At 36.4% G+C, this 72,089-nt stretch overlaps 2 protein-coding genes across 4 annotated transcripts; one reads left to right on the top strand and one right to left on the bottom strand.

Annotated features, from left to right (window-relative positions):
* The first annotated feature begins 43,568 nt into the window (after positions 1–43,568).
* On the top strand, positions 43,569–55,704 carry LOC104233142 (DNA glycosylase/AP lyase ROS1). 3 transcript variants are annotated; one of them, XM_009786475.2, is made up of 22 exons: positions 43,581–43,745; positions 43,852–43,949; positions 44,788–45,481; positions 45,863–47,740; positions 47,883–48,236; positions 48,920–49,010; positions 49,097–50,133; positions 50,248–50,519; positions 50,617–50,696; positions 50,778–50,862; positions 50,931–51,022; positions 51,096–51,164; positions 51,260–51,296; positions 51,407–51,489; positions 52,215–52,733; positions 53,143–53,179; positions 53,264–53,321; positions 53,657–53,796; positions 53,898–53,963; positions 54,132–54,246; positions 54,342–54,380; positions 55,224–55,704. In XM_009786475.2, the coding sequence occupies exons 3-22, from the start codon at positions 44,890–44,892 to the stop codon at positions 55,400–55,402; spliced, it is 5,823 nt and encodes a 1,940-aa protein (XP_009784777.1). In that variant the 5' UTR covers positions 43,581–43,745; positions 43,852–43,949; positions 44,788–44,889; the 3' UTR covers positions 55,403–55,704. The 3 variants fall into 3 exon arrangements, with proteins under 3 accessions (XP_009784770.1, XP_009784777.1, XP_009784785.1); XM_009786468.2 differs by lacking the exon at positions 43,852–43,949 and having other exon boundaries at positions 43,569–43,745; XM_009786483.2 differs by lacking the exon at positions 43,852–43,949 and having other exon boundaries at positions 43,581–43,721.
* Positions 55,705–63,989: 8,285 nt separating this feature from the next.
* Positions 63,990–67,503, bottom strand: LOC104233135 (probable bifunctional TENA-E protein). The gene is made up of 3 exons (XM_009786462.2): positions 67,221–67,503; positions 65,658–65,875; positions 63,990–64,086 (listed from the first exon to the last, which is right to left on the bottom strand). Exons 1-3 carry the CDS (start codon positions 67,362–67,364, stop codon positions 64,008–64,010), a joined length of 441 nt encoding a protein of 146 aa, XP_009784764.2. The 5' UTR covers positions 67,365–67,503; the 3' UTR covers positions 63,990–64,007.
* Between the last annotated feature and the right edge of the window lie 4,586 nt (positions 67,504–72,089).

Here is a 72,089-nt window from a genome sequence, read left to right as displayed (position 1 = left end):
GAACACGACTTAGGGTAAACCTATTTTTAGGAAAAACGAAAAATCAATTGAAAAGCCAGGAATCTTTCAAGGAAACATGTGAAATACAATCAATCGGTCTCAGATCTATACAGATCTGAGAAGATCAAAGGTAAAAATTAGGGTTTTTAGAAGTATAACAGAGTTGAGGCCATAGACATAGGAAACCATGGATTTAAGACGAAAATGAGAAAAATCTTACTCAAGGTCGAGCCAAACGGCCTGAAATAGGCAAGAAAACCCAAAGGTGTAAAGCAGACTTGCCCTGGTCCCTTGAGAATCTCCTCAAAGATCTAGGATATGGAGATACCATAGCATATAGGAGGCCGTTAGAGGCCTGAGATGGTGAAGAACCACCATAGAACGACAGTAGGCTAGTGACCGGGGGGAGGGGGAATTAGGGTTTCTGTTAGAGAGCGTTTGAGAGACGAAGAGAGGAGTGACGATAGGGAAAGGGGGAAATGGTTAGGGTTGGGGGGTCTTTTGGTTTAATTAAGGTAGGGGAATCCTGGACCGTTGACCAAAAATGATCAACGGCCAGGATTGGCCAAGGGGTTTGGGTCGGGCAAGTAGGAAATTGGGTCTAAGGGTTTGGGCTAATTTTATAAGGGGTATTGGGCTGGTTAATTTTAGGCTAAAATTCAAATAAAAGAGGTTGTTTATTAAATACCTAGAGTAATTGAATAAAATTAATTTGTAAAATAATTAACTAATTACAAAAATTATTTTATGCATGGAAATATTTTATAAATAATTATTTAGTATTTTAAAATACAATGGACTAATTTCTGGTAAAAAATGATGCAAAATGTATGCATGGACTATAATTGCAAAGTTATTGCAATCATAGCCAAAAGATGCCAATTTGGCTATTTATGAAATAATTTGGACTTAATAGGACCATAAATAGTGATGCAATTTTGTAACTATTTATTAAAAGTAAAATACTAGGCAAAATTAATTAAAAATGTAGAAATTGTGAAAAAAAAATATCAATTGATGTTAATGCATGATTTTAAAGGCATATATGCATTTTAAAACTATTTTAGAAAAAAATTGGGTACCAACACCCACATGGCTTGAGCAGTAGGATATTGCTCACGTTCGTGGATGATATCATTAGCAACTGAACTTACAATAATTCCACGTGTAGTGAAATCTTTCTTTTTCCAAATATTTGTAAGTTTTCAGATCCCTCATGTGTTGGGCAGTGTTACCCTCCTCTTGGTGACTCATAGCATGGTTAATACTTTTAAGAGCATCTTGCTCTTCGAGTACATACCACAACTTACGATTCCAGATGTCGTAATTTTTACCATTCAGTTTGTCACCCTTGTTCAAGTTAGCAATGATGCTTTTCGATGTCATGTCTATTATTAGAGGCAATATTACAAGTTTAACTCATCAATATATACTTCAATTAATTTATGCATGTAGTTACACACTCAAGTAAATTAATTCTACATTTAGTATAGAATCGAAAGGTCACTACGCTTCCATTCATCATCTATATCTAAATATTTTAATTAATACTAAAATCACTTCTTAGTGTATACTTTATTTCAAGTCTCAATGCATTACAAAATAAAATAATAAATAATATATGTAACTGGTGAGACAAACAACATAATTTAAATTTCATTAAGATAAAACACATAATAACAGTATACATGTTTGATAGGACATACATGTACCAATCGAACACTAACTCTTACACATATACGCTAAAAGGTGCACTAGGCCAAATATCATGATAAATCGCAGTTAAAATTTCACCTGCAAGGCTCTCGAAGAGAGTCCGCTAAAATAGCTAATGCTTCCCAATCATTAATTTCAATGTAATTAGCCAATTCAACTCTTTTTAACCTAAAAAGGTGTACATGTTCTGGAATAAAAGTATTAGAGCTCATTTTAAGTTCCTTGAACTCCCTAAATTCCTTTTTTCCCTCCCTTCGTTCAGCTCTCTGATCCCTTAACTCATTTTGCCTCGCCATTGGGACATTCATGAAGACTTCATACTCCGAGTCTGAATCATTATAGAAATAAGTCCTGCGACGATGTATCCTTTTGCGTTGTCCCTTTCCTTGACTTCGAAAACTCCCACTTGGAGTAATTCGACTTGTCCACATTCAGCCATATCTGAAATAGGATCAAGGAAACAATAAGAATAGCTACAACCATTCAATGTGATAACATATGTCACAATATCTCGTAGAAGTATATCAATATAAGGGATTAAGGCTAAACTACTTTTCTATATTAAGGAGACAACGAGTTCTATTAAGGACAAATCTCTTGTACACATGATCAAGGTCACAGAGAAATAGATAGCTTCAGTTTAGATCTCTACAAATAGTGTTGTTTAAATTGAAAGCTAAAGCACAATATATATTACCAACAATCTCTCGTTCAGTCTTAATTGGCCAAAGAATTTCAAGAAAACTTTATGTACAATATTCATGTCTGCCTTTAGATTTGTTTCTCAACATATTTTTCTTTTTTTTTGCATAACACAAAGCCATAAGTCATAAACACCAACTAATATGATGGCACAGTGCAAGCAATATCAACTGCATTTTTCTTATCAACAATTGAACCAAAAGATATTAGATAAGTCATAATCGTACAGAAAGTTCCTCTTCTTATTGCATCATAAACTCCTTCTTTTTAAACATGTCTACATAAAAAAATGATGCATCCTCTTCTAGGTTTATCTTTGTGCAATTAACTAAGAGAGGAACTCTCAAGCAAATTACGGAACACAACTGCGGGCAAAAGTATTATTGACTACTACAGTAAACATGTACAACAAGAAGATAATATAGCATGCCATATTTTTAATCTATTTTGGAATGGGTCAATAGTTCCTCTTAATAGTCAATATTCCAATGTATAAAGGACTACTACAAAACTCCTACTTTTCTTTATCCAAAAATTTGAAGCATTAGAGAATTTGAATCTTTTAGTACATTAAGGACTTGTTATCGTACAAATCGCAAACATATTGGAACTCTCTATTAATCAGCATTGACAGTGATTAAAATTAATAGTGTATTCATCTCAATAGAACACACTTTAAAGGCTCTGATACCATTGTTAATCGAACTAAGGAGCAAGAACAATAAATTGTGCGTCTTGTTATGCAGCAAAATTGTTGCAATTGCTAACAAGATATTGCCCCAAATCTACTTTGAATCACTAGGAAACAAAGTTTATTTCACAAACTAAAGTCTTCCCTCTTTTTTACGTGTGTTTTGAGAGAAGAAGAGAAAAAATTTTACGCACTTGAGAATTCTTATGCAATAGAGATATATAGAAGAGGAATAGAGGAAAAAACTACCGATGAAAAACCATCACTACGTGTTCCCACTTCTCTCTATAATGTGCAGTAGTTTTTAGGAGGTATAAAACATCTGTTAGTAACCTCCTTAAGTTTAATCTCTTCTAAAATGGGTCGGGTCAGTCCAATGGGTGACCCGCGACCCAAACCTAATATCCAACACATTGAAACCAATTTTTCATGTTATACATGTTAAAATATATGTTTTATATAACAATACTTTACTATGGAAGACAAAAAATATTGAAACAGGTGGGACTGTTATAGAAAAATTTAACTGTATCAGTTATTAGAATTCAAATGTGCTTTAATTTAAAGTCGAAAATGAGATTATAATATTAGAACAAAACCCTAGATGTCACATATTGGTGAGACTATTAATGAAAAGCCAAACATGTAAGAAAGAACGCATAAGCACATGGTGAAAGAAAAAGAAGGGATCATTAAGGGAAGTTAAATCCGTCTATTTTTATTTATGTGACACAATTTGATTAGAGAAGCTAACTTATATAAAGTTGTTACGTTTAAAATTTGTTAGATGATTAATTACGATGAAAAAGATAACCATTCTTACTAATATTCTTAATCATAAAAGTAATTGTATTGACATATATCTTCAATTAAACATATCAGTTAAATAAAACCTCACTATTAGAAACAAAAAAAATCAATAGATTCAGAGGAAAATAATAAATGACTTTTTCTTAAGATGTCAATTATTTTAAATTAAATTAAATTCGACAAAATGACTAGTACTTGAGACCTATATATGCGATGTAATTGGTTAGATGTAATTTTTCTTTCTCACCAATTGAATAATATAGGTAATTATAAGTTAACTAAAACTTTATTCTCTCTTGTTGTAGAACCATAGTTAACTTAATTAACATAATGAACCAAAACTTTGAGTAAATAATTAATGGGCCCTAAATAATTATCTTTGTAACTGAAGACCACTAATTTAAAATTTGCATAGTACAATATTTCGTTGAAACTTGAAAATCACAAACGGTCTTGTAAACATGTGATCTTCATTGTAATCATAAAGCATCTTCTTAATTTTTGTGCTATTTTAGTGTTTAATCTATAAATAATGTCTAATATCGTTTAAGCTAAAGACTCATTTTTTAAGAAAAAAATTTGTAATGTATGAACAAATTCTGACATTTTATATTCTATAATATAATTATACTTTTTTAGATCTGGAGGTGAAAATTTTTTAACGAAAAATTAGTCTAATCTTAACTGATTCAATTCATAACTAGTTTAGTATAAAAGAACAATTAAATTATTGACCGATTACATAATTAATTTATCTTGTAATTCATTTGCATATAAGAAACTAGGCACTCTTCAAAACTGTTAAGAGTAAAAAATTTACACTCTTTGTAGATAAATGACTGGGAAGAAGGTAAATGACAAGCATGTCAATCGAGCACTATCCAATCCCATGCCAATATTCTCTTAGTTTTAATTTTAATTTTAATTTAAGTAGTAATGTTTGAATATGCATGAAGTTTTACAAAATAAAAATATTTGTGATTATAAATATATAATAATATTTGCGTGATTATAAGACTTTGAAAATTTGTGATCTTAACCTTCCATAATATTTTTATTGCAATAAGAGTTTCTTATTAAAACATAATATTTAAGTATAATTATTTTTAAAACTAAAATATTGCTATTATTTTTGGATGGGTTAGATGATCATGGATGGCTCAAACGGAAGGCTAGTAAAAACTTTGTTTTAGGGCCCCAAAAATGTTAATAGACTTTCTAATGTTATTTTGCTTAGACAATATCAAATTTCGTCGAAACAAAATACAAAATCTTTATTAAGAAAAATATAAAGACTGTCTACTTTTTAACAATAGAAATATTTTTGAATCTGAATTAAGCTACTCAAATCATCTTAGAAATATGTTTTACAACAAAATCCAACGAAACGTGTTGCAAACACATGGCTAACATCTTATTAACTTATTTATTCTTTCACAATAGAAATTTGATATTACTATAGATGTTTGTTGTGGACTTATAGGCTTATATCTTATAAAATATTACGTTATAAATAAAAAATACATAAAAAAGAAAAAATCTCTTATTTAAATTTGTTTTTAGGCCAGTAATTTTGTTAAGCCGCCGTTATAAAGGATATTATTGTTATGTAAATTATAGCGGATTAACGGCGCGGATATATCTTATCAAATAAACAAAAATAAATTATGGTTATGGGTCCCATTTTCTTTTTGGTGTAGAATTGATACATAATTCTTTTCAAATTTTTATTTATTATTAATGTAACTTTTAACTTTATCTTGTGAACGACCCGCCATTCTGGCATTCTCAACAACTTACATCTTTTAACATAATTTTTTTTTAAAAAAAAACATTAAGCTTAGCAACAATAGCTCTACCACGTCAACCATATATTTGTGTGCCAAACTCTTTCAATACAACTTGGGCTTTCCAGGAGTCACGTGTTTTTTTTCTTTTTACATTTATGTCCTTCTATTTATTGCACCGTATTTTCTTAGATAATGACGTAAAATTGAATCACATTTAAGGACTATAAGAGGGGATCTAAAACTTTGACATCTCTATGTTCTTGGACAATGACGTAAAAATGATAATCACATGTTAGTTAAATAAATTCTTTATTTATTTACCGCATTCCCAAGTTTATAATGAGTTAAGGGTTACATATCCATAAATATATCTTTGCTAGATGAAAGTGATTTGGGCCTTCCGTTTGATTACTTGGGCACTTTTTGGACTAATATATATTGGAGGAGTACTACCAATATTTGCTCCGTATATATATATATCAGACTCATTCTTTGTTGATTGCGAGTCGGCTGTCTTCATAGCTTTTCCTTTTTGATCAGCTTTTCAAATTTCAAGAGTTGATTTTTGCTTGATCGTCTTTGTGACTCTATTAACTTTTTATTGGTCAATCAAAAATCTTTATCATATATCGAATACGTAATTTTAACTAACTTGACATTTCATTAGTTGACCAAGGATCTTTATCATATCGAGTACGTATTTTTTACTAACCGGGGTAACTATCAGAATCTTATGTGAGGCTATTATTGTTTTTACATTCTTGTTGCAAAATTAGCGGCATCTCTGATCTTTTTTATTGTTCAACTTTTAATTCTTTTTTGTTCATCGCGACTTCCGGTTCCTGATCCCATACTCTCTTGGAAAAAAATGATTGAAAAAATTTTGCCAAAATTATTCGTGTTCGTATCTATAGTTGGAAGGATTTCATTTTCTTTTTTCTCCTCTAATGATTTATGATCTCAACAACAACAACAACAACAAACCTAGTATAATCCCACAAGTAGGATCTTTGGAGGGTAATATGTAATCAGACTTTAACCCTGCTTTATAAAGAGAGAGTGGCTGCTTTATTCATATTTATTAGTTCAATAAAAGAACAATGAAATTATGCTTATAAGTGCTTAATGGTTCAACGTGACAAAATGGTAAGGTGGTAGAGTCCCAATGAAAAGGTTAAACGTTAGCTCGGGATAAATTTTCTCATATAATTGAAAATACCGTTGGAGATGGACTTCGGTGCAACAAAACTTGTTCGGCACTGAAATTTGTACTATTTTTAAAAGACAATGAAGCAACAAGGAAATAAAAAGAAAGTAAATACATGCATTAGAAAGGAAAAAAATGAGAAGTTTAGATAAAGTTTCAATAAGTTCTTCAGTATTGTATGTATCCTAGATATCTCTCAAATATTTCTTATATAACTATAGATACAAATATTATTTCGTCCCAATTTATGTGAAAGTGTTTGATCGGATATGAAGTTTAAGAAATTAAAAAAGACTTTTAACATCTAAGTCAAACATATTTATATTACCAAAATTATCTAAATGAGTGGTGATGAAATTTCACGTCTTTTTAGTTTCTCTTGTATAGAAGAACGAACATTTTTTATTAAATAAATCCAATAAATCATATATCTATTAAGAGTAAAATTGAATGCCAAAAATAAATAACTTCCAAAAAGAGAATTTATATATTTTTGAAATAAATTAAAAAAAAAATAGTGTCACATCAAATGGAACATGCGACTTGATGTATTATTTTCTGAGAATAATGTGTCTTTTCCTCAATGATTTAAATTGTAGGTTCTTTTCTCTAAGTATACTTGCACGCATAACGATGTTTCTATTTTTGTCTTTACTTTGCCACATGTACATCTTTTTTGTATGCTAATGATTGATTGTATTTGATTTCGAGTATTCTAAATTCTCTTCAGTCAAACCTAATCATTAAGTGATGATTTTTATTAATTTCATTGGGTAACTGCATTGTATTGTATTAAGTGCTACGAAATTAAAGAATTTCTCTTTTTAATTTTTTGACAAGAATGCATCCAACGTAACCTATCTTATTTTTCTTCCATATCTCTTATTCATTCCTTTTCACCATATCTTTAATTTCTTCTTAATTACTGTTTGTAGTAAATTCGTACCATTCACTAGGTCTAGAAGGCGTGATTTAATTTCCTTATTTGCATTGATTTGCTTTTGTTACTACTGTTACAATATTCCTCCATCTTGACTTATTCATCATCATTTAGAAACTTACCGTGATAATATTTAGGGGGAATGATTTTTGTGTATAATAAGGGAAAATGTGACAGTATATGAGTTAATTAATGTTTTAAATTAGTCAATTCGTGCACAAACACATGTGACAATTCTTGATGCACGAGCTTAATTAATTATACCTCGATTAGAGTATGATGATAATAAATAGAGTCTTGGTGCCAAAAGGAGCAAGCTTAATCAGATCCAACATGACCTTATATGTTTACCTTAATTGCATTTAAATGTGCTTTATTTAATTTCAAGTTGGGTAAAATTACTGTTACTAATTTGAATTCAAATGTACTCCAACTTCAAGTTGACTAAAAACTAATCACATATTTGATTTCTGTTATAAAATAATAAAAGAAGAAGAGTATTATAGAGCAAAGTAGAGAGAGAGGAAATTCTTATTAATACGGGATGAATTACAATGGAATAGAACCCTCTATTTATAGGGAGAGGCTGACTTAGCCACCAAGTATGAACCCTAGAATCTCTCTAAATATAGATATTCACCTTAAATAGAATTCTATTTATAACACTCCCCTTGAATGTCTATTCAACAGATAATGTGCCTCGTTAAAACCTTAACTAAATAAAACCCAATGGGAAAAAAATTGTAGAAAAGAAAAAAGAGTACACATATCTAACAATACGTTTTTTTGGTTGCCTCGTTAAAAACTTTGCAAGGAAAACCCAGTGGGACAAAACCTTGTAAGGAAAAAAGAGTACAATGCGCATTAACTCCCCCTGATGAGAGCATCAATTCACATCTTTAAGCATTTGCATTCCAATCTTGTGCACCATCTTCAAAACGATCTTTGGTAGAGACTTGATAAACAAATCAACCATATTAACTTGAATGAATATATTGCATCTTGAAATCATCATTCTTGATAGAGATGTAATGTCTTCATAAACTTCCGTAGAATGGCCTTTTCAATATCTCCATAGAGGTATTCTCGCTATCACATTATCATGCTTATAGTTATAGCAAGATACATATGTGCACAAATTGCACTTAGGATGTGGTACTTCAAGACCAAGAATTGTATATGTTTTAAGTGACTTAAATCCTTCATGGATTCTCATATAAGTTAAGTCATATAAGCCATATAATAGACTTTAGATGCATATCAAGTTTTTATATCATGCTAGACATATAAGATATCGGAAACTGATTGCACATACCATTGACTTTATACTTTCAAGTATTTGAACTACATGTCTGAAAGCACGTGATTTTTGCCCTATGAAAGAATTACTCCCAAAAAATTCAAAATAAAACGATTTTCCTTTGTGTGTAATTTTGAGAATTTTCGCGGCATTTTAGGATAATTATTTGTATTTGTCCATGCATGTTTATTTGTTAAATTAATAAAAAAATACAAAAATATGTCACATTTGCATTCAGGATTTAATTCTACAATAAGGAGTAATTAAGTTTGTTTTACAAGAATGAAAATTACAAAAATATGCATCGTTTGCATTTTCAACATTCAATGTCAAATTTTGCAATTTTGTTTAAATTGGTGTTTAATTCTGTATGATAAATGTTGCTAGGAATTAGTTAGTATTTTTGATAAGTTAATTTAGTTTATAACTTAATTTAGAATTTTAGTTTTTAGAAAAGTAAAAGAAAAAAGAGCAAAAAATAAAGGAAATCGGAATTGGGCCACCCTAGTTGGACCCAAAATCAGGCCCAAAACAACCCCCCCCCCAGATCCGGTCCAATTTGGTCAAACTTTGAGATGCCTCAAACGGCATCGTATTGGCCCCATTTAATCGGAGCCGTTGGATTAAATCGATCCAACGACCAGGATTTCATCTCCCTACCCATTCCAAACCCGACCCATTACCCGGTTCGAACCGACCCCCAACCAAGGCCAAACGGCACCGTTCCACATTAAGTGAAAGATCCTGGCCATCGATCTCACTTCATCCAACGGCCAGGATCAAACCACCCCTTACGTATATAAGCCTAACCCCTTTACCCTGCCCCCTATCCGAACACCCCCCCTCCGTCGTCTCTCTCAGAGACAAGCCCAGCATCCCCATTTCAAACCCTAGCCGCCACCCCTCACTCTCGCCGTAAACCCGGCAACCACGACGCCGGTGACCACCAAAATAACACCCCTGATACACCCAACCACCCTGAACACGAATCCGTTAGCATCTTGCCTCGAATCATTCCCCATCGTCTCGAATCTTCGTTTGAAGGTTCGAGCAAAACCCCGATCTACACCAACCAACCCCATATTCACATCGGTCACTACCATGGCCTCACTCGTGACCAAACCGAGCTGGGTTTGGTTCGAATCTAACCGGAAACCCTCAAGCCCCAAATCAGACCGTATAACCCCTAGAACACCAAAGCCTTGGGAATCCGTCCAGTTTAAACGGAGGGTTGGGGTCTAATAGACCTTAATCGAGGTGTTCGCAGTTGAGGACACTTCGATTAAAGTCTGTTCGACCTCAAATGGTCAAATCCAGTTCAAGCCTGGGTCGTTTGTGTTGAGCTTCCAAGGTAAGTTTTCTCTTTCCTTTCTGTTTTTGTTTGAATGTTGTTTGTGTTTGTTAACATGTTTAGTTAATTTGTTGATTTTACTAATATTTTCTTTTTTTCTCCATCTTCATAAGACCTTTTTATTTAGTCGACTATTCTTTTGTCCATTGTTAAATGCGTGTGGTAAGATACATATTCGATTTGATTAATATCGTCGAATGGTTAATTCATATAGATTCCCTATTTTGTGCAAAGCTGCTGAAGTCATTTGATGCCCTGTTTAGTCTTATTGTTTATCGATTGTTTGTTCTATGTTATAGCTAGTATAGTCGATTGGATAAATGTCATCGATTAGTTTTACAGGGTTGAATGTTCGAATAATCTGATTCATATAGCCTCACATGTTTGATCGAACCATTGTTTGAATTTAGCAGTGAATGGTTTGTGGCTGCAGTGCAATTAGGAAATAGTTAGAAATCAGTCTTGGGCAGTTGGTGAGTTTGAACTTCCATAAGTTCAAACTTCAGGTTTCTGAAGCTTAGGGTAAAACAGTAATAACCAGGGGATTCAGGGTAGTTTGGGGATTGAAAAGTTCACAAATTGGTTAGTTTAAGAGGGCTGACAGTAGGGTAGTTAAATGTGATTAAATTACTACAATTATTCATTAATAGTGGGGAACAAAACTTGATAGCATGGGGTAATTGAATATTATAGGCTGCCCATACCTTTTGGGCAGAAAACACATGATAGGGGCTGTCAGGAGGATGGGCATTTTTGATTAGTTTTAAGGGGTATGGGCAGAATAGAAAAAGGGCAGTCGGTGGCTTGCTGATTTCTGCCTATAAATAGGCTCTTTTAGATCAAGTTAAGGGGGTTGAACACTGAGATTTGAGAATTTTTAAAAGCCCTTAGCTGCTGGTTTTTTCTGAACCTTCATAAGTCAGAAGATATTGAGTTGAAATAGGCTGAAAGTTGAGCTAATTTTCCAGGGCTAAAAGAGTAGTTTGAGAGATAAAAGAGGTATTTTCTGTTGCACTATTGAACATCAGGACTGTAGCTGGTGCTGTTTTATTGGGTCTTCTGAGGTTTCTTTTTTTTACTGATTCTGCTGGAGTTCTGTTAGTACTCAATATCTGCACTGGTTATTGGTTGCTGTTAACACTGGTTGTTGCTGTTTGGTTTTCTGAAGTTACTACTGGGTTTTTCTTAAGTTGCTACTGAGTTTTGGTCTGTTATTAGGTTGTCTCTGTTACTGTTACTAGTTTGGGGTTGTTCTATTGGCTGTGTTGCTTTGATTGTTGCATACTGCTCCGCTGATCATCACCCTCTTCTTCTTTTATTTCAATACCAGGTACACTTTCGAATAGACTATGATGTAGCTGGGAGGTGTACAAGTGAAATGAAATGCTTATGGGAATTAATGTATCATGTGGTGTACCTATGGTTTAACCAATTATGTGATAAATATTTGTATAGTTTCATTTTTTGCAACTCAATAAGAATGCATGATGTACTCTTTCACTTAATTGGGACTGTTTTTTTTTTTGCTATAGTGGTAGCCATCAGTTGCAGCTCCAATTATAGTTAGTTATGTAGTTGGTAGAATGAACAAATAGTTAATGGATTAGCTGTTTGGATTTCACCCCTAATTGGTTTTGGTATTTAAGGCAGACTTTAATAGGATCGTGTTTAATTCCATTAGTCTCAATCACATACAAATGATAGTTCAAATCGACTTGGAGAATGGTTGGTCTGTTTTCTTTAATGTTTGGCCAGCCTCGTATGCATATTATAATTTCAGCTTTAATAGTTCCTTTATAGAATAAGGCACGAAACAATCTTCCATTTTTCGAGTTCGAGTGCATATTTTCTGTTAACCTCTAGTCTAAACCTAATAACCAATAGGAAGCCCGAACTCGCTAAGCATATAAGTCAATTAAGACTTTTTTCTCTTTCGTATTTAGGGACGAACTTAATAGAAAAAAATGTAGTCACTTTAGGATTATCCTTTAAAAAATAAACGAGACGAGCCTCGCCAAATAAAAAGGTACAAATTGCGGGGCCCTCAATAAATGTACATTTTAACTACTTAGACTTCGGGAGGAGCCGTTTAGCAAACCTCACGGCCGTCCCAAAAACAAGAACGCGATAGGCTCTTTAGGCGCGTATTTAATAATCTCACCTTCTTAAATTCGGGTGTGCATTTCATGCAACCCAAATCCAAATCCCAAAACGTCGAATCAAATGTGTCCAGGATTGCGGGTTCATTTCATGCGGCGCAATCCAAAGACACGTCTCAGACGACGTTCAATTTTCTTCAATAAATTGAATAAAAGTGGTTAAAAGTTAAAATTGGCACATAAGCTACAACATGTAAAAACAGATAAATAAGCTAAACATGACAGTTGAGCGACCGTGCTAGAACACGAAACTCGGGAATGCCTAACACCTTCTCCCGGGTTAACAGAATTCCTTATCCGGATTTCTGGTTCGCGAACTGTAATACAGAGTCATTCTTTTCCTCGATTCGGGATTAAATTGGTGACTTGGGACACCCTAAACCTCCCAGGTGGCGACTCTAAAATAAATAAACAAATCCCGTTTCGATTGTCCTTTAATTGGAAAAAACTCCTTCACCCCTTGCGGGGGACGGAAAAAGGAGGTGTGACAGCTCTGACGACTCTACTGGGGTACGAACCCAGAATCTCTGGTTCAGGGTTCAGAATTCGAGCTTGGAATAATTGTTGTATTTGGCTTCGTTTGATTTTGTTACATGATATGTGCCTAATGTGCTAATTGATTGCCTTTTACCGCTTTGATATTATGTGAACTGTATATAAACTGTGCCGAAACCCATCTCCTCTCTGAGTCTTCTGAATGATGAAGAATGGTGAACTTCGTGCGACTTCTTTTCTGTATAGCATCAAATCCCAATTTAGAATGAGGTTTGGATAAGTTGCAAAGCCGGCGAAGCTTCTGTATTCCCGGATTGCTGCCTCCCCCTCGGCTCGAACTGTCCGCTCGGGTAAGCCAGGTCTAGAACAAACACCCAGGTTCTGAACCTAGAATAACTCAACTTCATGTCGGATCCCTAGTAGGAACGCTTATCTGCATCATGTGCATTTTTGACTTAGGAGACTCAACACAAGGGTTGGGTCCGCCTAGGAATAGTAACCTGAAGTAGAAAAGACCATCCTGATGCATCCTACTTACTGCTTGTGCATTTTATTTGCTTTGGACTTGCATGCTGATCGATTTTGAATATTGGGAAAATTTGAAAAAAAAAAAGAAAGAAAGAAAAATAGCAGTGTATAAGGTTAATCTTCTGCTTTGAAAAAAATAACAATGTCCAAATAGTGTCGAAACTCTGCCGAATTTTTTTTTTTAAAAAAAATATATATATTTTTTATTTTTAATAGTTTGTTTTACTAAAAGCAAAGGAAAAATAGAAAAAGAGTCTTTATTTTGGAAATTGATCGCAGAAAAAGAAAAAAAGAAAAGAGTCTTTATGTTAGTTTGGGAAAAATAGGTTGTTTTATTGTTTGTTGAAAAATAGAAAAGCAAAATAGTTTGTCTTGCCATGAAAAATAAAAATAAAAAAGAGTCTTGATTTTTGTTTCAAAATAGGTTATTTGCCAAGGGAAGCTAAAATATGTTGTTTTTTTAAAAAATATATATATATATAGTTTGTTTAATTTGGCGAACTACGCCGGTTTGATTCTCACCGGATGTGAGATACGTAGGCAACCCTAATCGGGTCCAACCTCCCCTTCTGCTAAAATAACCAAAATATGTCAAATGTTAATTTCATCAGAAAAATAAGTCGAGTAAGGCTGTTTTGCCATAAATAGCCGAGTATTCCCGAAAGGGACGCCGGAAGGCTGAATTTGCACAAACGGCCATTTTTTGACCGGTAGACCTACACAACCTTAAAATCTTCGTCTCCGAAGTGCTGAAAGGCCGTATCTGAAAACTGAGTCCTTCATCTTCAAAATTAAAAAATGGAATATAGATAGTTTTGTTTTGAGTCGAATAAAAGTTTTTCCTTCTTTAATCACCTTAATAAATGTGCAGGATGAGTACAAATCAAAATGAACCGTTCTCAGTCTTTAGCAAGGTCCCTCTGCAACTCCACATGTGGTGGAATTATCTGAAAGACGATAGTAAAGAGATAGTGGGAAGAATTTTGGGAGGTTTTGTCAATCTGTTGAATATCAAGCCGAGGACAGATATCCTCGAGGCTCTAATACCGTTCTGGGACCCAACCCGCAATGTATTCCGTTTTGTTGACTTTGAACTTTCACCTACACTAGATGAAATTGCAGGATATGCGGGATTGAATGGGAAATTAAGGGGACAATATTTGTTTTCACCAAGACCGGTATCTCCGCACGGGTTTTTGGATTTGCTAAACATTAGTCGGAAGGTGCAAAATGATGATTTGTCGAGAGGATGATGCGCTCTCCAATTCTTATATCAACGGTATGGTACTCCTCAGGGTTTTGAAGAGCCGAACCTCTGACTAACTCATGCTGGGAACAGGAACAAGTGGGAGGCGAGACGTACTTTGGCATTCATAACAGTATTCCTGGGAATCGTGGTTTGTCCCAGCAAAGATAAGAAAATAGAGATAGGCCTTGTAGGGATGGCTGATGTTGCAATTAAAACAACTAATAGTACTGTGGTCCCTTTGGTTTTGTCCGAAATCTACCGAGCTTTAACTATATGCCGAGAAGGAGGCAATTTCTTCGAGGGATGCAATCTGTTACTCCATCTGTGGATGCAAGAACACCTCTGTCACCGAGTAGGATACATGAATCACGGGTTGACCAAAAAAACTGTATCAGTGGTTTTGAGAAACGGATGACAGGCATTGTATTCCCTGAAGGTGTCAAAGCGGGCTTGCACGATTAAGGTCAACAACAGCCGACCAAATTGAATGGGCATTCGGGTGGTTGCCTCATACTGAGGTAATATACATGGCAGCCGAGGAATGTCATATTCTTTTGATGGGAGTATGCAGTATCCAACCATATGTTCCTCATCGGGTATTGCGCCAGCTAGGAAGATTTCATGTATTTCCCACTGATGAGGATCTAAGCGAGCACGCCATTGAGTTGAGCCCAGGAGTCGTATTCCCCGAAGGAAAAATTAGAAAGTTGTGGCACGAATATAGATTCCTTGAGCCCAAGACTATGGTTCGAGAACTGGCTAAGGGTGGGGTAGACCCAAAGTACGATGTTTGGTTCGGGAGAAGGTTCCAGATTCGTCAGAGACCTGCTAAAAAAGCTCATGTCCAATAATTTGCGGATGATTCACAGGAACAGTGGGGCTGGTTAGCGAGAGAAGAAGGTTACCGGGCTGAAATTGGGAAGCTGAAGCGACAAATTGAAAGGCTTATATTTGAGAACAGCGTGCAAGTCACCTCGGAGCAGGGTGAAAAGAATAAATTAACCAAAGAAAACCAGGCACTGAAAGCCCGAATTTGCCAAGTCAGTAAGAGTAACAACAACCGACAGAAACGTCGCTCCGATGAAAGGTTGATAGTAGAGTTGAGAAATCAAGTCAGCAAAAGCCGAGAGGACTTGGAGAGATCTGAGGCTTGCATAGCAAGAATGCGGGTCAGATGGGCAAAAGGTACAATGGCACGGTTAAAACATCTACAACAAGTCATAAGGGATTCTGAAATAAGTATTGGACTATTAAGAGACACAAACTCCACTCTTCAGGAGCGGGTCTTTAAACAAGCCCGAGATGCCCGGGCAGACAGAAGGCGCTGTTATGATTTAAGGGCCAGAATGGAAGAACAAATGGAGAGGTTTCAGGAGCGACTCGCCGACAATGCTCAAATATTGGGACTAAAGAACCGGCGAATAGAGCAACTGCTCGGGGAAAGGGATAACATCCAGGGTAGGATTGATGAGATTGGGCACTACATCTACATGAGATGCCTAGCATGTGAGCAAATACCTCGTGATACCCTTCTTGCCTCCATCATGGGCTACGTCCACCGGATCATGAATGAGTTGAAGAGCTTGCAGAGGGGTCTTATAGCAAAGCCCGCGGAAAGGCCGAACGATGCCTCGCGAGCACCTAATTTGAAATCTTTAATGTATCCCTAGTTAGAGTCTTGTCTGTTGACTTTATGGGTCCGTTATCTTCCCATATGTTGTTTTTTTTATTATCGAGTCAGGTTAAGAATGTTGGAATCTGTATTTGGCTGTTCTTTGTTTAAAATAAGTAGCTTGTAATAGCAAATTTTGGGGATGAATTGAATGATTCCAAAAGAATTTTGTGTCTTTACTTTGTGGCAGAACTATGCCCGGTCTGATTCACGCGGGGACGTGATACGTAGGCAATCCACATAAGATTCGACCACCACTAAAAAAGAAAGAAAAAGAAAAAAAAGAAAAAAAGAAAAAGAGAAAAAAAAAAGGTTCCCAAAACACTTTAAAGGCACAAATAAAGCAAGCCAGGATGACGCATGCGGTTGAAGCAAAAACATGTTAGAAATGGTTAACTTCTTAGGAACATTGCATCCCCAACGTGCAATTACCAAATCTGTTAAACTCTAACGCTAACAAGTTTGTTGTTTTCCAAAAATACCAGACAGTTAGTTGTTAAAGCGTTCTGGCATCACATCATTATCAAACCAGATCCAAAGGACCTGTACCAATAATCATGACTACTTTAGAAAACAGTGTCGAGGAAGAAAGGTCAGTAAGCCAGTTGTTGAAAGAGGCAATGGAGAAGATGGAGAGGAGATTGGAAATGAACGCGATGCAGTTAGCCTTGGCTAAAGTACAAAAGAGCCCGGAACCACCCGTTACTCCTACACTAGGGCATATGCTGGAATACCCTCACCCTGGCCCTTCAACAAGCCTCCCGAATCACCACTATTATCAGGGGGGAAGCCCCTATGATTCCCAAGCTCCACCACCCCATCAACATTTCCCACCACCAAATGTTCCAGCTTTTATGGGACCCACACCAGCCACGCTGCAAAGATCAACTAGTGAGCCGTTGTTAGAGGCTCACGATGCGCAATACTATCCCCTTGAACCCACATTCAATACACCAGAACCCCATACTTATAATCCACACTTGGAGGTCCCAGCGGAGATTGAAAAGCCGGCTAAGGTTCACGAGCAGGATGAGGTAATGAGGAAGTTTAAAAGCCTGAAACAATCCTTCAGGAGCATGCACGGATTGGGCAACCAGGTCAGCGTGGCCTACAAGGATCTATGCCCTTTCCTGGACGTCCAACTCCCAGCGGGGTTCAAGATGCCCAAGTTTGACTTATACAAAGGGCATGGTAATCCTATGGCACATTTACGGGGCTTTTGTAGCAAAATGAGAGGAGCAGGCGGCAAAGATGAGCTACTGATAGCTTACTTTGGTCAAAGCTTAAGTGGATTGGCGTTGGAATGGTATACCAGACAAGAGCCCAGCAGGTGGTACACTTGGGATGATCTAGCGCAGGCTTTCGCAGGTCACTTCCAATACAATCTCGAGATAGTCCCTGACTGTCTCACGCTACTGAGGACCGAAAAGAAGCCTGGGGAGAGCTTTCGTGAGTTCGGTTTCCGCTGGAGAGAACAGGCAGCCAGGGTTGATCCTCCCATGAGAGAGGGGGAAATGGTGGACTACTTCATGCAAATGCTGGATCCAACTTACTTTGGTCACTTGGTGACGACGGTTGGAAAATCCTTCAATGAAGTAGTAAAAATAGGGGTTATGATAGAGGAGGGGTTGAGGTCTGATAAAATCCTGAATTACTCAGCGCTTAAGGCAACAACTTAGGCTATTCATAGCGGCACGGGAGGTGCGCTGGGGAGGAAAAAGAAAGAAGAAGTTGCCACGGTTGAGGCAGGCAGTTGGTCCAGGTCCGACAAACCATACTACAACCAACCTAGACCCCACAATCCAAATTACCCATACAACCCGCCACAACACTACTATCCACCTCAAGAACCACACTTCTCCGTGCACCAAGCCCAAACATACACTCAGCCTCTGGTTCGCCCGCAATGGCGTGTGCCGACTCCCCAAAACGCATATGCACCTCCACAGAACACATACCCTCCACCCCAAAACGCCTATCCTCCGCCAAGGGCCTACAGGAACCCTCCAGGGGCAGGCTTTCAAGGAAATCAAGCTTCTAGAAATGAAAGGCTACAGAGATAGAAAGCCTTTACTAAGTTGGGAGAAACATATACCGCCTTGTTCCACAAGTTGAGGCAGTTAGGTTTGTTGAGTCCTGTCGAGCCTAGGTGGCCAAACCCCCCACCCCAAAATTTGGACCAATTGATAAGCTGCGAGTACTGCTTAGGAATGCTAGGGTATGATACCGAAAAATGTTGGAGGTTGAAGCGTGCAATACAAGATCTTATTGACGCCAACAAGATCGAGGTCCAGACGCCGGAGGCACCCAACATCAACCAAAACCCATTGCCAGTGCACCACGAGGCTCACATGATCGAGTTGGTGCACAAAGGAGGGGAGCCAAAAAAACCCTTACAGACAGTGATGATGATCCATGCCACTCCGAAAGAAAAATCGACCAGTGGGGAAGCAGGGGTACAGTTGAAGGGAGAAGATGTCAAGCCAATGGTGATATTAGGGAAGAATCCATCCACCGAAATAAATAAACCAGAGCCAGCCAAATTGGTAGTATCGGGAGCATCATCTGTACCCGTAGTTGTTGTGAAGGGGGTCTGCAGGGAACCGGTCATCATAAAGCCGGTAGTCCAATTGCCAGTGATCGATAGCAAGGCTGTGCCGTGGAAGTATGAAAAGGCAGTGGTAATGTACAAGGGAAAGCAAGTGGAGGAGGATAGTTGTGAGGCGCAGGGACTGACTCGATCGGGATGGTGTTTTACTCCAGTGGAGTTGAGAAGGTCCAACCCAGCGGTAACAAAGAAACCCGTGTCAGAAGAAGAGGCGGAGGAATTCTTGAAAAAGATAAAAGTGCAGGATTACTCCGTGGTTGAACAATTGAAGAAAACACCGGCCCAGATCTCGTTGTTATCACTATTGATCCATTCGGACGAGCATCGTCGGGCCCTGATGAAGATACTAAATGAAGCTCATGTGACCAATGAAATTTCAGTGAACCACCTTGAAACAATTGCCAATAAAAATTTTGAGGTAAACAAGGTAACGTTCTCTGATGACGATTTGCCAGTGGAAGGCACGAAACATAATAAAGCTCTCTACTTGACGGTCAAATGTGAAGATTCGGCAGTTACTCGGGCGTTGGTGGATAATTGTTCAAGTGCCAATATTTGTCCATTATCCACACTGCACCAGTTGAAGATTGACCATGATAGAATCCACAAGAACAGCGTTTGCGTCAGGGGATTTGACGGAAGTGGAACAGACACCGTGGGGGATATTGTACTCGAGTTGACCATCGGCCCGGTTAAGTTTACTATGGAATTCCAGGTATTGGATGCCGCAGTATCTTATAACCTTTTGTTGGGGAGACCGTGGATCCACGCGGCCAAAGCAGTACCATCCACATTGCATTAAATGGTCAAGTTTGAATGGGACAGACAAGATGTCGTGCTGCATGGGGAAGACACTGCATGCACCAGGGAAGGTGCCATTGTGCCATTCATAGAAACCAACGGTGACAAAGGTCCCTGGGTTTACCAGATTTTTGATGCAGTATCAGCAAACAAGATTCCCGAGGGTAAAAGCATTCCACACCCCAGGGTAGCTTCCGCAACCGTCATGATGGTTTCAGAGATGCTAGGTAATGGGTTTGTGCCAGGAAGAGGCCTGGGGGCTGAGCTTCAGGGGATTGTTCAACCTGTCTCCTTACCCAAGAATTTAGAGACCTTTGGACTGGGGTTCAAACCTACTGCGGCAGATGTAAAGCGAGCACGGAAAATGAAGAAGAGAGTTTGGGTTCTTCCCAAACCAATTTAACTTCTCTCCAGATCCTTTGTTAGAGCAAGTGCCAAGGGGTCACCGGTCCCGAAAATTCTCGGACCATTGATTGGGATGGACAGGGATTTGAATCAGAGCTTTGAAAGGCTGTTCGCTGATGTCAATGTGATAGAAGTTGGAGAGGGTTGCAGCAGAGCAGACATACAGTTTGTGGGGCCTGAGGCCAATACCAACAATTGGACGGTTACTCCTCTTCCTACCCAGGGGGAGTCCTGGTAGTAGGCTTTGATTTTTCTTTCTTGTTTTTCAGATTATTCCAGGGTGTAATCCAAATCTCATTTTATTTGTAAAGTGTGAACCCTGTTATCCCGCATTTCTAATAAAATTCTCTCTTCTTGTCTTGTTTTAATTTTGTTTTATTCTTTTCTCTTTCTGAACAGTTCTCTTTTTACTGGTTCTAATAACATGGCATGCACAACGGATCTTTGACCTAGTCTAAAAAATCAATCTGACTCTGAATTAATTGTACAAGAGATCAGTTATGATGATGAGTCCAAATACGATGAGGAAGAAGCCTTCAAAGAAATAAACAGAGAATTGTGTCAGTTCGAAGAGAAACTCAAGCCTAATCTGAATGACACCGAAGTTGTCAATCTAGGGGATGCAGACGATGTCAGGGAGACCAAAATCACTATCCACATTGAGCCAAACATCAGGGAGGAATTAATCAAAGCCCTTATTGAGTTCAAATATGTTTTTGCATGGTCATATGATGATATGCCGGGATTAAGCACCGATCTAGTGGTTCACAAATTGCCCACTGACCCGGCACACCCTCCGGTCAAGAAAAAATTAAGGAAGTTTAATACGGATATGAGTGTGAAGATCAAAGAAGAAGTGACCAAGCAGCTGCAGGCAAAAGTTATTCGGGTCACTCGATATCCCGATTGGTTGGCCAATGTGGTACCAGGACCGAAGAAGGATGGGAAAATCAGGGTATGTGCCGACTACCGCAATCTCAACAAGGCAAGTCCTAAGGATAATTTTCCATTGCCCAACATCCATATCTTGATCGATAATTGCGTTGGGCGCGAGATCGGATCCTTTGTGGACTGCTATGCAGGATATCATCAGATCTTAATGGACGAAGAAGATGCGGAAAAGACGGCTTTCATTACGCCATGGGGAACTTACTGCTATTGGGTAATGCCATTCGGATTGAAGAATGCTGGGGCAACATACATGAGAGCAATGACTACTGTGTTTCATGACATGATACACAAAGAAATTGAAGTGTACGTAGATGATGTGATCATAAAGTCTTGGCGTCAGGAAGACCATGTAGCAGACCTAAGGAAGTTCTTTCAAAGACTTCGAAGGTATGATATTAAGCTCAACCCAGCCAAATGTGCCTTTGGGGTTCCATCAGGAAAGCTGTTAGGATTCATCGTCAGTCGACGGGGTATTGAGTTGGACCCATCCAAGATCAAATCCATCCAGGATTTGCCCCCGCCAAAGAACAAAACAGAGGTGATGAGTCTGTTGGGAAGACTAAATTATATCAGCAGGTTCATCGCTCAACTCATGGCGACTTGTGAACCCATATTTCGGCTGTTGAAGAAAGATGTTGCGGTAAAATGGACAGCGGAATATCAAGAAGCATTCGACCAAATCAAGGGGTATCTGTCAAATCCACCCGTGTTGGTCCCACCTGAGCCGGGGAGACCATTAATTCTTTATCTGATGGTCCTGGAGAATTAGTTTGGCTGCGTGTTGGGGCAACACGACATTACAGGAAGGAAGGAGCAAGCCATCTATTATCTTAGCAAGAAGTTTACAGTATATGAGGTCAAGTACATTCAACTCGAGAGGACATGCTGCGCCCTAACTTGGGTGGCTCAGAAATTGAAGCATTATTTGTCCCCGTATACTACTTATCTCATTTCTCGTTTGGATTCATTAAAGTACATTTTCCAGAAACCTATGCCTACAGGGAGGTTAGCAAAATGGCAAATTTTACTCACAGAGTTTGATATCGTCTATGTGACGAGGACGGCCATGAAAGCCCAAGCGCTGGCCGATCACTTGGCTGAGAATCCTGTTGATGAAGAATACGAGCCATTGAGGACGTACTTTCCGGACGAGGAAGTAATGCATGTAGGTGAGCTGGAATTACCCGATGAACCAGGTTGGAGGATTTTCTTTGATGGAGCCGCAAACGCGAAAGGAGTTGGGATAGGAGCGGTACTTATTTCTGAAACAGGACGTCATTATCCTGTTATAGCTCAGCTACGTTTCTATTGTACCAACAACATGGCTGAGTATGAGGTATGCATTTTGGGTCTACGACTAGCTGCAGACATGGATGTCCAGGACGTTTTAGTCTTGGGAGACTCAGACCTCCTGGTGCATCAGATTCAGGGTGAATGGAAAACACGGGATTTGAAACTCATACCATATCGACAATGTTTGCACGATCTGAGCAAGCGATTTCGATCAGTAGAATTCAGACACATCCCAAGAGTTCATAATGAGGTTGTCGATGCATTGGCCACCTTAGCATCGATGCTACACCACCTCGCTAAAATTTATGTTGACCCATTACACATTCAGGTTCGAGATCAGCATGCTTATTGCAACATGGTAGATAAAGAAGTGGATGACGAGTCGTGGTTTTATGACGTAAAGGAGTACCTCAGGATGGGGATATACTTGGAGCAGGCCACCGGAGACCAGAAAAGAGCCATTCGGCGATTGTCAAATGGGTTCTTCCTCAGTGGAGGAGTGTTGTACAGAAGAACCCCAGATTTGGGATTGCTGAGATGTATAGACGCCGGTCAAGCCACGACAGTTATGGCAGAGGTGCATGCTGGAGTTTGTGGGCCACATATGAGCGGATATGTATTGGCAAAGAAGATTCTTCAAGCAGGGTATTATTGGCTCACTATGGAGCGTGATTGTATCAATTTCATGCGGAAATGCCATCAATGTCAGATACACGGAGATTTGATTCATTCTCCGCCAACAGAATTGCATACAATGTCAGCGCCATGGCCATTTGTTGCATGGGGCATGGATGTCATTGGGCATATTGAGCCGGCAGCGACCAACGGCCATAGGTTCATTCTGGTGACCATCGACTACTTCACTAAGTGGATTGAAGCTAAAACTTTCAAGTCGGTAACCAAGAAGGCAGTGGTGGATTTTGTTCACTCCCATATCATTTGTAGATTTGGGGTCCCAAAAGTGATCATCACGGATAATGGTGCGAATCTTAACAGCAATTTGATGAGAGAGGTATGTCAACAGTTTAAGATTACACACCGCAATTCCACCGCATATCATCCCAAGGCGAATGGAGCAGTTGAAGCAGCCAATAAGAACATCAAGAAGATACTGCAGAAGATGGTAGAAGGATCTAGACAATGGCATGAGAAATTACCATTCGCCTTGTTGGGTTATCGCACTACAGTTCGGACTTCAGTAGGTGTAACTCCTTATCTATTGGTATACGAAACTGAAGCAGTGATACCAGTAGAGGTCGAAATTCCGTCCCTCCGGATCGTCGCTGAAGCCGGGATTGACGACGATGAATGGGTCAAAGCTCGACTGGAGCAGTTGAACTTAATAGACGAAAAAAGATTGGCAGCAGTGTGTCATGGCCAGTTGTATTAGAAGAGAATGGCAAGAGCATACAATAAGAAGGTGCGCCCCAGAAAATTTGAAGTAGGGCAGCAAGTATTGAAATGGATCCTCCCACATCAGATCGAAGCAAAAGGCAAGTTCGCCCCAAATTGGCAAGGGCCTTATGTTGTGACCAGAGTGTTATCCAACGGCGCTTTATGTCTGACAGATATCGAAGGAAGATGCATTGACATGGCTATCAATTCTGATGCAGTCAAAAGATATTATGCGGAATTTCTTTGGTTATGTTAGTTATTTGTTCGTTTGTTTGTACTTGGTACTTATTGGATAATGAAATGACGGAGGCAATTCTTTCTTCTATCCAAACACTTTTAACCTTTGCTTCCCCCTTTGAGCCTTATTCATTCTTTCATGCCCCTCTTTTGGAGTCACTAATGAAAAAAAAAATGAAGCGAGAGAAAAGTCACAAGAAAAACAAAGAAATCGAGTGAACTACGTTCGACCTGATTCCTCCAAGAGGATACGTAGGCGCTTCACGGCTCGGTCGCAATGTGACAAAATGTCACGAAAAATCAAAAGTCCCCCAAGCAAGAAAACTGGGGCAGAAGTTACGGTTTTTTTATTTTGAAAAAAAAAAGGTTTGATTCCAAGAGTTGTAATATCTCACCCATCAAATTATTTTGAATTTCTTGATAACCTTTTCTTTTCTTTACCCACACAAAACCCACATCTTATGTCCAAAAGACCTCCTGATCGTTATCTAAGACTCCAAGTCAGGCAGATGAAAGTCAAGGGTAATACGCTGATCCCCGATCGGACGAGGGTCATAAGCTGAAGAAATTGATAGGCAAAAGAATGCCTAGTAGAGAGAATCATATCAGTAGCACTCCGATCCCCAACTGAAAAAATAAAATGAGAGAGTCTTATTGGTGAAAACCTTCGCAGGCATCATAAGGCGATGTAAGCTGAGAGAAACAAAATGAGAGAGTCCTGTGGTGAAAACCTTCACAGGAACCATAAGGCAACGGGAGCTGAGAAAAAGGAGAGAGTCTTATTAGTGAAAACCCCTCGAAGGGCACTATGAGGCGACAAGATGAGATCGGCAGAAAGAATCCGCATCTGGCAAAAGCTAGGCATCTGTTTATTCCCGACAAATGAGGCCATCAGGAAGATTGTGATGCGAATAGACTGGGTCGATTAATCCGGAATGCACGACATGATCGTTAGGACCAGTCATACCGTCCAGATAAGTTCTTTCTTTTTTTTCTCCCCCAGCATTTGTTCAGGAAGATTTTTCTCTTTTTCTATCTTTCCATTTCTTTGTCTAAAAGACTTTTTCCAGAAATTTGTTTTGAGAAGGATTTTTCAGAGTTTACTACCAATAGCCAAAATGGTACAAAGCGAAATGCGAAGGGGACAGGCCAAAGACAAGGCAATAAGACAAGAGGGCGTTTGTTGCAAGACCAAATGACAAACTGGCCTAGAAAGTTAAGGGGAACATGGAGAAAAGCTGGAAAGCAACGGTTGAGGAACTTATGGACCAAGTTCCGAGAGGATCCCCAGCAGAACTTCGATAGATCACTGACCAAGTTCCAGGGTGGTCAGACAACACAGAAAGGGGGAAGGAGAAAGAGAGAATTAATCAACAGCAAAATAACCCCAACAGTCTTATCCTCAATAACGTTATCCCCCAGATGATAACATTTTATCCCCTGCAGTACTGAAGGAAAATAAAACTTTTAAGGGAGTAGTTTTGGAGTTGAAGAAGACTCCCCCAGCATGTTTTGAAACAAAAGAGCGGGGAAGGGATAAATGGAAAAATCATCCCTAGCAGAAATATCATCGCCGGCAAGTAACGTTATTCTCAACCAGTTTTGGGAGCGCAGAGCAAGGGAAAGGGAAAGAAAAAAAAAACCATCCCCAGCAGGAGTGACACGATCACTCGCCGTGTTTTAAACTAACAAGATTTTCTTTGATTTCTACAGGGAAATAAAGGTTGATGATGGCAGAAAGACACCCCACAAGGAAGGTCACCAAAACTGGGCCAGAAAATTTTCTCGGAGGAACGAGGAAACAAATTCAAATACTTTCATGTTTTTAGATAGATAGGCGCCCACCTGTATAACGAGAGGAATCTTTTCATATTTTTAGATAGATAGGCGCCCACCTGTATAACGAGAGGAATATTTTCATACTTTTAGATAAATAGGCGCCCACCTGTATAATTAGAGGAATACTTTTCATATTTTTAGATAAATAGGCGCCCACCTGTATAACGAGAGGAATACTTTCATGTCTTAGATAAATAGGCGCCCACCTGTATAACGAGAGGAATATTTTCATATTTTTAGATAAATAGGTACCCACCTGTATAACGAGAGGAATATTTTCATGTTTTTAGATAAATAGGCGCCCACTTGTATAACTAGAGGAATACTTTTCATGTTTTTAGATAAATAGGCACTCACTTGTATAACAAGAGGAATACTTTTTATGTTTTAGATAGATAGGCGCCCACCTATATAACAAGAGGAATACTTTTCATGTTTTAGATAAATAGGCGCCCACCTGTATAACGAGATGAATATTTTCATGTTTTTAGATAAATAGGTGTCCACCTGTATAACAAGAGGAATACTTTCATGTTTTTAGATAAATAAGCGCCCACCTGTATAACGAGAGGAATATTTTCATGTTTTTTAGGCACCCACCTGTATAACGAGAGGAATACTTTTCATGTTTTTAGATAAATAGGCGTCCACCTATATAACGAGAGGAATATTTTCATGTTTTTAGATAAATAGACGCCCACCTGTATAACAAGCGGAATATTTTTCAGTCCTTACATTTCAGGTTTTGAAACCAGCAACTTACCGGAAAGTAGAAGGTTGCAACAAGAGATCCCAGCGCAAATTCAAGCGCATGAGCCAAAAGGAAGATAAGAAAAATCTCGAGAGAAACGGCCTTTGAACATCAAATTATTCCCAGCATAACAAAAGCTTAATGAAGGAAGCCATATCCCCAGCGGACCGAACCAGACAGTGAGAATTGGTATTCAGAGAAGCAAAAGGCAGGTGTCATCCCCGTCAGTTCTCAGAAGAAAGAAGCACCGGAATAGACGCAAGCCGACAAGAAAGCAAGGCATCAAGAACAAATGGAAGATAGATGGGATCTTGTAATCCGTAGTCTAGCTTAGCTTCTTGATTTTTCTTTTAAGCACGGTGTAACAAGGAGATCGGTAAGCAGTAATAACAGCATGCAACAGCAGTAACATTGCAGTCCCATGGTAGTCCCAACTACCAAAACTTCCCGAACTACATTAACCTGATTCCCTTCTAGCCAGGTATATGTAGGAAACCTTTGAAGCAAAGGTTCGGTTAAATCTTTTTCAAAAAATGCTTCACACGGAGTACTCGGATGGGCAAAAATCGCTCACTTTATCTTTGCACGAAAACCCTTCGTGTCTTCGGACAAAGAGGGGCAGCTGTAATCACGTGATTTTTGCCCTATGAAAGAATTACTCCCAAAAAATTCAAAATAAAACGATTTTCCTTTGTGTGCAATTTTAAGAATTTTTGCGGCATTTTAGGATAATTATTTGTATTTGTCCATGCATGTTTATTTGTTAAATTAATAAAATAATACAAAAATATGTCACATTTGCATTCAGGATTTAATTCTACAATTAGGAGTAATTAAGTTTGTTTTATAAGAAAGAAAATTACAAAAATATGCATCGTTCGCATTTTTAGCATTCAATGTCAAATTGTGCAATTTTGTTTTAATTGGTATTTAATTATGTATGATAAATGTTGCTAGGAATTAGTTAGTATTTTTGATAAGTTAATTTAGTTTATAACTTAATTTAGAATTTTAGTTTTTAGAAAAGTAAAAGAAAAAAGAGCAAAAAATAAAGGAAATCGGAATTGGGCCACCCTAGTTGGACCCAAAATCAGGCCCAAAACAACCCCCCCTCCCCAGATCCGGTCCAATTTGGTCAAACTTTGAGATGCCTCAAACGGCGTCGTATTGGCCCCTTTTAATCGGAGCCGTTGAATTAAATCGATCCAACGGCCAGGATTTCATCTCCCTACCCATTCCAAACCCGACCCATTACCCGGTTTGAACCGACCCCCAACCAAGGCCAAACGGCACCGTTCCACCTTAAGTGAAAGATCCTGGCCATCGATCTCACTTCATCCAACGGCCAGGATCAAACCACCCCTTACGTATATAAGCCTAACCCCTTTACCATGCCCCCTATCCGAACCCCCCCCCCCCTCCGTCGTCTCTCTCAAAGACAAGCCCAGCATCCCCATTTCAAACCCTAGCTGCCACCCCTCACTCTCGCCGTAAACCCGGCAACCACGACGCCGGTGACCACCAAAATAACACCCCTAATACACCCAACCACCCTGAACACGAATCCATTAGCATCTTGCCTCGAATCATTCTCCATCGTCTCGAATCTTCGTTTGAAGGTTCGAGCAAAACCCCAATCTACACCAACAAACCCCAGATTCTCACCAGTCACTACCCTGGCCTCACTCGTGACCAAACCGAGCTTGGTTTGGTTCGAATCTAACCGGAAACCCTCAAGCCCCAAATTAGACCGTATAAACCCTAGAACACCAAAGCCTTGGGAATCCGTCCAGTTTAAACGGAGGGTTGGGGTCTAATAGACCTTAATCGAGGTGTTCTCAGTTGAGAACACTTCGATTAAAGTCCGTTCGACCTCAAATGGTCAAATCCAGTTCAAGCCTGGGTCATTTGTTTTGAGCTTCCAAGGTAAGTTTTCTCTTTCCTTTCTGTTTTTGTTTGAATTTTGTTTGTGTTTGTTAACATGTTTAGTTAATTTGTTGATTTTACTAATATTTTCTTTTTTTTCTCCATCTTCATAAGACCTTTTTATTTAGTCGACTATTCTTCTGTCCATTGTTAAATGCGTGTGGTAAGATACATACTCGATTTGATTAATATCGTCGAATGGTTAATTCATATAGATTCCATGTTTTGTGCAAAGCTGTTGAAGTCATTTGATGCCCTGTTTAGTCTTATTGTTTATCGATTGTTTGTTTTATGTTATAGCTAGTATAGTCGATTGGATAAATGTCGTCGATTAGTTTTACAGGGTTGAATGTTCGAATAATCTGATTCATATAGCCTCACATGTTTGATCGAACCATTGTTTGAATTTAGCTGTGAATGGTTTGTGGTTGCAGTGCAATTAGGAAATAGTTAGAAATCATTCTTGGGCAGGTTTCTGAAGCTTAGGGTAAAACAGTAATAACCAGGGGATTCAGGGTAGTTTGGGGATTGAAAAGTTCACAAATTGGTTAGTTTAAGAGGGCTGACAGTAGGGTACTGAAATGTGATTAAATTACTACAATTATTCATTAATAGTGGGGAACAAAACTTGATAGCATGGGGTAATTGAATATTATAGGCTGCCCATACCTTTTGGGCAGAAAACACATGATAGGGGCTGTCAGGAGGATGGGCATTTCTGATTAGTTTTAAAGGGTATGGGCAGAATAGAAAAAGGGCAGTCGGTGGCTTGTTGATTTCTGCCTATAAATAGGCTCTTTTAGAACAAGTTAAGGGGGCTGAACACTGAGATTTGAGAATTTTTAAAGCCCTTAGCTGCTGGTTTTTTCTGAACCTTCATAAGTCAGAAGATACTGAGTTGAAATAGGCTGAAAGTTGAGCTAATTTTCCAGGGCTAAAAGAGTAGTTTGAGAGATAAAAGAGGTCTTTTCTGTTGCACTATTGAACATCAGGACTGTAGCTGGTGTTGTTTTATTGGGTCTTCTGAGGTTTCTTTTTTTTACTGATTCTGCTGGAGTTCTGTTAGTACTCAAAATCTGCACTGGTTATTGGTTGTTGTTAATACTGGTTGTTGTTGTTTGGTTTTCTGAAGTTACTACTGGGTTTTTCTTAAGTTGCTACTGAGTTTTGGTCTGTTACTGGGCTGTCTCTGTTACTGTTACTGGTTTGGGGTTGTTCTATTGGCTGTGTTGTTGTGATTGTTGCATACTGCTCCGCTGATCATCACCCTCTTCTTCTTTTATTTCAATACCAGGTACACTTTCGAATAGACTATGATGTAGCTGGGAGGTGTACAAGTGAAATGAAATGTTTATGGGAATTAATGTATCATGTGGTGTACCTATGGTTTAACCAATTATGTGATAAATATTTGTATAGTTTCATTTTTTGCAACTCAATAAGAATGCATGATGTACTCTTTCACTTAATTGGGACTGTTTTTTTTTTTTTGCTATAGTGGTAGCCATCAATTGCAGCTCCAATTATAGTTAGTTATGTAGTTGGTAGAATGAACAAATAGTTAATGGATTAGCTGTTTGGATTTCACCCCTAATTGGTTTTGGTATTTAAGGCAGACTTTAATAGGATCGTGTTTAATTCCATTAGTCTCAATCACATACAAATGATAGTTCAAATCGACATGGAGAATGGTTGGTCTGTTTTCTTTAGTGTTTGGCCAGCCTCGTATGCATATTATAATTTTAGCTTTAATAGTTCCTTTATAGAATAAGGCACGAAATAATCTTCCATTTTTCGAGTTCGAGTGCATATTTTCTGTTAACCTCTAGTGTAAACCTAATAACCAATAGGAAGCCCGAACTCGCTAAGCATATAAGTCAATTAAGACTTTTTTCTCTTTCGTATTTAGAGACGAACTTAATAGAAAAAAAATGTAGTCACTTTAGGATTATCCTTTAAAAAATAAACGAGACGAGCCTCGCCAAATAAAAAGGTACAAACTACGGGGCCCTCAATAAATGTACATTTTAACTACTTAGACTTCGGGAGGAGCCGTTTAGCAAACTTCACGGCCGTCCCAAAAATAAGAACGCGATAGGCTCTTTAGGCGCGTATTTCATCATCTCACCTTCTTAAATTCGGGTGTGCATTTCATGCAACCCAAATCCAAATCCCAAAACGTCGAATCAAATGTGTCAAGGATTGCGGGTTCATTTCATGCGGCGCAATCCAAAGACACGTCTCAGACGACGTTCAATTTTCTTCAATAAATTGAATAAAAGCAGTTAAAAGTTAAAATCGGCACATAAGCTACAACATGTAAAAAACAGATAAATAAGCTAAACATGACAGTTAAGCGACCGTGCTAGAACCACGGAACTCGGGAATGCCTAACACCTTCTCCCGGGTTAACAGAATTCCTTATCCGGATTTCTGGTTCGCGGACTGTAATACAGAGTCATTCTTTTCCTCGATTCGGGATTAAATTGGTGACTTGGGACACCCTAAACCTCTCAGGTGGCGACTCTAAAATAAATAAACAAATTCCATTTCGATTGTCCTTTAATTGGAAAAAACTCCTTCACCCCTTGCGGGGACGGAAAAAGGAGGTGTGACAATGTCCAAAACTACATGTCTTTCATAATAAGCCAATTCTATTTGCATTGTGTATCGTCTATTTGGCCAATATTTTTGTATCTGTCTCGACAGCCTTAAGATCTCCATCTATACTTAGCGCTATGATAGATGTCATCGACGAACATTTTATATCGATTCCAACATTTTTTCATAAATATAGTGATCTCTTCATTCATATATTCAGGTACCTGAATCTCTCATGAGATTTTATGAAGTGTTATGTCATGTGATCTTCTAGATCACTTGCCTCCTTTATTATGATCATTTTGATCATTTGCTCATCTTCTTTATCAAGAAGTTTTATTTGAAACCAATTAGTATATACGATTTAAGCATACCATACACTTTGTCCTTCTAGGACTTAATAGGAGCATTTGCAATGAGAATATAGTTACTTTCTTTGGTTCAGCAAATGTGTCTACCATACTTTGCAATATATTGCAAATGAATTATTGTTTTATGAATTTCAAGTTCATATTATTATATTTGAGGATCTAGATATACAAATGGTAATCAATTCCAAGTAACCTTTTCTCAACTGTTTATCATGTCTCCCCCTCATGTTAGAAAAACTAACTTGCTTCCTCAACTTTGAAAGCTCATCTTTGTGTGTCATGGTGTTAATCAAAATATACACCGCACATTAATAATAATAAGATGGAATTATTTGGTTCCTGACCCTGAACCACTTGTGAGGGGAGAATGTAATATACTTTCGTATATAACCTATATCAAACTGATATAGATAACTTTGTTCTCATAAGCAATTGTTTAGCTATTAAGTGGAGGCACTCAATAAATCATTTTGCTAAACCAACTGTGATGTAAACCAACTTATCAAGATGAACTATCTTGAATAAAAAAATCTGAAATATGCTCTAAATTAAATTATTGAGCAGTTACCTCGCAAACACCAGGTTGCAGGTTAATAATAATCGCACATGTAACCATCTCATAGATGCATCTTGCGTGGTATACATGGCAGGTGAATGGGCCCGTATTCACCTTTGATATTTCCAGCATTCATGGGATTCAATCCCAATTTTAGTTGTTCAATTAATTAACGAGAACAAGCAATATAAGAGAATTCGTAAAGAACTTTCTAGTTCTTTAATATTTATCTATGTGAATTCTCTATTAATTTTGCACATCATACTTAAATTGATATGGCCAAACTAATTATGTCAACTGAATAAATTATCAATATTGATAAAGTTCAGGTTTACAGCATGACGTGTGCAATTATCGATAAACACCAAGTTTATTATGATATGAGTTTTTATATCAATAACCATCCACTTTAGTGTGGTGTTCTTTTATTTGTGTAGTACAAACTGGAGAATAAAGCGGGTAGTTTTTATATACATATTATCCCGCTACAAGTTGTAGTAATAAAAGGTATTAAATCTTTCCTTTATTTATAGTCTCAATATAATCAACCGCATTCGCGTGTACTTTGGAAACTGAATAAGTTTCTTTGAGATTTACTACAACACAATACCTTATTGGTAATCAATTGTGTTTCTCCAAAATAGTAATAATTGGCTCTTCCAGAGCTCTCAATTAATTTGGTACTACTACATATTCATCAACATCCATATGGTGAATATCTCTTTTAAAGAGAAAGTTATACTATTATGGTTATGGTCAAAATTATATGCAAGATCTGTTTCTTGCATTACCGTTGTCTTTTAATAATTACATTGCCAAAATATTTTGGCGTACAATAAGTACATGATTAACGACCATTTATGCCATAATAATGACATTATTTTCTTATTTCCTCTCAAACCTCCCTCTAGAGGTGAGTGTGGTATATTCACTACCACTAGCACGTTCATATTCTTCTAAGAATGAATATGTATTCATAAATTAGATGTTGTCACATTCACATCATGAATGGACAATAATCATCTATATGTGCTTTATAAAATCTCATGTCAAATCGATGACAAATATTACTTTCACTAAGTGAAGGATTATTTTGAAAATCCTTATTGTTCTCATTACCATAATGATGACAATTATAATTTCGTCTATTGTCACGTCCACATCCATTGACACATTCATAGTAATAATTTTGTCTTCTTTCAGACTTATCACATATTGTTATCATATTCTCTTAAGGGATTGAGAATGGAGCAAATTCAATGGGACGGGTTTTTAATTCTTTGCCCACAATCATACATGAATTTGATTATGGCAAGGCATAGAAATTTTACCACTTTTGGTGGTTATAATTTCTTTCAAACTCCATTAGAGTTGCAATCAAAATTTATCGTCTTTGCTTGTATTTAAAATCAAATTATAGAATGTCAAGAATTTGAAAGAAAAAAGTAAAATACTTACCTTAAATCCTGAATTTAATAATGAAGGAAGTTCATGGAACAATTGACAATCATTATGCTTAATCCCAAAGCTTCTACCCAATTGATTAGAGTCTCGTGCTGATAATGTGTTATAAAATAATAAAAAAAGAAGAGTATTGCAGAGCAAAGTAGAGAGAGAGGAAATTCTTATTGATATGGGATGAATTACAATAGAATAGAACTCTCTATTTATAGGGAGAGGCTGACTTAGCCACCAAGTATGAACCTGAGAATCTCTAAATATAGACATTCACCTTAAATAGAATTCTATTTATAACGATTTCCAATATGTTGTAGTTTCTACTCGCAAATGGGATTAGAATATTAGGACAAAAACACTAGGTATAATTAAATGCGCGCGGGTGGAGACACTTGCGTCGTGTACCAAAGGTAACGTCTAGTTGTACATATATGTTGCACTTGGGTTTCGCCTTCTCTTAAATCAATATTTAATAAGTTTGTAATTAAAAATAAAATGCGACGTAATTTGATTATGGGGTCAACTTATATAAAATTGTTATGTTTAAGATTTCTAAAATAATGATTATGTTTACCGGAAAAATGATAATAGCAATTGAATTTGATTATGAGACTCTTAAAATACGCGATCTATTTTTATACTAGTTTGTTAAGCAGTTGATGTTATGTACGTGAGACTTAGAAACAAAATGAGAGTTAAGGATAGGATGATAATCAAACCGATAGGCTGGTTATCGGAGCCTTGAGCTTGTAGATTCGGAGGCCTCGAGGTCGATTTCGAAGTTCAGCGGGAAGCTATCGAGGGGGGTCGAAGTATGATTAACAGTTGGAGTAAAATTAACGGAGGCTCTTTATGGCCAATGGTAGGCAATAAATGATGAACAAATATAAAGATAATAAATGAAAGCAATAATATCAAAGGAATATGTTAGAGAGCAAAGAGAATGTTTCTTGTATATTTTGTATGGAGAAGCTGAAGCAACAGAGCCTTACAAAATGATAAGGATCTCCTTTATATAGGAGCGGAATCCCAGCGTAGTACAAAATACATTAATGATAAAGAAATGGGGATGGGACAACTAGATGACATCCTGATCAAGGGTTAGGGCAGTCCACTAAGCCCTGTCAGTCCTAACCATGTGCCTTGGGAACTCCCCGTTTCTACCGTGGCCGCGGTCAATGTTGTCCCAAGATCGGGCCTCGACGAACCTCGAAAGAGGAAACTCGACCATGACCTTGTAGCATCGAGACTTCGAGATGGTCTTCTGAGGTGCCTCGATGACGAGAAATTGGACCCTCCGATTTCACCGCATACAAATTATTATAATATAAAGGGTACCATTCTTATTGATATTCCGATCTACATTAAATTCCTCAAGCTTCTCTTTTACACATTTCTGATTAATCGATATATAATTCCAAGTAAAAATATAGTCCTTTCAGCCTAAAAAGTCTCCTAAAATAAAAGGCAGAGTAGTTCAAATATTGTTTCTTTCTAACATTGGCACATAGAGAGAGAAGCGATTATTGCTTTCACCTCGAAAACTACCTAATGAGAAAGTGTTAGATACAAAAGTACATTGAACACCCAAAAAAATGTGTGACAAATAACAAATTAGGTATAGTCGAAAGCAAGAAGTGATATGTTATTTGATTTTATTATTTTGTCTTTGCCTTCAAAAAGGTAAATTGTCTTACATAACTGTGACTAAACGAGTATTTGGTTAGGTGCAATTTTCTTCCTCTCGAATTAAATAAAAAAAATGCATTTGACATAATTTGTGAAACCTTTTTCTCCAATTATGGTTTTAGAAAGAAATCTACCAATGGGGCCATAGTTAGTTTAATTAACATAAAGCATGAAAACATATAGGGCCTCAAATTAACTATATATTTTGGTGTTCTCAAAATACAGTCTCCACAGATTAATAATATTAACAAACTATATATTTCATTGGAAATGACAAAGGCTCTGGCAAACATGTGATCTTTACTAAAATCATAGAGCATCTTCCGTTAGGCTTGCTTCATAATTATTAATCTTCTTAATTTTTGTGCTATTTTATTATTAATAATAACTAAGGTATCCATCAACAATACTTTATAGTAATGTTTAATCTATTAACGATGACTTAGGTATCCGTGTCCTAGTTAATCTTTTAAACTAATTTCATCTACTTGGAGTTAAACAATTTTGCAGGGGTTTGTTCAATCTTTATTAGATAGATGTAATACACAAGGTCGGATAAAATAGTGTTATTTAAAAGAAAGAAAGAAAGAAAGGAATTTGAGTTATTCCTATAAAATATAAAATAAAATAAGGTAAATGACTAGGTAAATGATCCTTGATAGGAAGGTGTGGAGGTCGAAGATTAGGGTAGAAGGTTAAGTAGTCGAGTGTTTTCCTTGCTCATACCAGTAGTATTAGTACGCACTCTCGTATTTATTTGCTCTTAAATTTCTATTACTACCAGTTATTTCTTTCATTTTGGTCATCTTACTATCTTGGTGTTATTAATATTTTTTTTCTTTTCATGACTTCTCACTGTTTTTCTTTCTATTATTGTTGTGCTTATGCTTTATTGAGTCGAGGGTCTATTCGAAACAACCTCTCTATCTTCATAAGATTTGCATAAACACTACTCTCCCTAAATATCACTATGTGAGATTATACTGAGTGTATTATTATTGTTACTTTTTAGTATCACATTATTTATTTATTTATTTATTTATTAAAAATAAAATTATTCACCGAGGCTTTCATCTTTCAAGGTGTGGCTAGGCATCGACCCACACCTTGTATATTAATATTCAAAATAAATACATAAAGGAAGGAAATATAAAATCTTACATTCATCTATATATATTTATATACTATATTAAAAGCAAGAAGGCCCTTAGCGAAATGTCACTCACCTTTTTTACCCTTTAAAAATTGATTTTACACTAGATAAAATAGTCACTAAAATTTTAAAATCAATTGCAATTTTGGTTATTAAATCCTTTCTTATTTGGACTTGGTAGAAACTCCTAAGATTTAGGAATTCATAATCAATTAGTTTTACATTATATAAATTATTTCCTTATTTGAAATACTAACATAAGTATAGCTAATATCTTTCACGTTAATTTTATTAGTATTTAGGAAATTAAAATCAACTTAAGTAAATTTTAGTTCACTTCAGAAACAAGTTACGTACAAATATGTATTCACACATTTTAAAATAAAGATAATTGTATATTTAATATTGAAACTAATTAATGGATATGTATTAGTTTCGAAGTCAAAATTCGCCATCTTGCTAAACAAATATACGTAGATATACTATTAATATTTTGTTCAAAAACACTATCAACTCAATCATTCAGAAATAGCATGCAATATAATAGAGTGAAAGAAGATATATGATTTTTTTTACGTATTTAATCAAATAAAATAAACAAACAAAAAAATAAAAAATAAAAGGCATATTGCACATTTATTTTACACTTAACTCAAACTATATCACAAATCACAATGATTTCATCTTCTTTTGGCGAAGGATATAATTTTCATGGCACAAAATATATATGCAGTAATGCGGTTCATGCATGTTGCAACCATGTTTCTTAATATTGATTTATCTATATATATACATTGATCGGTTTTTTATTTAAAAATATATTTATGTTGAATAAAAATATTGTTTAATTATTTTTCGCGTATTTAAGGCTTTGATATCAATAATTAGTATTGCTTATTAAATCTTCCATCAGTGAACTATTTAAAATCCTAATTTTTTGGTATACAAAATCAAGAAGTTGAAGATAGGTGGTTTTGGAAAAAAAAAAAATCGATTCCATATCCAGAAAATAGAAAAAAGTTAACTAAAAGCTTGTTTATTAAAAAAATTATCGAACTATGTTGTAAGTCGTAATATTTAGGATTTTGAATGTGCCAAAGAATTTTGAATGGTGTAACATGACTATAATTCAGTTGATATGATATTTGTGAAATTTTTATTTCCTAAAAAAAAGATATTTTTCTCTTCAACGGGATTTTTTGGGTATAATATTTAAAAACTACACTCAACAATTAGAAAAAAATAAAAAAAAATGATTAAGAGTATAAAGGACAATAAGATAACTGCGGTAATTAGAGACAACGCCAAAAATTATAATAAAATATATTTTTTTCTTTATTGAGCTAGCTAAATGGAATTAACTTTCACTATTTTCATAAACTTATACTTTTTAATTTAATTTATTTTGCTATGCAAACACACTATTTAATATTTTTAAGTATTATTTAAAAATTATGTACTCATTGATATAGTATACATACACAAAACGCATGCCTAAAGACCAAAAAAAAGTATTATAAATAGAAACATGATAATTATTGAAATTAAAATAATAAAATTATATAATTGGAGTAAATTTTAACTTGAATATATTGGCTGAGACGATTGAGTAATTTTATGGGGCATAATTTTTTCATTTATTGAGTTAGTTAAATAGGATCAACAATTATTGTTTAATTTACACTTTTTCTTTAAATTATATTTTCTAGTTTTAATATAATATTTTTTGTATTTTTAAAAAAAAATTATATTTATTGAAATATGATACACGTGCAACGCGCGTATCCTAAAACTAGTAAATATTAAATGAGTATTAGGCATTCTTAATACTGTAAATTTGTTCAGATCACAAAAAGCATCACATCAAATGCTCAAAAATAAAATATGATAATGGCTCCTATTCCCTCTGTTTTTAGAGTAGATTTGATATCCAATTCTTTTGTAATTATTATTTATATATTATTAAAAGGAGAGAAAAATGTCCTCTCCTTAAGCGAAGTGACATCCTTAAAATTAGCCACATGTAATGTATAACTAATTAACTATTACTACTAATAACTAATTTAGCCATATGGCATAACCAGAAAAAGCCACATATAACTTATTTCTTAATTAATTAATTATAAATAACTAAATTAAAATATTAAAAAATTTACTATACAATGCTTAAAAATATTATTAATTTGTATATTATTAAAAGCAGAAGAAAAAGCCATCACCATAAGTCAAGTGACAGCCTTAAAATTAGCCACACTTAAAGAGGAAAGTTAATGAAGGTCATATGAAAACATGAAATACTATATATTAGGTAACGTAATAGCAATAATTGAAACTTTAAAAAAAATTAATATTAGAAATAATATATATCTATATAGAATAGGAGAATCAATATTCTATATAAAATATGAGAAGCAAAAGCACTATATCAAGACAAGTGGCATAACCACAAAAAGCCAAATGACATTGTTAAAGATAACCTTATAATATTTATATTTTAAATTAATAAATAAATAAATAATACTCAAGAAAATTATTAATAAATTTAGACAATTGAATAATAATGAACAGTATATCATAAGTATAAAAAATAAAATTATTTTTAGAATGAGAAAATATATACTTATGTTATATTAAAAGAGAAATAGTATCAAAATATTAAGCCACTTTACAAGTTAACAAAAAGACACATTATTAAATGTATAGTACTAAGTACTTGCTAATTTAACAAAGAATAAACAATTTATTTAATTGTTATATGATGTGTATCCTTTGATTTTGTATAGATTTTGTTATATTTCTGTAAATTATATAAAATAATAACTAATATTTATTAAAATAATATGATATATTAAATTATAATTTTATAAGATTAATATACTGTTAAATTATCCGTACATCGCACGAATTCTAACACTAGTTATTATTAAAAATAACTTTAACTTTTATCATACCCGTTAACGACTTTTTTAACTGACTTATAGGCTTCTGATCATATTTATTTGCCCAAATTCGACTGAGAAGTCACAAGTTGCCAAAGTAAAATGACATGTCATTCTCAATGACCTATGTCCTTTTTCATATATAAGAAATTTTAATATCGAGCTTAATAATAATAGTAAACCAATATGTTTCCGTACAAAAATCTTGCCCAAAAACGTGGGCTTTCTATGAGTCACGTGTGGTGATATGCTTATTTTACCTTTTTGACCTTTCATTCATTACACGATGTCACTATTTTTATACACAAGTCATTTTTTTTCCAACTACACAAGTGATTATTTGGTTAGACTATAAAGTAAAATGACTCACATTTAAGGGAAAAAGTTTAAAATTTTGATGTTATTAGCAAGCCCTTTGTGTCACATCTACTTTAGTTAATATATCTTGGATTTAAGTAACCGTTTCCACAAGCCTGATTAAGGGATACAAATACATTAGTTGTTACTTATAAGCGTAACGTAAATATAAATGTGACTTTCTTAAATCAAAATGATTTGGGCACTCGTATATTTGATTACACGAACACTTCTGGACTAGAATATAATGGATGAGTAGTACGAATATTCATCCCGTAAAACATCCGCACATCATTCTTGACGAGCTAAAACTCAATGTGTTTGTGATATAAATGGATTAATCAGAGAATGTTCTATAGAACAAAAAAAAATTGTTTGCACATCCAATGTTAATTTCCAAAAATTGGATAGAAATTCAGATTTGACTGTGAGTCGACGACTCCAAGGCTTTCCCTTTTCCGACAGATCCTTAAACTTTCGAGCCAGCTCTTGGCTTGTATTGAATCTCAGGTCTTTCCAATTTCTATTTAGTTTTTTTGGAGACCTTTATCTTCAAGTAACTAATCTCCACTTGTAACTATCAATATTTTTATACTATCCTTGCATTTTATCGCTCTCTCTGATTTTCCTGCTTTTTACCCCCTTTATTCTTCTTTTCTTCTTGATCTTCAACTTCTATTGCCCCTCCATCATATCTTTTTTAGAATTTAACATTTATGATATGTTTTAGGGACATGAGATTGATAAAAAAACTTTGCCAAAATAATATTGAGTCAATTTTTTTGGATAACCGTTATGTTTGGGCGAGCTTAGGCGCACCTCGACTAATTTCATGGGATATCTACTAGCTCCCACCAGTAACAAGTACCAGGTAACTTTATTCACTAAGACTTTGACAAAATATCGAGTTTGCTTCTGCGATTAGAAGGATTTTATTCTTCTTTGATGTTTAAAATAAGAGAAAATAATTTGTATTTCTTAGTTGAACAAAAAACCAAATCAAGTCGTGCTTATAAGTCTTGGAATTTGTAATGATCTCAACTTGTAGAGAAAAATGAAGAAGAAATCAAAGATAAAACTAAAATTGCCAGGAATAGCCTTCGTCATAGAAAATTTGGTTCGACAGTCAAATAAGTATATATGTGAAAGATGACTAAAGGAAAAAGAATTATAAAGTAAAGACATACATCAAAAACGATAAATGAAGCTTACAGAAAATCTTCAATAAGTTTTTACATATTGTACTTATCTGGAATGCTTCTTTGATGTGTTTTTCTCTCTTTCTTTTCTCACAAAATAGACTTCCTTCATGTATTTATAGCTTGAAAAATAACCGTATGTATTTTTTCCTAAGAATAACGTGTCTTTCCCTCAATAGTTTAATGGAATGTTCTTTTCTCAAATTTTATTTGGATGTAATTGATATTTTCTACTTTGTCTTACTTTTCCCCATATACATTCCTTTTGGCATGCTAGTAATTGATAGTATTGATGTGACTTGCTTAAGAGTTTTTATCATGAGAAACTTTTGAACGCCTTTATCACGAGAAACTTTTATATGTCTATACTACATTTTAAATTTATTACCCCTCTTAAAAAGATTATCGCTTAATCTAGGGAGGATAGAGTATACACAAACTTTACTTGTGAAGATAGAGAGGTTATTTTTGATACACCCCGACTTAATGAGAAAAAAATTAAAAAGAAGCGAAAAAACAAGACTAATACGAAAATATGGGATTGAGAAACAGTTAGATAAAAACCAACAACAAAATAAGATGATAAAATATCTTCATTCCTAATCATATCTATCCTGATATATTTACACGTCTATCTCAGCATCCTCATTTCTGCTACTTTCATCTTCTAAGCATGAGTGTTCTTGACAGGCCAACATTCCTCCCCATACAACATAGTCGGTCTAACCACCACCGTATAGAACTTACATTTATGTTTTGGTGGCATATTCTTATCACACAAAATCCCGAATGCGAGTATCCATTTCATTCACACGACACAATCCGATGTGTGACATCCTCGTCAATCTCCCAATTACATTAGAAATATCTAAGGTACTTAAAACTCTCTCTTGGGGATGACTCATGAATCAAATCTCACTTCCACCTTCGTTTTCTGAGTCACGTAGCTGAATTTGCATTATCAGTACTCTATTTTAATCTTGCTCATCTTGAAACCTTTTGAGCAAATAAGTACTCTATTAGAATTCGCATTAACACCGTCTCGTGTCTCATCAATCACTACTATGTTATCCGCAAATAACATGCATCATGACATCTCCCCTAGAATGCGTCATGTCAGAACATCCATCGACAAGGGAAATAATAATGGGCTAAGAATAAATCCCTGATGCAAGTCCATCACGACTTGAAAGTGTTCTGAGTCTCTTCCTACCGTGCTAACTTAGGCCTTAGCACCATCATGCATATTCTAGATCACCCTAGTGTATGCTACATACACACCTCTAGCCTCCAAATATCTTCCTCTTTACTATTTACTATTTATATTTAATTTTTTATTTACATATAAAATAGTGTGTTAGACTTCATTTCACATTTTCTCTTTTTCTCTTCCCATTTAAAAAATAATTAAATTTCCAATTGTATTTAAGCAAAATGTACCTCCATCGAAATTAGATATCGCAAACAAGAGATATATGAAAGTTAAATTCAATAATGGCTTCTCAAAAATTACCACCTACACCGAGCTAGCTTGTTTAACATCAACAATTCAAGTGGTTGAATTAGTCTGGAACGAAAAGGGACCGGAAATAGTTTGTTCTTGCAAGAATTTTGTTTAGCCGCTTAAACAAGATAGATCACAATATTACATGTTTAGTATTCATTAATATTGGCAGCAAAATGAAATGTAAGTATCAAAATCAATGAGTTGGATTGTTACAAATATAGAAAAAAAATACGTTATCTACTATTAAATTTGAGAAATTATTTCATATCCCGCTTCTTAATTAATATCTAATGATAATTTATAATTTTTATTTAGAAGGTTTAAATTTTAAAGTTATTTGCACACAATCTAAATAACTCAAATCATAATTTGACATGGTTTGTATTTGCGCATTGCGAGATACTAATACTAGTACCACTTAAAATCTAAAAATATTACAAATATTTGACTTTAAAATACGATTTAAGTTCGGCATATCTCCTGATTAGATATTGTCAAACATAATCAATAAGTCAGGACTATTTTCTCCATTTGGGTGACTGTATTGTGTTAATACTTATCTCTACCAACGATCAAAATATATGCATTACGATATTTCACATTAGACTCCTCCTTGTATAGAAAATTTGGCCAAAAATCATAAAAACAAACACCAAACAATATTACTAAATATAACTAAATTGTAATTAAGTACTATCTGAACCATTAAATAAATCTTTCCAATAAGAAAAATCGTCATCTTAACATACTTTTATTGGGTGTCTTTTAATCTTGGTAGCAAATGAGGATTTTGTGCTTTGAATGTAGCCTTTGCCAAAGTTTCTGAACCCCCCACCCCCACCCCACCCCCAACCCACAACCCTAACCTCCCCACACCCCTCTCCCTTTATTATATGAAATGGGACCAGCCTAACCATAGTACAACATTTCTTAACGTATACCAAAGGGTTGCTACTTCGGATGTTAATTTTTTTCTCTCTCTTTGTCCCTCATTTCTCTTTTTTCTCTCTCCTCTTTTTTAACAAGACTGACTTGGCTCTCCGGCATTGACTGGTTCTCAAGCAACTTCACTCCGGTAACTGAACTCAGCTAAAGATCGGTTAGTTTAGCTGTTAAAGATTAAATATTTATCCCAAATTTATTAAATTCATTGCATGTTTAACTGGTCTTTAATTTTATTTTGTTATAACAACCCATAAAAGTAGGTGATCGCATTTTCAACTCAAAATCATTTTGGAGATTCTGTGTGAAGATATTTTGGGTTTCATTCACCTGGGTGCATTTCAATCTTCACCTTTCAGCTGTGAGAATTAAATTCCCCCAAATTCACTGTGATTTCCCAATTTATATTATCTCTAATTTGTTGCTTTGTTTTTCTGTTTTCTTCCAATCCACTTGCTTTCTCCTCGTCATTTTGGGTACTTGTTCTATGTGAGATTGCTAATTCGTAAGCAGCATTCCTTTGCTTTTTCATGACTTTGGAATATGGATATGGTGGTTGTAGTACTCAGTAAAAACTTAGATAAAAGCAAGAAACTGAAAAATGCAGTCATATATTCCTTTTGAGATTGAGATTCTATATGAATATAGTTCTCATTCCTTTTTCTTATCGATGATTGTTCCATTTCTTATGGGTTACTATAAAATATTATTGAACTTTAAACAGCAATTGTTGGTTTTCCCATTGGAAATTGCACAGATGGAAATAAAAACAGGTTTTGAGATAAAAAGAATTCATGTAGGCTGTAGAGAGCAAAATTCACAACTTGAATTAGTAAAGTGCATAAAACTGCAGAACGAAGAAATTGTATGTTTAATTTCACTTCTCAGCAAGAACAATTGTTATGCATAAGTTTATATTCGTATAATGTGTTTCAATATTTTTTTTATTTCTAAGTACACATTGAAAATCAATACTTGTTAATTGGTCCAGTTATTATTGTATGTTGACTTGAGGCGAAATTTTGGAATCTGCCTTTACATATGTTTCTGATATTTCTCTAAACTTCGAGATTTGGAGGAATTTCTTGTATTTAGATGCATGATGAAATTCATGACAAAGAACAGTTTATTAATCATGTTCTTCTACCACTTAAGTAGAAAGCTGTTTTGATTGAAATTTTCATTTGTGGGTTTTACAGTGAAGTCTTATCGGTGAGTCAAAACAAAGTCAGTTTCTAACAGTTAAAAGTCTTCCCAAGGGATGAATTAGACAGTGAGAAGAATACACTTACAATTTGAGGATGAATCTGGGGAGATTTTCAACTCCCCAAGGGAATAGAGTTATCCAAAATGGGGATCCTTGGGTTCCTGCTACTCCACAAAAGCAAGTTTTGCAAAGTCCCGATCTTATTCCAGGTGAAATGCAAGGAAATCAGATGGAAAGGTCAGATTGGCAGGATCTGCTTGGGATTTATGGTAACTTTTTACAAAGACCTGCTCATGGTACAGGAGCAGTTCAGAATCCAATCAACCCAGTGAATTTGAATAAGGATTATATTGGTCAGTGGAATAATGCAGCAGTCGACTACAGAAGCTCTGATATAGATATCAACCACTGTGAAAACATACCAGGTCACGGTAGGCCTGCTTGCACTAGAGTTAATTCATTAGCAGAATTGTTGGGGATGAAGAACCAATCATATATGCCCTCCACCAGTGGAAGATCAAGCAATAGCATCCACCTCAATGATTTACCGACCTTTCAGAATTCATATTCTCAAGTCGAAAGCAGATATGAGCAACTTCAGGCAGGTCCGGATTTTCTCAACGAGAGTCAAGTGTTTATTCCAAATCAGACATTTGATTGTTATGGCAACCGGCGCCTACCACTTGGTGAGTAATTTGTCATGAATATGTTAATTTCATCTAATACTACACCGAATAATTTGAGACAAGAAATATCAGCATTCTTTAAAGCAATTGCATGACAAACCTCCATCATACTAGAAGAGAACCGATTGGAACTATGTATAGCAATAGTGCTAGAAAGACCTCATAACTACCAGGTATAATACATTAACATAACATTGTTCTTCGATTCCATATACTAGGGATTCTCGATATCAGATAAGTCATTCCAATATTAAAAATTAGTTAGATAAACAAGTTAGTCTAGTAAAAGCTTAGAAAATATCCCATTTGACAGGTATATATCATGATATTTTATTCTGAATTCTGAATCACTAGTTTATATCCAATTTCTTTTCCTTGCAGATGGAATTCTAGGCCCATATCAGGTCAATAAAGCCATGTACTCATCCTTGACAACACCAGATGCTGGTACAGGTTCAAGCAGAAGTAGTTTCTTCCCAATTGCACCAGTAACGCCAGAACAAAAGCAATTCAATGATGACCAGCATTTTGAGAGACAGAATTTCTCGATAGAAGAAAGCTCTAGTCTTGAGAAAGATAAGCAGGAGAATGTTCTCAGGTCTATGCAATCCAAAGATAACCACTCTGATAAACAGTTACAGAGAGTCGCAGATTCATTGGTTGCAACAACATCATTGAGTGAAAAGATCGATGATGAGAACAAAGGTAATGGAGACATTGACCTGAACAAGACACCACAGCTGAAACCTCCCAAAAGGCGAAAACACCGGCCGAAGGTAGTAATAGAAGGGAAAACCAAAAGAACTCCGAAGCCTGCTGCCCCAAGAAATAGTACTCCAAATGAGAATCCATCAGGAAAAAGGAAGTATGTCCGCCGAAAGGGCCTCGAAGATTCAACAACTGAACAAACTGAAGTTGTTGAGCCTGCTGCCCCAAGAAATAGTCTTCCAAATGAGAACACATCAGGAAAAAGGAAGTATGTTCGTAAAAAGGGCCTAAAAGCTTCAACAACTCAACAAACCGAAGTTGGTGACAAGGACAGAGCTCCTGATGCTGGAGACACAGCAAAATCATGTCGGAGAATGCTAAATTTTGAAGACAGAACAAAAGATGAAAGCCTGGCCAGTACCAATATCAGCCAAGCAGAAAAACATCAGCAAAGAAAGGAGACTTTTGATTTGAACTTGAGTTCTCAAGATATGGAGTCATCTTTGGCAATCATGGAGGCTTCTGCAATACCACCTGGGCAGAATCAGCGGAATGGAGAAATTGCAGAGAAAAGGCTAACAGAAACTGCACCTTATGTTATCAGTTCCTCCGTTGAAAAGCCAAAAGATTTGGCATTGCCACTTCCTTCAGCAAATCAAGTTACAACGAAGAACCAGGCACTGAATGCCATTGCAAGAAGTCTAAGTATGCGAAACGTTAATCAGCACCAAAACAGCATTCAGCTTGGGTGTGATCAAGTGCCAGTTCATGAAGCTGGAACAGGCCACTTTGTCTTTGAGGCAAAAGATACTCGACCAAAGAGAGACGAAGCAAGGCAGCTGGCACTGGAAAGGACACCTCTGCTTTTGGGAGACACAGCTTCTGCACACGTAAAAAGAGGATCCAAGAGAGATCAGTGCCACATTTCGGAGTTTCAACCTAAAACTTTTAGCCAGATGGGATCGGTCTGCTCAGACATGTTAGGGATTGACAATATTAGAAGAAATTGCAGCACATTTGGTTTAGGAGGTTCAGAGATTCACAAGAAAGCAAAGTTAGATTCTGAAATATATGGCACTGTATCCGGTATACCTTCCAGTACTACAGCTTCAATGCATGGCTCAGTAAAGTTCCAGTCAACTAGCTTGAACATAAACAGATATGTTGGATTCCCAGGTAGCGGAGCCAATGGTGAGGGCAGTAGGCGCTGCGCTAGTCCCATGACTGTTAAACATAACTTTCAAAAGCAACCAACCCCATCTCAATCCCATTCTTATACACAATCAATATCTCAGAAAATATCCCAACAATTGACTGAAAGACATGGACCCCAAGCGCAGGCCAGTAGTAACTGGAATCTTCAGTCTCAACCCCAAGCTCTCTCTATGTTTGTACAAGAGATCAGGAGGAGAATTTCTCACAATAACATGCTAGCACGGATGCAGAACATGGGGCAGACATCATCCAATGAACTATTCAATAACGGGGAGATGCTTACAAGAGACAACAAGAAATTACGAGGTGACGAACATCTCTCAACAAAAGCTAGAGGTATCCTTTTGCAGCTATTCCATCACTCTTGCTTTTATTGTTTCCTTTTTTTCTTTTCCAGCAAATGTAAAGCCAGTCTTAAACAAAGTATGAAGAATCTTAGATACCAATAACAACTACAACCTTCCTGTGTCTCACACAGGCTTACAAGGAACACGCAGATATGCAGCAGCAGTCGATATGATCACACGCCGATTGGAACGCCTTGCTATCAGTAACAGCAAGAAATATACTGCTCAAGAGCAAAAGGCCCTTGTTCCATACAAGGGAGATGGCACTATTATCCCATATGAGGGATTTGATCCAATAAAAAGACGTAAGCCACGGCCCAAAGTGGACCTTGACCCAGAGACCAACAGACTTTGGAACCTCTTAATGGGGAAGGAAGGAGGTGCAGAGACAACGGACAAGGACAATGAAAAATGGTGGGAAGAGGAAAGAAAAGTCGTCCGTGGACGGGTAGACTCTTTTGTCGCACGAATGCGCCTTGTTCAAGGTACAAAAATCCATATATCATTCATTCTTCAATTTAGAAGTCAACTGATTCTGAAATGATTCTCTGGTCCCACCATTTACTTGTGTCAATGAGATAGCCAAAGGTAAAGGCTGAACAAAATATCAAACATGAGCTGCAAAACAAAATAGGTATTCTAACACAATTGGATCCAAGGAAAAAAAGTTGTTTATAATTTGCTCTGCGAGACTCTTTAGAATAAAACAACTCTAGCGTCATGTACAAAGAGGAGCTGCATTTTTGAATGTGGTGGTATCCTGCCCTACAGTGTAAAATTTCCAAAAACAGCATATAAGTTTGTTTGTTAGAGTTAGACATAGTGAATACAAAAAGAAACCTAAAAAAAGGTGAAACATGCGGAGTCACGAAGTTCAGCCATGATTATCAACAAGAGAGAAACTAAATTGTATATTGCAAAGTCTGGCATAATTGATGCATGAAAAGTCTGTAAAACTGATAATTTGCTAATCAGTCAATAATGATTAACAAAAGAGATAACCATCAGAATTGTAGAGAAACTAAAGGCAGTTGAACAAGTTTCGCGGTAGACGTACTAATTGGGATTCATTTCCATGACCACACCTATATATCTTGTATTACTAGAAGTGATGTTCCCATGATGATATCAATTCCAACTACACAAATAATTTGGAAAAACTTTGCAGGAGACAGGAGGTTCTCACCTTGGAAAGGATCTGTAGTCGACTCAGTGATTGGAGTGTTCCTCACACAGAATGTTTCAGATCATCTCTCAAGGTAATTGTTGATGGTTGGAAACCATCAAATGGACATAGTTAATAATAGAAATTGATAACTTAAAATTTTGATTTATTTTCTTGCAGCTCCGCTTTCATGTGCCTTGCAGCCAAGTTTCCCTTGCAGCCGACAAGCACCAAAAACACCCTCTCCCAGAATGGGTGTAACACATTAGTGGAGGAACCAGAAGTCGAAATAATAGATCCAGATGGGACTATCACATATCATCAAGCTAGACTACAGGTGCCTACACGTCATCAAGGCTCCATAACATGCAGTCAATTATCTGAGCACAGAATGGAAGATCGCATTCAAACAACTGGAGCTTATTTAGTAAGTGAGCATGAAAAGAGAACAGACGAGGAAGTCATTTTATCACAAAACTCTCCTGACTCTCTCATTCTTCAAGCCAATGAAGAACTCAGGTCAAGCTCCGGATCCAACTCAGAATGTGAAGACCAACCAAGTTGGCCCAACTTGAACAAGAATAGTACTCGAGCAAACCGTTCTCCACCGGCAAAGTGGCCTGCTGCATTCCAGGAATACCAGAGTCACTTTATGAGGAATACACAATCAGAAAACATGTCCATCTTCAGGAATCATAAGTCAGAAGCTGTAGCGGGTATCAGGCATAATCAAACTCTTGATGCTGAGACGTACTTGCATGGTTATCCAATCAATCCACATGTTCAGGGCCAAGAAAAATCAGCAAGAACTTCCAGTAGTTTCTGGTTGACCATGACACCAGAATTTGGAAAACATGAAACAGCATGCCGTGAGAAAGAAATTGCCTCCTCTTTGACTTCAATAACTCCAGAACCCAATGCCGCAAAAGGAGTAGACTTCCTGAGCAGAAGCATGAAACAGATAACAGGAAGTTCAAGTACTTTGACAGCTCAGCAAACCACAGTGCCCATTGTTCATGCACCAAGAATGGAAGAATATGCATTTGCAAGTAAGCACAGAGAAGAGGAAGGAAATTTACAAATGCAGCCTCACAATGGAAATTATCAACATTCTGTAAGTTGCCATCCAAAGGAGATGTCAATGGCCTCACAACTAGAAAGCACTTGCATCCGACAGTCAGTAAACCGTGCAGAAGCCATTGCTAAAGGACAAGAAGGTAATCCTTATATCCCAAAATGCAAATAAGATTGTTCATGTACATACAAGATCTGTAGTTCGTACCTCGTAGTACATGCAAGAAACTCTTGCAATATAACCAAATCACATGCAGAGGTTCAAGCTTATATTTCAAGCGAGCAACCCAGTGTAACAGGCACCAGCATCTCAAATACAAGAAAAAGGAAAACTGAGGAAGGAGATAAGAAAGCTTTTGACTGGGATAGCTTGAGAAAGCAAGTCCAACCAAAGAGTGGGAAAAAAGAAAGAAGCAAGAATGCAATGGACTCACTGAACTATGAAGCAGTTAGATGTGCACCAGTTAAAGAAATCTCTGATGCTATTAAGGAACGAGGGATGAACAACATGCTGGCAGAGCGAATTAAGGTAACAGAGCACTAAATATGTTTTGATGAGTCACAAGGAGAAAAGAGACCTCACCGGATAAGTAAAGATTCATAAACGATAATTGCTTATTGTGCAGGACTTCCTCAATAGACTGGTAACGGATCATGGAAGTATTGACCTAGAATGGTTGAGAGATGTGGCCCCAGAAAAAGCAAAGTAAGTACCTTGCACTAATACACTAAAATTTTCCATCTTCATGAGTTTACCTGCCCCTAAATTATTTGTTCCTTACTGCAGAGAGTATCTATTAAGTATTCGTGGACTGGGCCTGAAAAGTGTAGAGTGTGTGCGGCTATTAACACTTCACAACCTTGCTTTTCCAGTAAGATCCACTTGCCAATTTGCGATGATTTACAAACTTGATCTACAACTCAAAGTTGAATTTGTCAGGTTGACACAAATGTTGGACGAATTGCTGTGCGACTAGGATGGGTTCCTCTCCAACCACTTCCTGAGTCACTGCAGTTGCATCTTCTTGAACTGTAAGTTATTAAAGCAAAACCTCAAAACTGTACTTTATCTACTATACAGGTTATCATTCATGCTTCCGCACAGGTATCCGGTTCTAGAGTCAATTCAGAAGTATCTCTGGCCACGACTGTGCAAGCTCGACCAGAGAACATTGTACTTTCTCAAGACCTCATAATAACTTTTCTTTGGTTAAATATGCAATTATTAAGCTAAAGGACGCTCTAACATACCCATGGATGTATTGGCAGGTATGAATTGCACTACCACATGATTACATTTGGAAAGGTAAGTTTAACTGCACTTTTTCAAGTTTAATATGCTGAGTATGACTTATTTTGGGGAGGTTGTCTCTCATCAGACAGAATCATTATGGCTTAATTTCAAAATTGGCACAGGTTTTTTGCACCAAAAGTAAACCAAATTGTAATGCATGCCCGCTGCGAGCTGAGTGCAGACACTTCGCTAGTGCTTTCGCAAGGTTAGTCATCCATGTGTTCAATCTTTTCTTTTTTTAATATAAGGAGGCTTGACATAAGGTTACCTTAAAGTTTTCTTTGTTCTTTTTAACAACTGCAAATGAAAACAGTTAGCATAATTGGGGGCAAAGGTATGGTGTCAAATTTAAAAACACAAATCTTAAGAACAGAAACCATACTTGTCAAATTCAAATTAAAATAATAATGATGATACTAATGATAACAATGATTATAAATAATACTAATAACAAGGAAAGAGGAAAACTATGTGTGTGCACATACATAATCCTTGTTAAAGCACATCTTAAATTGCTAAGCTATTTCACAAACCAAAAGTAGCCACCTGTTAAAGTAATACAGCGGAAGAACTCTTTAAGAACTTTCATTAGCTATCATGAATAGTTGCTTGCAAAACAAGATAAACAAGTGAATCAATCTGAACCTGAATGCTTCATATGCACCTTTCCTCAGCTAAAATCTGTTCATCTCATCCATCAAAATGCTTAAATGAGTCAACCACTCAGGCAATCCTTATTATTAAGTTAAAGTCACAAAATCATTTCAGTAATTGACAAGTAGAGCTCTAAAAAGTGTTCCTGAGATGGTTGTTTACTTCTGTAACTGTAACTCTTGCATTAGAGATGCAAAATCTGGCATCACTTTACTTCTATTATTACTTTGTCAATTTAGAGAAAAACTGACAAACATGTTGAAAAATTACCTGCAGTGCAAGACTTGCCCTTCCTGGCCCACAAGAGAAGAGTATAGTGAGTTCGACAGTTCCAATCTCTGGTGGAGGAATTGCAGCTGCCCCACTCAAGCCTATGCTATTACCCCCAGCAGGTGAAGGGAGAATGATTAGCCCATGTGCTCCGGTTGAAGCTGGAAACATCCCTGATTTCCTGAACAAACCAATGCCAATACCTCAAGAGATAACCAACTTGGATAGAGAAACAACTCTCATTACCAGCAATTGTGAACCTATTATTGAGGAACCAAAATCACCAGAACCGCTGCCAGAACTTTTGGAAAGTGACATTGAGGATGGATTTATTGAGGATCCTGATGAAATTCCAATGATCGAACTCAACATGAAAGAGTTTACGTCCAATTTGGAGACTATTTTGCAGGGGCATAACAAAGAAGGTGAGTTATCCAAAGCTCTGGTGGCTTTGAATCCAGTTGCAGCTTCAATTCCTACTCCCAAGCTGAAAAATGTCAGTCGCCTACGGACAGAACACCAAGTGTAAGTTCCTGAGTTTGTTTGATGTTTACCTGTGTAAGGATGTAAACAATATAAGTAGAATTTAGAAATCTGGAAAAATGGGACTAGGCGGGGCAGAATATAATATTATAGTAGGACTTAATGTGAATATGAAATTGTATGGAATTAAGAACACAACCAGCAAAGAATGTGCGATGCAGATATTTATACAAATTTGCAGTGTGCTGAAAATGAGAAGATGTATAAAGCCGCAGTACCAATTTGTATTGCTAGCCCACACCTCTCAACACCACCAATTATGACACCAAATGGTCTGATAATAAATTCCTACAAAGTATATAGTCTTCACGGTTTTACCTATGAAGCCATGCCAAAAAGCTCTAAAATTTCCAATCACAAAACTAATGGTCAATACTCTGATATATTGCAGGTACGAACTCCCAGATTCTCATCAATTGTTGGAAAAGGTCAGTTGTCTATCTTTTGTTGCTTCATTAATAAAATTTGGTTAGAACTAAGCTTTATTCTAACCCGATAATCTTCAAACACAGCTGGATAAACGAGAACCTGATGACCCAAGTCCATACCTTCTGGCAATATGGACACCAGGTATGCAACCTAATTTTCTTTGAATAGTATCTTCTTCTCCAGGATATCGACTAATGCACACAGAGCACAGTTAGTGAATGGAGAAAACTTGAGTTCGTGTTTCTCAACATAGTGCCAAATTGCTATTCTGAAGCCAAACTATGCATTAGCAATATTTCACTTTTTGAAACCAAAAGATGCCCCATATAGTACGGGGTGACAGACTGACCAGCTTTTCAGTTTTTTTCTCTTTTTCTCCGTTCTGTCACTGATTGCACCTACCAATATAATGGTGAATTAAAACTCTAGTCTGCAGTACATTATGTTGTTGTGACTCCTGCATAATGTGGCACCAGGTGAGACTGTAAATTCAATTCAACCTCCTGAAACAAAGTGTGATCCCAATGGCTCGGGGAGCCTGTGCAATGAAAAGGATTGCTATTCATGCAATGGCATTAGAGAAGCAAATTCACAAACCGTAAGAGGCACGCTACTGGTAAGTGGCCCAGGCATTTGTTGTGTTTAAAAGTAACTACCTGTAGAAGAACTATAAGCTAGCATTGAATTTTCGTCTCTGAAACACCAAGCTTATTGCAGATACCATGCCGAACAGCAATGAGAGGGAGCTTCCCACTCAATGGCACATACTTCCAGGTCAATGAGGTAAACTCTGGACCTTGTCATCTGATCATTATTTTCAGGGGACTGTTTGGGCAACAATACTTCACAAATACAAGAGCAACTGTTCATAATGCAACTTGAAAATGGAATATTATTGATTGCAAACATTTAATGCCTGATTATTGAATTATATGTGATCTTACACTGCAGGTTTTTGCGGATCATGAATCCAGTCTTAATCCAATTAATGTTCCGAGAAAATTGCTATGGTCCCTGCCAAGAAGGACCGTGTACTTTGGGACCTCTGTCTCAACAATTTTTAAAGGTACCTACTAATGCTCAGGAAACCATTGTGGTTTGATCCATGGCTTAAGAATTGAGCCTTAACTTACTGACTACATAAACATTGATGTTTATCAGGCTTGTCAACAGAACAAATTCAGCACTGCTTCTGGAGAGGTAAGGCCAACTTCTCTTGCTTCTCTTATTTACCGTGTACAAAAAGGATCTAAGTATGTTAATGCTAAAGATGTGGAATAGTGAGATAGGAACGCGCTTCAATGCTGATGGTTCTGCAATAGAATGAGGCTCATTTAACTTAACTGTTATTACTGAATGGTACCAAACCAATGGAAGTGCAAGAAGAAAGATCTTGGACTCGTCACCAAAAATACAAGAGTTTATGAATGTGACTAAGGATATTAGTAACGCAGTACACGAGTTATACTTTTCAAAGTGATGATTCTACCTAGAAGAGATAAGACAATTTGCGATGCTAAAAATTCACATGGAAAGAATTGTAATCTAGGGAGAAAGTGTGCACTGCTAGGACTTAAACTAGGTGGCGATTTTGGATGAAAATCATCAAACTTAAGTGCTCAGTAAGTTGCCTGATACTTCTAAAAAGATCAAATAGAATTGGATCGGCAAATAAGAGCTAGCTAACTTGTGATTTATTCTTTAAAGAAAAGAGAGAAAAGAAAGAACAGCTAAGCTAATGGGAACATACAAGCCTCTTAAGATGAATAACACTCGTGGAGAGAAACAATTAGTTATAATAAGGTAGCAGGTGTAAAACTTATTGAAATACGAGGCAATTGTATCAGGTCATACAATTGTTTAAGAAATTACTCAAAATACCAGCACCTTTCCTTATCTCACTACGGGAATGGAGATGTGTATTATACCATGTTCAACTTTATCTTTAACCTAGTAAAAGAAGTGATTGAGTTACCTAATGTCTACAGTCAGATTATGTACAAACTGTTATTGTGGATGTCATTTTCAATAAGCATTTTGCAGGATTTGTCTGTGTGAGGGGATTTGATCACAAAACAAGAGCCCCACGACCTCTCATTGCTAGATTGCACTTCCCCGCAAGTAAGTTGGTCAAAAATAGAAGTGATGACAGAAAAAAGGAGGGAGCTGCTGCAGAGAAGGCTGCTGGTTACAATTCACCCAAATCTGCCCATATGAAGTAGAGAAACACTGCCGAGTAGGATAAGAATTTGATGACTAACACATTGTTGACATTCAGTAACCTCACCTTAACAGGAGATACAAGTTTACATGTTACAGCAGCACAATATTTGAAGTCACCCCTTGGCAAAGAGGGTGTAGTGTACAATAAACATCTCCTATTCTTTCATTTATGCTCACAAACTGAGCCATTTTTCAAGAATTAGCAATACAAAGCAATAATAGATGTAGGAAAATTGAGATGTAACGTTCATTGTTTGATTGTGCAAACAGTTAATGCCAATGCAATGGAATTTTTTTTTAATTCATGCCCCGAATGAACTACTGATTTAAATGTTGTTAACAGACTCATTTATGAGAGATGGAAGAAGTGGTTAACTGGAGATGCATACCCGTGGGGCTTCACCTCATAACTTAATATAGATGGACTGCAGTCTAAGCAAAGGATACAAAACCAAAAATTTTAAGATAGGAAAAAGGATCACCTATCAGCAAAAGGCTCTGCAAATTATATCGCCAACTCTTCTCAAATTTCAGATCTATTTCTCTCTCTTCCCCAGAGAAAAGTAGAAAACAGCTCAGCAGTAAATGATACACACAAATTAAAAATCAAACATCACCTAGCAAAATTTTGCTGTGAAGCCATTACTTTTGGGAGTCAGTTAGCAACAAAGCATCTCTCTGCAAGCATTTGAACTTACTAAATTCTGGAAGTTATACACCATACACTTACCCCAAGTTTGAAAGTAAAACAAAATAATTGATCTAAATCCGGAGAGACTCAACCATAACCATCTGAGTATTTCCCTTTTTGGCATTTAGAGGGCATAAGATCCTTAAACTACAAATCATTTATTTTTAATTATCAATATGCTAAAATGGATGGACAATCCCATACAAAAGTTCCAAGGCTCTGAATTTTCTCAACTTCCACATGTCAAAAGGCCCACGCTCTGTTAACTGTCTAAACTACGACCAAATTTCACCCTGTCTGGAATGTTTATAGACTATACTACAAAATTTGTGATTAACCTTCTCCATTTTTCTCTTTCCAAAATTTTACATACCCAATGCTTAAATTAAAATTTGACATCTATAGAGGGCTATATAAGGTAGTATTGCAAAAATTTCAAGGATGGAGTTTTCAGGCAACTAAGTTCTTTTCAAAATATAGAGCTATACTCTAAACTTTTATAACCTATAGCTACTGGCATAAACTAAAATGTTTATGATCATAGAATATATCTCTCTGATTTTGTACCTCTAGTACAGGGGCGGATGCAGACAGTGAGTTACGAGCATGGGCGGAGCTAAAAATGCAGATGCGTATAAGGTTAAAAATAATTTTATGCATATACATTAGTTGTTGAATCCTCTGTGTTCTCCCGTGCTTACGTTTTTATTTTTTTGAATTTCCTTGGTCAAAATCCTGCCTTTGCCACTGGTTACGAGCCATGTATAAGTATTTGTATTAGATTTATGAGATAAGTACAAAATATTGATTTCAAACCCAATAAAGCAAATGAGTTGTAGTAGAATCCCGAACTCGAACTCATAAAGTTTAAATTCTAGATCCGACTATACAATTGTACTCACTCAATGTCCAAAACATCATACTACTCAATAAGCTTACATACTTGCAAACCAGCTAATAGCCTTGACATATTTCTTTAATCATTTCTATTTGCTAATTATCATTACATTACAACGGAGTCATAAACAGAATAATAACAACAACAATGAGAAAGTCGAGTTCATAATTAGTCCATAAGAAGACTAGAGCAACAAGCATCACGTGAATCAAAGATTTAATTCAGATGATTCTACGGTTTTATGTTGATAAGGAATAATCAAATATAAGATTGAACATTGCCAGATACACACCGATTCAATAATCACGAATTTAAACGGCGTTAATGAAATCGGTGGTGAATAATAGAGTACCTGAATAGCTTTGATCGGAAAATGTGGCGGCGACGCCGATTGGCAAGGTCACTATGCTACCGCTGACAGCGGAAGGCGAAGCGACGATTGGATTGAAGAGTTCTATTTTTCCCCTCCCCTAGGTTTGAAGAGTTCTTTTGGTTGCCGCCTTTTATTTGATTACGTTCCCGCCTCCCTTTTTCTCTCCGAAATCCTTTTTATTTATTTTTTGTTTTTTTTTTCCTTCTTCTTCTGTTTTTTTTTTTTTTGGTTCTCCTCTGGGTCTTTTTTGTTTTTTTTTTTGGTTTAAAAGATAAACATATATTATACTAAGATTGAGTACAGAGCATGGATGCCTATATTGCATCATATTTGTCATGGGTTGCTTTCCAGACACGCCCCATGACCCCTTGGTCGCGCCCCATGGCGGCCTAGCAAGCCTCACAATGCCTAGCGCCATGGTCGGCCCCGTGGTCTTGGTTGCGCCAAGTGACAAGCGCGCATGTGCCTCTGTCGCCCCACCGATGCCTCTCGCCAGCGCCCAAGGGCTGGCCATTGACAACAGCGTCGCGCGCCCTGACAATGCCGCGCGCGCATATCCTGATGCCTCGCCAGCGCCCAGCTGCAGACCCATTCCAATAGTGCCTCGCGCACAGACCCTGATGCCAAGCACCAGTGCCCAGCCTCAGGCCAGCACATCAAGTGTCGCGCGTGCCCACAGCAACGCGCGCGCAGACCCTGACCCGCAAGACAAAGATGCTGCCATCGGACTTAGTTTTACCTTGTAATAATCTAAGTCCTTTTCATTGTAATCATAGACTAGTTTTCATCATTTTCATTTCAGTGTGCTTCTACAGCTTTATTAGGACTAGTCTTGTAATGTTGGTTTATTTTTTTTAAGCATTATTAAGGGGACCAAACAATCAAACATTTTCAAGCAAGCATTTTCTGGTGTCTCTCCCCCGCGACACCGCATCATTGTAATCATCATTTTCAGTCATCAATAAAATCATCATCATCATTCAAAACCCAATTCTCTCTCAGCTTCCGCAATTTGCTCACGACATTGATTTTCCCGCACGGCACTGACAATCTAGTCTAGCGTGCGGCGAGGACCTCATTGGCGGACAGCAACCGTACTGACATCGGTTGCTTAGCCTTACGTTGCCCTTCCAAAGAACATCAGGAAGGCGTTGCGTAACATATTACATGCAGATGTACCAGTAATAGGTGCTAAAGTATTATACCCAACTATACTACTACCACACCTAGGATTACCACTATTATACCACGTATTTACAATATTAAAAACGTCAGAGTGAGGTCTATAGTGACCCAAAACAAGTTCCTGCACCATACTCTTTTCTTGCTCAAAAACTGACCATGCAAAGTCTGGGTTGTCGTCAAAAATACGCACCACCGATTGAATGTCAAAATTGCAACCTTCCTTTGCTAGTTTATCTGCAACTCTATTCTGCTCTATGTACGCATGCAGTACTGTAGGTTTACCCAACCTGTTCAGAAGGTACTTGCAGTCAGAAATTAAGTTATTAGGTGCCACATTATTAGAGTCGAGTAACCCTATAATATCCTTTGAGTCCACTTCCACTTCTAGTGGTACAAGATTATGCTCAAGAGCTAATTGGAGTCCCTGCAACAAAGCACGCGGTTCTGCTAAAGATGGTGAATCTGTTGTTATTATTGCTGCGAATCCTAATATCCATTCAGCATTTGTATTTCGTATCAGGCCACCAATACCAGACTTGCTCATAGTATATGCTCCATCGGTGTTTAATTTATAACAAGGATATTTAGGAGGTTTCCATTTAAGATTTTGTTGTCTCTTTTTCCTAATAGTGTGTTTCTTGGCAACAAGATATATGAATTTGGCTGCTTGTTGAGTAGTTAATTTAGTGGAAGCTGTGGAAATGATATTTCTATAACAGTTATTATTACGTGCCACCCAAATATTCCATAAACTTAGAGACAAGTATGTGGCTGGATTTATTTTGTATGGAAAATGAAGATCCTTGCAAGTTATAAGTTGATGAACCTAATTAGAATCATGTGTTCATTGCAAATAATGATTGATCAATTGAATGATGCCTAAAGTCTGCCAATATGTTTTCGCATTTGTTCTAGGAATATGTGATTAATATTTTCATCTTCCCTATGGCAATATTGACAGGTAGCATCTTGAATTACGTTGATGTGCTTGAGATAGTCGAAACATAGCGACGTTTGGCTAATTCTCTAGAAAATCAAATCAAACAACACTTTTAGGGGTTGTTCGGGCACGTGCGGAGGAGAAGCCTTAATGCTCCGATGAGGAGATGTGAGCACTTGGCCGTGGTGGGTACGAGAAGAGGTAGAGGGCGGCCTAAAAAGTATTGGGGATAGGTGATCAGGCGGGACATGGTTCGATTGCAGATTTCCGAGGACATGGCCCTTGATAGGAAGGTCTGGAGATCAAACATTAAGGTTGTAGGTTAGGGGGTAGTAGAGCTTTCCTTACTTCATACCCGGGATGAGGCGGGGTTGGATTAGGGTTGATCTTAGATGGCTTGCAGTTTATGTTGAGCTCACACTATCCTTGTTGTTTATCTTAGCCCGCCTTAGATACTGGTTACTGTTATTGCATGTCATTTATCTTTTGGTTGTTACGCTTCTGTTACTATTACGGTTTCTATTGGAGTTACTAATGAATTGTCTTTTCTTGTTTTTTATTTCCGTCTTTCTGAGCCGAGGGCCTATCGGAAACAGCCTCTCTGCCCTATCGGAGTAGGGGTAATGTCTGCGTACAAATTACCCTCTCCAAACCATACTTTATGGGATTTTACTGGGTTGTTGTTGGTTTATTATTGTTAATGCGAGGATTAATACAGAGAGATTTTTTATTCTTTGATTAATACTGAAGAGATTTTATGCAGTGACTATTAATATATACGAATTGTTATACTTGAATATCTTGCTTTTAAAGGTTGCTTCTTTTGTATTCAGATTATTTAATCTCGCAATGCTAATATATGTATTTGTAGTTTACATTCTATCTCGCATAAAGTAATATATAGATTCCCATATAACTTAATACATATATTATAATATTGCCAACCAAATCCTACATTAGTTATGCAATGGTTATTTTTTTCTTAAGCGGTCAATCTAAATACTATATTATCTTATGCAGGATTTTATATCGGATTAATTATTACCCTTAGACCAAACGATTCCTTACAATACTAGTAGCTTTTCATTGTGAGACGTAGTTTTAGATACTTGTGAAAAAAATAAATTTTTGAGAAAGAGTCACAATTTTTTTTGAAGAATAGTCAAATATACTTTTCTAAGAAAAACAATTCAATAGAAAAATATTATCCAAAGAATTCTCCAAAATGTTATACAACCGGATAAGTATAGTCATATGAGAATAATTGGACAAGTATTCGTTTTAAATTATCATATGCATTTAACTCCACTCTTCCTGTTGATTGTACTTCCACCCTTGTTAACATGTATTTTGTGCTTAGAACTTGGGAGAAATTAAAAAATAATTAGATTTACAAGTGGTCTTTCAAAAATAGTCATTGTTTCAAAAGTAATCGAAATTTAGCGACTTTGTATGTAAAGATAAATTTAAACGAAAACACTGTTCAAAATCTGGAAAAATACTTCAGTATAATATACTGGAATTCCAGTATAATATACTGGAACTATACTGGAACTCAGTTCCAATATAATATACTGGAGTTCCAATATAATATACCGATCCAGCATAATATACTAGAGCTTGGAGCACCGGTGCTCCAATATACTGAAACTTTCTGCGTGTTGGAGTTCCAGCATAATATGCTGGAAGTTCATACATAGGTATAACGATCACCAGTATATTATGCTAGAACTTTCCGTGTTGCAACAAAATAGTGGCTATTTTTCAATGATTTTGCAAATGCTAGCTATTTTTGAATGACCATACAAACGCTAGCTCTTTTTGAATGACCAGTCCGAAAACTGGCTAGCCTGTGCTATTTTAACAACACTTTCCATAAAATATCTAGTTTCAAAATTTACCTAGTTACTCGAAGGATTTTGGGCCATTTTCGATTTGATAGAGTTTCAGTAAATTTTGAAACAGAAATATTTGATTTAAGATCAAAATCTCTACCTAGGTGTTTGGAATTTTTTTAGGTTTTGTAGCAGTACAAAAATGAGTAAAAAATTACAATACTATTTTGTTGAGGCTTGAGGGCAAATAATGGAGCAAAGGATCCCTCATTTTTTTAGAATTTTGTTGAGCAAATAATCAATTACTTTGACAAATTGGTTATTTTATTCAATTATCGAATACTCACTTCTCTGATTAACTAACAGCAGCTTATACTTAATTGAAACCGGATTACTGGGCTGCAGCTTTACTTCTAAGAAGCTCCACTATGACTTCAACTACCAGCAAAGACAAAATATGCTAGAAATTTCATCTTATTTGTCTAAGCTTTGTTTGAAATTACTCGGTGGTCGGAGATAATAGGTACCGAATAAAAAAATCCAAACTGAGTACAAATTGACATAAAAACTATTAAAGCATGTCTGCACGAGGCAAGAGATCTAGGGCATATTTCTGCTGACTAAGCTGTTCAATCCGTCCCTGAGAGTGAGAGGAGTCGGCATGTGTGGAGGACATAAGACCAGAAGTCTCAAGGATGTTTTGTAGAGCCCCTTATCCTCACGTCCACTCCCAAGGATCCCCTCGTCCTCGGGTCCTGAAAAAGACACCGATCAGAGACGAAAGTTACACTGGAGTTCAGGCACTCCCATAATACAATAAGGCAAGAAAGCGGAAAATTTCAAAAAAGTAAAATGGAAAAAGTGCCCCCTTTTGATTAGCCTGTTTCCAAGAGGGAAAAGGTTTTATGGCAATCTAATCAAAAAGAAAAAAGAAAAAAACCCACTATAGCGACTAAAGGGAAAAGGTCCAAAATTATTGTTATGATTCATGAAGAAGTTTATTTTTGTCATTCGTTTAAAGTTGGGTTCAATGAAATAAATTCATTTAAGAGACAACAACAACAACAACGACCCAATATAATCCCATAAATGGGGTCTGGGGAGGGTAATATGTACGCAGACCTTACCCCTACCCCGAAGGGTAGAGAGGCTGTTTCCAGGAGACCCTCGGCTCAAAAAAGCAATAGGAGATGATATATTAGTACCATAAAAATGCGTAATAAAAATAACAACAATATATAAGAGATATGAAATATGAAATACAGAATACGAAATACGAAATACGAAATAGATGGCTGGTATAGTACAACTAGAAGGTAAAGCCCTGCATCAATAGACGACCAATGACATTCCTAGTCTAACTCCTAACTGGATAGTCCCCCTCTATTGTGCTGTAGAAATATTCACACTCTCCCCTAACCTACAACCTTAATGCTCGACCTCCATAATTCCCTATCAAGGGCCATGTCCTCAGTAATCCTAAGTCGCGCCATGTCCTGTCTGATCACCTCTCCCCAATACTTCTTAGGTCTTCCTCTACCTCTCCGCGTGCCCACTACAGCCAGTCGCTCACACCTCCTCACCGGTGCATCAGTGCTCCTCCTCTGAATGTGCCCGAACCATCTGAGTCTTACTTCCCGCATCTTGTCCTCCATGGGGGCCACACCCACCTTCTCTCGAATATCTTCATTCCTAATCTTATCCATCCTTGTATGCCCGCACATCCACCTCAACATCCTCATCTCTGCTACTTTCATCTTCTGGATGTGTGAGTTCTTTACCGGCCAACATTCAGTTCCATACAACATGGCAGGCCTAACCACTGCTCTATAAAACTTACCTTTTAGTAACGGTGGCACTTTCTTGTCACACAAGACTCCCGACGCTAACCTCCACTTCATCCACCCCACCCCTATACGGTGTGTGACATCCTCGTCAATCTCCCCGATCCCCTGAATAACCGATCCAAGGTACTTGAAACTACCTCTCTTGGGAATGACTTGAGAGTCAAGCCTCACTTCAACTCCCGCTTCCGTCGGCTCAACTCCAAATTTGCACTCGAGGTATTCCGTCTTCGTCCTGCTCAACTTGAAACCTTTAGACTCAAGAGCATGTCTCCAAATCTCTAGCCTCTCGTTGACGCCGCCTCGTGTCTCGTCAATTAGAATAATGTCATCAGCAAATAGCATGCACCATGGCACCTCCCCTTGAATATGATGAGTCAGTGCATCCATCACCAGGGCAAATAGGAATGGGCTGAGCGCAGACCCTTGGTGCAACCCCGTAATAACTGGAAAGTGTTCAGAGTCGCCTCCTACTGTCCTAACCCGAGTCTTAGCTCCATCATACATGTCTTTAATCACCCTAATATAGTTACTCGGGACCCCTTTATCCTCTAAGCAGCTCCATAAGACCTTCCTAGGAACCTTATCGTACGCTTTCTCCAGATCAATAAACACCATGTGGAGATCCTTCTTCTTATCTCTGTACTGTTCCACCATCCTCCTAATAAGGTGGATAGCTTCTGTGGTAGATCGTCCCGGCATGAACCCGAACTGGTTGTCTGAAATAGACACCGTCCTTCGCACTCTCATTTCTACCACTCTCTCCCAAACTTTCATGGTATGACTTAGTAATTTGATGCCCCTATAGTTGTTACAGCTCTGGACATCACCTTTGTTCTTATACAACTTCAATTGCCCAAAAGGCTGTAACGGCAACAGTATATTCCACTTCAGGGCTCATTAGGCTCTCCAAAAATCTGGCATAAAATGAGACACAGGGAATCAAAAGAAAATCCACATGAAGGACTTGATTAAACATTGTATATAAGGGGAATAACACGACAAAACATGTCTCTGATATTGGTTCAGCTTACTGTGAGCACGTGATTTTTGCCCTATATGAGAATTACTCCCAAAAATTCAAAATAAAAAACAATTTTCCTTTGTGTGCAATGTTTGAATTTTCGTGGCACTTTTGGATAATCATTTATATTTTGTCTGTGCATGTTTATTTGTTAAATTAATAAAAATATAAAAAATATGTCACATTTGCATTTAATATGTAATTCTACAATTAGGAGTAATTAAGTTTGTTTTACAAAATGAAAAAATTACAAAAATAGGCATCTTTTGCATTTTTAGCATTTAATGTCCAAATTGTGTGATTTGATTTTATTGATGTTTAATTTTGGGTGATAATTATTATTAGAAGTTAATTAGTATTTCCAGATAATTTTGGGTTTTATAATTTAATCTTAGCATTTTAGCTTTATTTAGGAAATTGAATAAAAAAAAATAGAAGAAGACCGGATTGGGCCTTTTCTTCAATTTTAAATCACAGGCCCAAAGATACCCAACCTTCCCCTACGACCCGGTCCATTTCGGTTTAAAGTTGATAAAAGCACATAAATTATAATATGTATTAAAATCAGATATCTGGCCATTACAACAGTTTAAGCGACCGTGCTAGAACCACGGGATTCGGGGGTGCCTAACACCTTCCCTCGGGTCAACATAATTTCTCACTTAGAATTTCTGGTTCGCAGACTTCATTTGGAAAGTCGAATATTTTCCTCGATTCGGGATTCAATCGGTGACTTGGGATTCCATAAATCTCCCAAGTGGCGACTCTGAAATAAATAAATAAATCCCGATTCGATTGTCCTTTAATTGGAAAAAACTCCCTTCCGTGCCCCTTCGCGGGCGGCGCGGGCGAAAAAGGAGGTGTGACACTTACTAGGAAAGAGAAGGTCAGGGGGTTGCTTAGGCACAAGTAAAACATGATCTGTATTACATCTTATTTTTCGTTACAAAATAAAACACCGCAAATTGATTCTAATGCAATGCTTGAACCCTTTAAAATTTGCTTATTGCTCCCATATTAACAGCAAAAGCAACTACACTCGATATCAATTAACTTTAACAGAGAAGCAAAACTAGGAGCTTGAATACAAGTTCAGGGGATCCTAAAAAGTCCATCAATTTGACCAGTTAGCCAAACTACATAAAATTCTTTAGGGGGTGAAAAAAGCTAAGCAAAATCTTCCGCATTAAATAAGAAAGGAGGAAATAGTAGTAGAATATATACCAATCAGGACTAGAATGCATCTTCAGATATTGTCAAATCAGAAATGTTAAATTCTAAACAGCTTTCTAAGAAAAAGGATGACTATAATAGATTGACATAAAACAACCTTCATGTTGAACACAAAAACATGACAAATGCATAGAGATTATAGTAGCGGGACAACTAAGAACCACCAAAACGAGATTGGCTTAATTACAGAAAATGTGTAATATCTTGTATTTATAATAGTGCACTTTATACCTGCAATATTCCAGGTTGGCCTTTTGAGGAACAATACTGGACAGCAAAACATTCCATTTAGATGCTTCTCTCTTGAACCATGATATCTCATCATTCAGTGCCGCGACACCGCCTAAGATAACCTCTATGTCTGAATCATCATCCGACTCCTTCCAAGATTTCAGCAGTAAACTTGCTACGAAAGGGACAAAGGCTCTAACAAATATATAATCTTGCCCCTGCATCCAATTTCTAGTCTTTAACTGATAGAAAACTGCATGAGCTTGCAACGAAGAAAGCGAACACAACATGACAGATATTTCAGTTTCAGAAATAAAAACAAGAGAAGCGAAGTGTCACACTCACAGAATATAGTTAAAGCTCAAACAGAGAAACAAACATAGCCCCGCAAGTCTGGTTGCGAGTTCGCTGAATATGTGGCAGCAACTATGGCTGACTAAATGTATGTGGTTGAGAGTTAGTTAGGAGATATGCGTTAGACCGTGCAAATTAACAAAACAGTAAAGTGCCATCAAACTCGCATTGAATCCAACTTTTTAGGCCGCGAATAAATGATGCTGAAGTTAGCAATCATTACATTCAGTTGAGCTGAACAAAAGTTCATTCAGATAATCAAATAAAGATAATTAAAAGGCTCTAGTATAGCCTAAACTTCTAACTTTTTAGAACAGCACTTTGAGTCATTGACAGTAAGCATACACCTATTCATTTACAGTTTTTTACTAGTTGTTCACCTAGTTAGATCTTTGATCCTAATTTGTTTATTACTAGTAGTAGATAAGTTACTTCCCTTAATTACAAGATTTTCTCTAAGTAGTTGGATAGACTTTAGTATATATTGTTCTTACTCTATGCTATATATATATATATATATACACACACACACACACACACACCCCACAACAACAACAAAAAATCCAATATAATATTCCGGAATGGGGAGGGTAGTGCGTACAGAGACCTTACCTTAACTTGAGGGTAGAGAGGATGTTTCCAATAGACCCCAGACTCAAGGAATGATAAAAAGAAAACAATAGCAACCAACAGTAACAACAAGATAATAAGAAAACAAGCGGAATGATCAACATAGTAATAAAGATCTACCAATAATAAAATATGAAGCTAACTACTAATACAATTGGTATGGGGTAGACACACACTCACTACCTACAAACCTTTTACCCTAATTCTCGACCTCTATATCTTCCTATCAAGGATCATATACTCAGTGAGCTGAAGCAAAGTCAAATCCTGCCTGATCACCTCTCCCAGTAATTCTTTGACCTACCTCTACCTCTCTTCAGTCCCACTGAGGCCAACCTCTTTTATATAGATATATATACACACACACCAGATGTGTTTTTTAATCCCAGCAAATATAAAGATAGTTTTTTTCTCCATAAATTCCTAAACAGAACAATAGGTACTTCTAAACTTTCTTTTGGGTGCACGTGGCTTCCATGAAACTTGCCCGTTTAGCATAAAGTTTTTTAAACCAAGCAACAGAAAAACAGTATTTTTTTTAAATGCTTATAAATTTGGACCCAAAAAAAAAAAAAATACCAGCCATCTTTTGAAGGCGGAAAGGTCAACAGACCCATCACGGATGCTCAGAGTAAATGGGTGTCTTGTGGCAGCGGTATATAGCTCACGGTGTTGATTCAGCCATTTTTCGATCATCGGAATTTCTTGTTTAGCTCCTTCCATTTCCTAAATTTTCTTCTTTCTTTGCCACACTGACATTTTAGCTTTTCCTTTTGGAAGGGTGGACAAATCGAGGTAGCGCGAATTTGGAAATGGGTCGGGTTTGAATGGGTCGAAAAAGATTTTAGAGATCCAATTTTTCTTGACAAAAGTTGAGCGTCTCTCTTTAATATAGCATGTTTGGCAAAAATTTTAAAATCAACTTATTTTAAGAAAGTATTTTTTCTCAAAAGTATTTCTAATGAGAAATAATTTGTGTTTGATTAAGTAATTTAAATAATACTTGTGAGCAGCAATTAGGATTTGACCAAAATTTTAAAAGTACTACTACTAAATATATTTTTCTTAAAAGTATTTTTCAAAAAAGTACATTTTTGGGGAAGACACTTTTTTCACTGTCTCAACTCAAAAGCACTTTTTTCCTCTTTTAAAAATTTGGCCAAACAGTTCAACTTAAAAATAAAAAATTTTTTTTTTTTTTTTTGCCTTGGAGAAGCTTGATAGTAAATGTTATATATACCTTTTGAATGTTATGATTAAAACTAGAGTCAATACCTTATAATCTACTTAAACTATACAACCTTTGTCAGTTGCCTACCTAACTATTACCTGTTCCCAAAAACCGCCTGAACTATATCCCCGTTCATAATACAAACCCCTTGTCGCATTTTACTAGTGTGTATTATTATTTTTAAAATATGCCATGTGACAATCTACATGGATATTTGTTTAGCTTAATCTAAAAAATAGACTTAACTAAGATTTTAATACTCTTCATTATATCATTGTGAATAATTTCACGGTAAAAATACAAAGGGGGCTAGAGTTAAAACTAGTGGGTCAATTATAAAAAACTTATTTATCTTTACTTTCATCGGAGAATAGCTACACCTTCTCTCAGTAGCGATTTTTTCCATTAATCTTGGTTCTAACCTCAATTGCTTTTGTCTATTCATGCTTCTGTTCAAAAATCGAGATAACAACTAGGATTCTGCTCCTGAATCAGTACAGAAGATTAGGGTTTTGAAGAGAGAGAGAATTTCAGATAGATTCAGATGAAGAAATGAAGAAGAAATGTGAAAAAATGAAGAAAGGTGAAAAGATGAGGAAGGAAGGTGAAATGTATATAAAAATGGAGAAAATAACAAGAAATATAAATTTTAAAAATGAATTAAACACTATCAGATGGCCATTTTAATGATTTTTTTTTGTCTTCACGCGCTCTTTGGCGATTTATTACACACATTTTGCCACATAAGCGACGAGAGAGTTTTGTTATGAAGTATGATATAGCTCAGGGGGTTCTCAAGGACAAGACATAATTTAAGTAGACAACTGATAAATATTATATAGTTTAGGCGAGTTTTAGAATATTAACTCTTAAAACGTACTAATTAATTTGTGAACAGTTGCTTCCAAGTTTCAAGTCAATTTAAAGACTCTAGTGTTATGTTTCCATTGTTGGTTCGAACCTTATAATAATTATCTTGTCTAACTGTGAATAAATACTGTGATAAGAGGACTTAAATCACTAGAACATACAATTTTGATAGGGTAAAGAACAGTCTCAATTAATCCTAACATAGGTTCCAGGGATCAACTAAGTTTCTTCTATAGTAATTGAGAGCAAGAATTTTAATAATACTGTTTCAATATTCTTTGTAAATAAATACACGAATTAGCTTGAGTCGTGTTGGGCACTGTCCTAAGAAACTATTTTAGCAGTGTGAAATATTTCTCCAGGATTAAACAAGCTTACCTCTATTTTATTTAGAGGATACAGGAACCGAAAAAATATTTATATTACAATAATCCAACAAGATTAAAAAAGAAAATAGGACAAAGAAAATTAATAAGAAAAATTAGAAATAAGAGAAGCTAAGAGAGAAAGAGAAGAAGGCTAAGTAGAAAAGCATTTATGATGGGATGATTATTGTGCAACCAAGTGATGGCTATTTATACTTGTAATTGCATGTAAATTTATTGTGCATGGCAAGAAAGTGGCTAATCAAGTTTTCTACTTGGCATAGCCTTCTAGAAGGCTAAGACAATTATCCTTAAAATATTGCCACAGTCCCCCACTATTTTAAAGACCCAAAAATAAACTTGTTGGATTTGTATGGTCCAAATGTAATAGGTTTGGTGTCTTCTCGACTATGAACCAAACTTAGACCAATAAAATTTAACTCACAGAACTACTGGTGAAATGTAATATTTTTATGAACCAATAATTCTTGTTATAAGTCAGAGATTTTATCAATCACATTTTGACCCCCGGTAATTTTGTTGTGCGGTTTTATATCCAATGGGCCATGTGCGTGCCTGGTTATTCGTGAGAGTTCTAGAGCACTCCACTCTCATATAGGTGAATTCATCAAGTGTATACTACTTTTAAATACACCATTCATAAGGACTATGAATTTCATTAAAAGTTATAACTCAGCCTCTCAATTAATAGCAGTCAAGCACTCTCTTTTAGTACTTCATTGCCAATATCGACTTGTTATTACCCATATGAACCTACTTCATGGGATCTCCAATCACATAGGTTGGGTTACCATTTCTATTGACAACATGGAGGCCTAAATTCCGCTCTTTTGAGGTTTGAAGAATTAATTTTCTTCCCACGGGTTTAGTTAGAGAATCGGCCAAATTAACTTCTGACTTCACATAACCAATGGAAATTATTCCATCTCTCAGCAGCTGCTTTATGACATCATGTCTCAATTTCATGTGTCTACTTTTACAATTATACGATTTATTCTTTGCTATAGCTATTGCCGACTGGAAATCACAATGTATAGACATAGGAGGCATACGTCCTTTATTAAAGGGATATTAGCTAAGAAGTTTCTTAGCCACTCAGCCTCAAAACCAGCTAATTCCAGAGCTACAAACTCTGATTCCATAGTTGATCTAGCAATGATCATCTGTTTAGCTGATTTCCAAGATATTGCACCACCACCAAGGGCGAATACATAATCACTAGTGGATTTTGTCTCATCTGAATCAGAGATTCAGTTTGCATCACTGTACCCTTCTAAAGAACGAAATCCACTATATAAAATACCATAATTCATGGTTCCTCTCAAATATTTCATTAGTCTATCTAATGCAGACCAATGCTCTCTGTTGGGATTATGAGTATATCTGCTCAGCTACACTCTGCATAGGCTATATCAGACCTTGTAAACTTCATTAAATGCATCAGACTCTCAATAATTTGAGCATATTTAGACTGAGCAACTGGGTCACCATTATTCTTTTTCAACTTAGAGTTAGCATCAAAAGGAGTGCTCACAGATGTGACATTAAAATATTCAAACTTCTTAAGAAGTCTCTCAACATAATGTTCTTGTGACAACATTGTGCCATCTTTACTCCTTATAACTTTAACTCTCAATATCATATTTACTTCACCCAGATCTTTCATATCAAAATTAGCAGACAAAAATAATTTAGTACTTTGCACAATATTTAAACTTGTACCAAATATAAGGATGTCATCAACATACATACATATTATCACATAATCATAATTTGTACCACTTTAATATAAACACATTTATCCACCTCAACTGAAGAAAAACTGTTTCTCAGTAAGACTTGTTCAAATTTCTCATACCACTGCTTAGGAGCTTTTTTAAGGCCAAAAAGAGATTTAATTAATTTACAAACTTTATTTTCTTGTCCAGGAATGACACAACCTTCAGGTTGAACCATATAAATCTCTTCTTCTAAGTCACCATTTAGAAAAAACAATTTTCACATCCATTTGGTGGATAAAAAGCTTACGGATTGAAGTTAAGGCGGTTAAAACTCGAATAGAAAAAATTCTAGTCACTGGTGCAAATGTATCAAAATAATCTATATTTTGTTTTTGAGAAAATCCTTTTGTTACTAACCGAGTTTTATATTTATCTAAGGATCCATCAGGATTAAATTTTCTTTTGAAAATTCATTTACAACCAATAGGTTTTGCACCAGGAGGTAAATCATTTAAAATCCATGTATTATTTTTCTTAATAGAATCAATTTCAATTTTTGTTGCCTCTTTCCAATATTTAGCATCTGAAGAATATATAGCTTCAAAATAATTTGATGGTTCATTATCGATAAGAAAAGTCTGAAAATCATTTCCATAAGAAAAATATTCTTTCCTAGGCCTTTTACTCCTTCTCAGTTCCTCATTAGAGGTAATTTCTCTATTTGTTTCAACATGTGTATGAGAAATTTTATCAAACGATGGATAAATATATTCAAAGAACTCAACATTCTTTGTTTCAATTATAGTATTGCAATCAAGCACATCACTTTTCAAAATAAGGAATCTATATGCAACACTATGTTCAATGTATCCAATAAGCATGCAATCATCAGTTTTAGAACCTATTTTTCTCTTTTTGGGTTTAGGCAAAAGAACTTTAGCAAGGCACCCCCACACTTTTAAATATTTTAAATTAGGTTTATTACCCTTCCACAATTCATAAGGAGTGTGAGCACGTAATTTTTGCCTCATACGAATTACTCCAAAATAATTCCCAAAATTAGGTCTTTTCTTTAATTATGTGTTATTTTTAGGAAATATTGTGCGATTTTCCTGTTTGTTTGCATGGATCTGTGTGCATGTTTAATTTTATTAATGCATTAAAAATACAAAAATATAGCATTTGCATTTAGGATTGAGTTTTTATATTTTTGGAATTAATTAATAATTAGGTGTTTTAC

The sequence above is a fragment of the Nicotiana sylvestris genome, chromosome 5 (assembly GCF_000393655.2).
Source record: "Nicotiana sylvestris chromosome 5, ASM39365v2, whole genome shotgun sequence".
NCBI lineage: Eukaryota > Viridiplantae > Streptophyta > Magnoliopsida > Solanales > Solanaceae > Nicotiana > Nicotiana sylvestris.
This window is presented reverse-complemented; position numbering and strand designations above follow the sequence as displayed.

What these genes read in the sequence shown, in the direction of transcription:
- LOC104233135 (XM_009786462.2), bottom strand. Translation starts at nt 67,364, where the DNA reads ATGGAAGGAGCTAAACAAGAAATTCCGATGATCGAAAAATGGCTGAAT. An exon ending in CCGCCTTCAAAAGATGGCTG is followed by an intron (nt 65,876 to 67,220) that starts GTATTTTTTTTT and finishes AATTGGATGCAG; the next exon opens with GGGCAAGATTATATATTTGT. An exon ending in GCCAACCTGGAATATTGCAG is followed by an intron (nt 64,087 to 65,657) that starts GTATAAAGTGCA and finishes ATTTTATGCCAG; the next exon opens with ATTTTTGGAGAGCCTAATGA.
- LOC104233142 (XM_009786468.2), top strand. Translation starts at nt 44,890, where the DNA reads ATGAATCTGGGGAGATTTTCAACTCCCCAAGGGAATAGAGTTATCCAA. An exon ending in ACGAATGCGCCTTGTTCAAG is followed by an intron (nt 48,237 to 48,919) that starts GTACAAAAATCC and finishes AAAACTTTGCAG; the next exon opens with GAGACAGGAGGTTCTCACCT. An exon ending in TCTGGCAATATGGACACCAG is followed by an intron (nt 53,322 to 53,656) that starts GTATGCAACCTA and finishes ATGTGGCACCAG; the next exon opens with GTGAGACTGTAAATTCAATT.